We start from the raw sequence: 72,089 nt of genomic DNA, 5'->3' as shown, positions 1-72,089 counted from the left end.
ATTTTAAAATTTTATTGGAAACTTTGTGAGGACTACAAAACTTCCTTAGTTGTCCCTTATATATAGTACTAGTTGCATGAGGCCCGTGCTTACTCATAATACAAAGTAAGAAAAATAAATTCCTTAAACTAAGAAAAATGATTCTCTAGTGGAAGTAAGAAATTCAAGTTCACAAGTGGCATTCAACATTCATTGTGTCCTTCCAGCCCTCGATACACTTCATCTTCATCCCCATCCGTAGCTCCCATCCCCACCACCCTCACACCCATATTCCATAGTACTTGTCTAAATTATATACAAATGATTTTAGGATAATAATTTTTGCTTACATATCAAATAAAAGAAAATGGCTAAAAGCACACTTATTTTCCTGAAAAATATTTTTAAAATAAAAAAAATTCGTGATTGAAACTGTGACTCCAAAGTTGCATAATTTTATCAAAATGTATAATAACAAATAATGCACTTCCTTCGTTTTATTTACTTCGCCCTTGTTGACATGACACTTTCCTTAAGAAGCTATTTATTAGGGGTTTATTTTATTAAATTATCCTTATTAATTATGCTTTGAAAATAGAAGTTCAATTACTATTATTCATTTTGAGTATAAGAAAAATGTAAAAAGAAACGGAAAGAGTAATCTAATAAGGAATAAGAAAATCCACAAAAAATTACTATATATAGTGCCAATATAGTCAAATAATAAAGGCCCATGACTACTAATACTTTATGTAGTTACTTAATTATGAAAATAGTATAGAAAGAAATTAATAGATCTTTCGTGATTTACTAAAATAAATAAGTAAAAAAGAAAAATTCATTTTTAGTATAAGAAATAAGTAAAAAGAAACTGAAAGAGTAATCTAATACTCCCTCCGAATAAAAAAAAGTGTCCACTTAGTCTTTTTTGCTTGGGTAAAAAAAAGTGTCAACTTATTAAATCAAGAAACAATTAACCTTTTTCTTTTCAGATTTGCCCCTATTAAGTGTTATGTGATCAAATCCTAATGCCTATTTAATTGAGGGTAGTTTAGTCAATTTACACATTTTTTTTCTTGGAGTGAGTAGTTTCTTAATAGGTGTGCAAATAGTTAAGTAAACTCTTTTTTTTATTCGGAGGGAGTAAGGGATAAGAAGAAATCCACAAAAAAATACTATATATAGTGTCAATATAGTCACATAACAAAGGCCTAAGTGAAAACAGTCATAAGAAAATTAATGAGGTCAAAAATGTAGGGAAAAAACCATAGCCACGTGCCACAATCTCATTGGATCAAAGAGTATGTGAGGACTACAAAATTTCATTATTCCCTCTTATATATAATTATAAAATATAATATAATATAGTAAAATTTTGAAGAAAGTGGGTAAATGTAAATTACACTCCGCCGCCTCAATAGTACTCTACATCTTTTCTCCTTTTCATATTTTGGAAAAATTTCACCCCCCCCCCCCCCCCCCCCAACAATTCAAAGACTACTAAAAGTAGAAGCTAATATTATCTTATGCAATCAAACTAAAATATAATAAAAAGTTAAATAAAGGAGTATATTGTAATGATATTATTTATGTCAAGAAGAGTGTTATATATTTATTGAGTTGATATAAACACAATAATCAATTACTTCTACCGTCTCAATTTATGTGACACTTGTATACGGTAAAAATCGGATATAAGTTAAACCAGTGGAACGAGGAATCAGAGGAAGGAATGAGAATGTACCGGATGTTATTCGCCCTTGACCGGAGTAGTGCCTGGGCCGGAGCTGAGTGAGGGCACCGACTGATCTGCCTTCTGCATCGTTGAAACGGCCAAGCCCGGTGACTCGAGCATTCATGGCCGTTGGTCCGTGTAGCTATTTGTCCGAGTAGCCGTTGGTCCGTGTGGCCGTTGTAGGCGGGCCACGCGCCAGTAACGTCCAGTCATGGTCAACTACCCACCATGCGTGTGTCAGACGGCGCCGTAAGTCTAATCCCACCAAATCCGTGCAAAGCTGTCCTTGTTATTATTATTTTATTAGTCCACATTGTATGAGACTCATGAGAGTCACACTATAAATAGAGCACACCCCCCTCCTTTGTAGGGGTTGGTTCCTTTTACTTTCCAAGAACACTTATAATAGAAGAATTCATATATACAATCTCTCTCTCAATATTTGATTCGACCAAGGCCGTTTGTTTCCACTATTATTGTGTTTCTTCCATCAAGTGTTTCACATTGTTCATAAACGTTTACATTCATAGCAAATTGTCATCAGTAGCCGTTTTATTAAAGAACTCTCATATACATATTTTCTCTATCTACCATACATCAAGACCCAAAGCACATATCCTATACCTACTTACAAATTTAATTGATTATCCAAATTCGGGGTAAACAACACTCGTTTTTTATTGATCAGTCTAAAAAAGAATGTTATCTTTTCATATTTCGTAACAATTTCACTTCAAATTTCTCAGTTAAAATGATTTCTAATCACAAAAAACATTATGACTTATTTTAGACCACAAATTTCAAAATTCATATTCAAACACCTTCCCATATATTGAGAAGAAGAAAATATTATTTTCCTTATTTGTGGGAATTGCACTTTCAAGCCTTTTCGTTTAACCCCTAGACTAACCTTTTTACCGGTGATGTGGTATGTACTTCATATGCCTCATTTTTTGCTTTTATTATATTTCTTTATTACTTTTTTTTTCCAATTTATGTGCACAATTGAAATTTCGAGAGTCAAACAAGTTTAATTTTGAATTTGGGCATGAAATTCTTAAATCTTTTGAAATAATACTTACATATTTGGAAACTACGTAAAAGGTACGATAAGTCACAATATTTGATAATTTAAAATATTTATGAAAAAAACTGTCAAAGAAAAACCTATTTGAATTTTGAAATTCAAAAAGTGCCACATAAATTGAGACAGAAGGAATACTTTGGCTGCCACATCCATTTCGGTAAATTTAGAAAATTTTGAGGTCCTTTTAAAATGTTTAAGAAATTTTATACTATGATAGTATCAACTATTCTGACCGTCCACTTTTACTTATCCATTATACTAAAAATTAAATGTCGAGTTTAATAAATCAAGATAAAATTTATAATTCATAATTTACCCTTATTATTAACTATAGTCATTTCCAATGGTTCCCAAAACACATTGAATTTATTATATTCAAATATTTATATAGTAAAATTGTCATTTGTTTTATTGTCTTTTAAGTAAAAATGGACCAACGGAGTAAAAGAAACACATCACTAGGCCATAATTAAAACATGTATTGCACACAGGGATTGAAAGTTCTCTAATTAATAGCTTATATATGCTTTAATTGTTCTGACTTCTCAATGAAGCTTTGAAAATTAATCAAATTAAACTGGTCATTGTTTGTATTAGATGTTGTTACCTAATTTAATTTGTTTATCTAAAGTATTTGTAGACGGTATTGAAATTTGAATCTTTTCATCGGCATGTTTTGTTTGTTTGTAAGTTGATAAGCTATATCATTCATGCTTAACAAAATTAACTTAATTTTTTGGATATTATTTGTGGTATTATAATTTTTTTTTTAATCTAATGCATGTGCACTTAAATACTACATAGTTTTTAAATGATAACACATTGAACAATGCAAGTTATAGCTTATAGTCCATTTGTCTAGCTACAAATAAATAGTGCAATGCACTACATGGTCAGTCAATTTAATTTTTTATTTCAGTTCATAAATAAGTTTCTTCGCATTTTGAAATTTACATAAAAAAAGAACTATAATCTAAATTTGATGGAGTAGTTAAAATGTTGAGAACATGTTTGAAAAATATATTCCAAGCAGTAATAATCTCAAACAAACTTTGGCAAAAAGTAGTAAACTTTTTACATATTTTTAGTATAGTTTTTTTTTTTTTGTCGGGGGTAAAAAAAAAAAAAAGGTTAGGCAATGTTTGTTTAGTATAGAAAAATATGATTAAATGAATCATGAAGCATTGAAGCTTCATTTGTGTTTAAGAAAATGATTAGAATATACATTTTATAAATAATATTCCACTTAAAAACAAAAGGAAAAAAATGACATTTTCTCATCGCATAAATTTTTGAAAGCAAAAGGAAGTTTAGTTACATTAAAAAAAGTAATTAATCTTCTTCATATTTTCAATATATTTTGTATAATTTAATTGAAAATAACATCTACTAATAATAGTAGAGTATAAATTTTATTTTTATTTTTTGTACGTATTATCTTTATATTTTAGTAACTTCATTAAAATCTCAGCAAAAAAATAAATGTCACATATATAATTGATGTCCCTTGAACCAAACTATATTTCTTCGTTTTTGAAAAAAAAAAAATTGCTATGGCTAAGTTGGATTTCAACAAATTATCAAAGTCTAAAACCTAAATAAAGTCCAACAAATATAAAAAAGAGACTCTGTGTCATGTATTTGCTTGAAGGTAAAAAAAAAATAAAAAAAAATCGACAATAAAGTCTTTGTTCAATTTTAAAATATCTTTGCGCAATTTAAATGTTTAAAAAAGTCTTTAGTTTTTAGGAGTTTGCACAAACATCGAACTAATTTTTTAATAACTTAAATTTCACAAAGAGATGCAAAAAAATATGAAATAATTATAAATTTAGTATTTAATCTTATACGTATATATATTTGTGTGGCACGATAGTCTTTATTTGACTTTAATTTCCAGTGCAATCTTTATGTGCAATAAACTGCTAGAAATCATCAAGAAAACGACTATTTGGTTAGAAGTTAATTCTACTTGTATGTATAAACTACTCGTTCTTACTTTGATTTATTAAAAAATAATATGAGTTGTATTCACATTTTTCCAATATGAATGTCTTGTCGCAAGATATTGTGTGTTCAAGAAGATAGGAAATTTTCATGATAAGATTATGGTTAGGTATTTTTTGTGGTCAATTTTCTAAATATTATCGTCAAGGAATGTAGTTGGATATGGATGGATGAGATCCCTAACTTATTTAGAAATTTAAGGTCAATCTAAATTATTAAAAAAGAAAAAAAAACTTATGCTAGGGATCGTTTTTTCCTTAAGTCAAATGCCCCCCCCCCCCCCCCCCCCCGGCGGAAGTGTTGCATAATTTTCAGAATATTTAAGTACAAATTCTCAAAAGACTTTTGTTTCTAACATGACGTAGGGCTTTGGGCCCTCTTGGATCTTATTCATAATTCATCAACTTATTTCAGAGGCACATAACTTCATTGAAATAATAAAATTTGAATCATTCAACAATTAATGTCAAGAAATATCATGCAAAGTTCCCATGAGAAGTTCAACGTGGAGCTTTAAAAAGAAACGTATGGAATAAATACAATAGAATTTGACTATTTTCAAATTCCCAAGTGGGATGATATAACATTTTTATTAAGAAAAGAAAAAAGAACAAATCAGAGCTGCTTATCTTGGCCAGGACAATTTTATCCCTTTGATAATCCAATCTCCATATTCATCAATTGACAGAGAATCGATATTTATAATAAATTTTGTCTATTTAATTAAATTGTTCCATTATTTTCTTGTTTGTACTTAATTATGTACTTTATTACTATTTATATTTGCATTCTTGGCTGTTGAGCTACGCCATAAAATAGGTGGGTTGTGTACAGAGAAATTGGAAGAAATGATACCAGGTAACCACTTTTAGAGCTACTATTTAAAATCTAGACAACATAGGTCTTTACCACCACGTACGTACTTATCTTGGTTAATATGTAATCCTCAAAAATTCTTTATGTCATACATTGTTCATTCACTTAATTAGTGAAATTCTATACTTTCTTCGAATTAATTTATGCGATCCTATTTAATTGACTACATTATTTAAGAATGGGAGATATTTTAAAAATTGATCGGTTTCAGGTGAAATGCTGAGATGTCATTGCTATTTTACTTTAACTAAAATAGAGTTCACCTATTTCTTTCCTAGTGTTGACTTGTCCTGCTGTGAGCATTTGCATTCCTTTTTGGATGAAATGCGGATGAAAGTAATCAACAAACTGATTCTTTTTTATGCTGAAATGATGCTAGTTGAATTGTTAGTGTAAAAGTAATCTCTGAAATACTCTTCCTAAAAACACACATCGTTTAATTATTTCTCTATTCTATTTCTATCACTCGCCATCTAAACATGTACGTTTATTGAGTATTATCAATTTCAACTCTTTTATCCAAACACATACTAACTACTTATCTGTAAAATCAAATTTCAACACCGTAAGAATATTTTTCAACATTTGATGCTAATCAACTACTTCTAAACCGATACAAACGAGCTCATAACCAATAGACTTTACTTGTGAATGCTACAAATTTAAATCTTTACTTGTGAATGCTACAAATTTAAATAACATATGCTATATATGTTCACCGGGTCCTCCATATACCACTAAATTGCCAGTATAACGCCCAGAGTTTGGATAATCACTAATCCTATATAAGTTTGGACTGCTAGCAAATACTTGCACTGAAATACTCTTGTATATCAGAAAATTTAAAGCAACAGCACACAGAAAGTACTCTTGGAATTTAAAATTTTCAACTTCTATTTATTGAATTGTCTTATTAACTTGCAAGTGATCCTTAACACCAGTGAGATCAGATTTCATCTCATTTGTCATTTTTATGCTCAAAGAGTTACATTAATTCTTTTAGGAGAAGGAAACATGAGCAAAACAAATGGAAAGAACCAATAAAGCAACCACATGACTTTGTATCAAAATTGTATACGTGTGAGGATTCATGTTTACCTAGTAGAACTCTACTCCTTGATTTGAGTCATTAAAATTCGAAATCAGGCAGCATCTTACAAATGGAACTTGTCTATTCCAACGATAGCCGGAGACTTGTGAAATGACAATACTTTATTTTCATAAAGAGATTAGATAGCACCCGAAAGAAAAGGAATAAATAAATTAGAAAAGAGATGACAAGAAAATAAAAGCTCCTAAAGGCAAAACTATGTTTATAGATATACAGTCAAACCTCTCTATAACAACATCGTTGGATCTGAAATTTTTTGGCTATTATAGAGAATTGTTGTTATACACATATAACAGTATTGACATTTAAATAATATTTTGTTGTTATAGGCAAAAAAGATGCATAAAATCTAATTTTTCATTTTTAATTGTCAAATTCTAAGCTTAATCACACTTTGTATAATGAAGGAAAATCTTTTAATGATGAGAATATATATATTCATATGATATTTTTTGTCATAAATATTGTATTAAAGGATCAAATATTTGGTCAAAATCCCTACACTTATTATTGATAATCATAGATATTCTATTTTTATAAAAATGGTTAATTATTATATTATCAAAAAAAGAAGATAGTTGTTATATGGGGGGTAATTTTACAAAGAGCGTATTATTATAAAGTTGGTTGTTACTCTTATAGATGAAATGTTGTTATAGAGAAGTAAAATATAACATAAAAAATCGATTCCGAAAAAACTTGGCTGTCATAGAGAGATGCTATTATATGCGGATGCCGTTATAGAGAGGTCTGACTGTAATAACAACCGCGCTCTATAAAAATGAAAAAAAAAAAAAAAAAAAAGGGAGTTATTCTGATGAGGTTATTCAAAAAGAACCAAACATTGCAAGAAGTGGTTGATGCCCAACCATTCCCCTTGCCCTGAAATTCGTCAGTATATTGGGTACCACGTATAATATTTTGGCAGATGAAAATTCTCCTATTCACAGAGCTGCAAGCCATAGTGAGTCGTGACATACAATTGATTCTAACTTAACCATAGAGGTTGTAGAGGACGTAGACGACATATAACCGATCTTCACAAAAAATCAAAAGAATAATCATTTTAAGCTTTCTGAATACATAAGCCAAGTGAAGGTAAACAACTAAATCTAGATACAGTTGGACCAAATCTAGCTTGTTGTCATATAAAGATCCTATTTCTCTGAGATCGAACTATTCAACATACAGAAACTATGAAATATTTCCATTATATAATATTTTTTTTGTTTGAGAGAAGATGGAACTAAATGAAGTGCCAAAACGAACAAAGATACATTCACAAAATATGACCTACATATTAAGGGGGTAAAAACATAGGTCAATCTAATCATATACCTAGAAGCTATTCCCAGAATTTAATACAATAAGAGGATTTGACGTGCATAATTGAAGTTGCTCCTTGGTAGTCAGAAAAATGAGAAATCGAAAAGCAAAAAGAGTAGGAGAGAGAAATAGAACTCACCAGAGTGAAGAGGAAGAAAGAAAGACGGAGAGAGAAAATAGAAAACGTGAATGTTGCTCACAGACTAGCAGCAAAGTTACCGCCTAAAATAAACACCTGCAAAGTCACAAGAGTTGGGCTATTTGCGGTAAACAACAGCCATTTTTTGGTGTTATTTACGGAACTAACCTTGCTTCGTCGTCCAAGACGACTCACACTTATTAAGAAGTTATAAACATATTTGATAGAGCTCGTTTGGATTTGCGATAAAAAAGTGTCTTTTAAGCATAAGTGCTTAAAAGAATTTTTAAGTGCTGAAAGTTATTTTATAAATAAGCAGCTATGCGTTTGGATAAAAGTGTTTAAAGAGTTTTTAGAAGTTGGGATAGTATTGGAATTAACAGAAAATATAAGGGATAAAAGGGTAAAGTTGTTAGTCAAACCAAGATAGACTTTTAAGCCAAAAAATAAAATAAGTTGAGGTTGAGCAACTTCTAAGTTTTGACTTATTTTAAGCATTTTTTAACTTAATTTAAATTATTTTCTATTTTTGTCAAACACTCAAATAAGTTAAAAATGGCTTATAAGCTGGTTTGACCAGCTTATAAGCCAATTCAAACGGGCTCTATTCTCCATTCCAAGCCGGCCTGTTCACAAATCTCGAATGTTTCCCGTTTTGTAAAGAAAGAAGGCTTACTTTCACGAGCCACTACTAATAATCGAAGAGGTTCACAATGAGTTCAATCTTATATAAGTGACAAAAGGAACGTTTCGGCTGCAAGGGTTTATCTCCATGAGAAAAGTATTCACAACTGCTTACAGCACTTTCGTTTTGCTACTTCGGAACTGTTCATCAGACACGTGGAGTCAAAAGGGATCAAATTAAAAAGCACAACTTTATAAACAAAAAATTCTGACTAACAAAACTAACTACAAAAAAATTAAATGTCACCATACTGGGAGAGAATCTATACCCATCTACTCTTGTCCTAAATGATATCTATCAAATTTATCTAAATATATCAGTTTTAACTACATTGGACAAGAAGATTCCAATTCCATGGATCCTGCAGTTTCAAGTTCTCCAGTTACCAAGCCAGTGAGATGTAGAGGGTCTGATTCATCAATATTATTCACCTTCCTGTTTACAGATGACAAAGTATAATTATTCAGTCACTAATAGCATAGTTAGCGGGGTGAACAAATATAGAAAAGATATCAAAAGAAAAAGTTGATATAAGTTGAGCTTAAATGAAGCAATAAGGATTCATATAGCCGATCCTAACTTGTTTGAGACTGAGGCATAATCATTATTGTGTCAATATAATTTAACAGACACATAGTTTGGTAAATATTTGACAGAGACTAAAAGTGTTTTACTTTTGGAGAACTTAAAGGACCAAGACTGTTAAATGCATACTTAAGGGACTATTTGAACTTACCCTCAAACATAAGGGACCACTTCTGTCATTTTCTCTTCTGATATGGGATGGCTGAAATTCTTCTAACTTCAAAAATGCAGTAGAAAATTTGATGCTCCTAGCAACTTAGCAGTGAATTGCAATCCGCATAAAACTTAAAATTGCGGTGAAGTTCCATTGCTGATTTTTTATTTTCACAGTTTCCTTACAAACAAAGACAAGGTGGAGTTCTCGGAGCTACTTAAGGGAACAGTTCCAGGATTTGGCAGTGATTCAGATATTTAAACAATCCTCTCATTTCGGGAATAATAATTAAGCCTTGACCTTTATTTCCATCATTGGAAGTTTAATCTCTCTAGGCCCTATTCTTGGACCCCGATATATTCCCTTCATCTGAAGCCTACTCTTAATTATTTTTCTATATTGATCAATTGTTTAATTTAAAATTAACAGAAGAGGGTCATATCTACTTCCAGTTCTACAACGTAACGGTGTTACGTACGGTCAATCTGTACTTAAAAAGATTTTGATACATTGCTTCTAGTTATATGTTAGAGATTTTGATGCACTACTGGATATAGTTATATTGTAGAACCTTAAAAACTTATCCATACCGAATGTTTATATCAAATTAATATTAGATGCACGTCTTGTATTTGATATAAACTTCTAATACTTAACCTGCGTGGTTAATTAAATCATATTTTTACTTTATTGAATCACTTAACTATATATGATAAGTTGCGGATAAGTATTCATTGCCCGCTGCCATTTGTGACAAAACAAAAACTATTTTTTCTCAACAAACTAGCCCCTTAATTTGACCATGTCCGGACATAGACACCAGATAACTTAATTACACATAAAGTATAAAACACTTTGTTATTAAACGAGATAACTTATGAGTAAAATATTAACTGTTTACAAAGAGTTTGATTATACTAACTTTGATTAAATAACCTCAGTTAATCGTCAGATGCATAATTATACAAGTCGTAACATACATTTACTGATTGTATCCTAATTAATACCCGTATCCATAGTCCTGTCTGTATCTCTGAATCCTAAGATTCACGTGAGGACGAATCCAATTTTTAAATCCGCACCCGTATCTGAGCAACATATCTGGTTACCATTATTTCCTATTTCTCCTGCTAACAAAAATATTTCTTCGCTTAAGTTAGATTATTTAGTGCATAACTAGTATGAATTTCCATCTACAAGTAGTGACAAGACTTGTCAGTACTTGTTGTACAAATTTCGTTTTTTTTTCTTTTCTTCTGTGTGTGTCCTTTACAAGGAGAAAAGGGAATTTTAGGTGGACATGGCGATGAATTATTACTTTCAAGACTTTGATAAACGAAATTGCCATGTTAAGTCTTTTCTTTCACCAAAAGCAGTTACGTGCTTCATGTAACGAGAGCAAAGAAATTAAGCCAAATTAATAAATGGATTTTGTCTTCTAGGAAAAATACAGCTAATTTTAGAGAAAGAAAGAGGAAATGATAACAATGGTTGGTGAACTTTGACGTGATGGTTTTACTGGTTAAAATAAATAGTAAATGGACAATTCATTGATTCTCATGCTTACATTATAGGGAAAATCGCGCTAACTCCCTATTAAAGACAAACTATTTACTATTTTTTGCCCTCAGCCATTTTAATTACTTGGAATGCCCATTGGGCAGAAATAAACTACCCGAAGCACCCATTAGCCAAGCATGCATTGACTTCGCCATTTTGTCCGTGCTTTGACGACGTGTGCAGATTAGCTTTCTTTCTAGTTTCAATTATTCCTTTTTCTTCTAGTTCTTTCTTAACCATTTTTTCAACTCGTTTTTTTTTGGTCCCTTACTTGTTGTCTTTTCCCTTCTTTTTTTGTCCTTTCATTTTCTTTTTAAAGATATTCTAAAGATAAGTATTAGTTAATTATATTTAGTCTTATAAAAATATATATAAAAAAAAATTAGAGAAAAATAATTACTAAAGTCACAAGCTTATTTATTAAAATCTAAACTAATAGAAACTATATTTCTATTAAAAAAAAAAACTTTCGCAAATGATAATAAAATTTATATCTTAAATGTGACTCTATTTCTTATATTTTTTTACACATAAAATTTGCTTAAACGAAAATAAAATATCAAAATAAGCTTAAACTCTCTTTTTAAATACTTTTTAATTAATCTTTTTTCTTTTGAAGGAATGAACCTATCCTATATGATATCCGGTCAGTATATGATATATACCACATGAGTATCATATAGGATTGAGGAGTTTTTTGTTTTTTTTGTTTAAGAAATGAATCAGTTCTTTATGATACTCTGTCAGTATATGATATACACCATGTAGATACCATGGAGGATTGAGTTGTGTTTTTCTTAAAGGATTGAACCAATTTCTGTGATACCCTATCAGTATATGATATATAACATATGGGTATCATAGAGAATTGAGTTGTGTTTTTCTTAAACAAATGAACCAATCTCTGTTATACCATATCAGTATATGATATATACCATGTGAGTATCATAGACGATTAAGCTCTTTGTTTTCAGAATGAGTCGATCCTCTGTGATATCTTGTCAGCATGTGATATATCATGTGGGTCATTCATCCATGATACCCTGTTAGTATATGACATATATACCATGTGGATATTATAGATGATTGAGTTGTGTTTTTCTTGAAGGAACGAACCAACCCTCTATGATACCATGGCAGTATATGGTATGCCATTGTGGGTATCATAAAGGACTGAGTACTTGTGAAAGAATGAATCTATCTTCTATGATACTCTGTCAGTATATGATATATACCATGTGGGTATCATAGAACATTGAGTTCTGTTTTTCTTGAACGAATGAACCAATCCTCTATGATACCCTGACAGTATATGGTATGCCATGTGGGTATCTTCTGAAGGATTGAGTTGTATTTTTCTTGAACGAATGAACCAATATCTGTGATACCCTATCAATATATGATATATACCATGTGGTTATTATAACAGATTGAGTTATGTTTTTCTTGAGCGAATGAACCAAACCCCGTGATACCCTATCAGTATATGATATATATCGTGTGAGTATCATAGACGATTAAGCTCTTTGTTTGAAGAATGAGTCAGTCCCCTGAGATATCCTGTCAGTAAATGATATATCATATCGATCATTCATCCATGATACCCTGTTAGTATATGATTTATACCATGTGGATATCATAGATGATTGAGTTGTGTTTTTCTTAAAGGAATGAACCAGTCCTCTATGATACCCTGTCAGTATATGATATATCGTGTGTACATCATAAAGGACTGAGTAGTATTTTTTGAAGGAATAAATCAATCTTCTATGATACCCTGTCAGTATATGATATATCGTGTGTACATCATAAAGGACTGAGTAGTATTTTTTGAAGGAATAAATCAATCTTCTATGATACCCTGTCAGTATATGATATATCGTGTGTATATCATAAAGGATTAAGTAGTATTTTTTGAAGGAATAAATCAATCTTCTATGATACCCTGTCAGTATATGATATAAACCATGTGGTTATCATGGAGGACTGAGTGTTTTTCTTGAAGGAATAAACTGTCATTCCTGTATGATAACATGTGGGTATCATAGTATACTGCAACAGTATACTTTAACTGCTACTGATTTAATCTACTATATGCTGGAATAAATTATTTTTTGAGATATAGAAAAACATAAAATAAATAAAAAAGATCATATATCAGTTATCTTTTTTATTGATATTATAAAAAATAAAAATAAGGAGCCAAAAGGTGTGAAGAATTAGATTATGAAAATAAAGAAAAAATAATTTGAAAAAAATGAATTTAGAAAAGGAGAAAAAAGTAAATGAAAATTACTAGAAATTAAAAAAGAAGAATAAATAAAAATAGCAAAAAAGGTGAATGAAATTAGATTATGGAGATAAGAAAGAAAAGAAATAAATGAAATTAAAAAAAGAAACATGAAATACATAAATTAAAAAAATAGAAAAAAAAACAAAAGAAAGGAGCTAGAATTAAATAGGGAATCAGACTGATGAAAAAGAAAATAATAAATAATATGATTTGGGAAAAAAATGAGCAAAAAAAGGGGGAAAATGAAAATAAAACGAGAAAAAAGAAAAGAAAAAAAGAGAGTAGAGAAATAGAAAAAAGAAAAGAAGAAGAAATAGGCAATTACCTATAAAAGCTACAATGGTAGAAAGGATAAATAGTTTTATAGGTATGAAAGTAACGGGAGCATTAAAAGGTAATTATTTTAGGTGTAATGGGCGTTGATGTTCTTTTCCCTACATTATTCTCCTCAACAATCATTATATTGCCCACATAAATAGAAACGGTTCAACATAAATTTTAGTCGACTGTCCCCTTTGGCATAGTTGTTTAGAAAATGATCATTTCAATTATTTTTATTTTTTTTAATTTATGCACCTTTTAGATCACTATATAAAGATCTTTTTTGAGCAAATTAAAAATCTTATGAGAAAAACTAAAATTTAGTAAGTTTTACAAACGTTAGACGAAAATCTAAATACTATCTGTAAGGTTAAGCAATATATTAGCGTTAGATCCGAGTCTAACATTATTAAAAAGGGTAATTCTCCAAAAATTATATATTTGCACAACTTTTTAAAAACATAAGATGGGATATTTGTATAAATCAGCCAAAACTTAGGAACATTAAATTTCGGCTTTGTCCAAGCAGGATTGATTTTACTTATGTAATTGAAATACTTCTCTATGTTTATTTCTTCCTTTTATTTATCTGGTGTTGGAGGTACAAAAGCAAAGAGATTTTTCAATTTTTTAAACTTCATTTGGATCTTTGATTTCTTTATTACTCAATGAGAATATATAATTAACTAGTTAGGTGAGGCCTGCATTGAGCCCGGGCCCAAACCCAAAATATAAAAGTAGATATTTTAATTAGAAAAATATAATTTATGTTAGTAATAATTAAATTTCATATAAGTAGATTTTCAATATATAAAAATAAAACTTTCATTTCACTCCTTTAATATTTTAACTTTCATTTTGATGAAATTATTTACTTCAAATCAAATGTGGAGTCAGAATTTGACGTATATAAGTTCTGGATCCTAATTTTTTAAAGTTATTTAGTTCTAAATTAATAATTTATACATAGTTAATGAACTTTTAAGACAAATACAGAAGTTATCCAGCGGATGGGGCTGTTTTTCCCTTAATCAGGGGTCACGGGTCAAACCTGGGTATGAAAAAATCTTTGGAGGGAGTGCTTCCCTCGAATGGGTGCTACGCAATGCGAGTTATCTAGATTTATCGAGCTCTAATGCAGATACCGAGCACCGAATAGAAAACCAAAAAATAGAAAAAAGGATGGAAGAGGTTCGACAACTTTTGAAAATTAGACCTTAAGAACAAAAAATAAATTTGACTTTAAAAAATAAGAATAGGACCTAGAAGTAATTAATTGAAAAGTTTAAAATTTTATTGGAAATTTTTGTGAGGACTACAAAAGCCCCCTGGTTGTTCCTTACATTACTACTATATAGAAGAGACAATCCAAAGAGTTTTGTAGTACTTAGTTACATTGTAACCATTTAGTTAGCTTGCCAACTAAAAAGAATTTGCTACTTCAAATATTTGCCCTTATATTTGTTATTTATCACTTCATATACCAAAGCATTTTTTCAATAAATCAAGATATTTTCAAACCCTTTTTGGTAATAGACTAACTTTTTGGAGGTGAGGTATGTATCATGATTTTTTTTTTCTATGTCTTATTTTTGTCCCTACATTATTTCTTTTTTACTTGGGTTACCACATCCAATATGGTACATATAATTTGAGCCCTTTAAAATACTTAAAAAGTTATGCATGGTGATGAGGTCATCTAATAAAAATAACTATGCATAAAGATAATCTAAAATGGTAATAATAATAATTTTGGAGAACTCATTTGGTTCTGACAAAGTGTCGACCATATTTTCTTAGTAATTCTAAAATTGTCATTAAATTTCTCTTGATCTAAATTTTATTAAAAAGATTATTTTGAATATATAAAGGTTTAATGATGTAACAAAATTATCCAATAAAAAATAAATCGATAGAAAATAAATTTCAAAATCGATCCTTAAAGAACAAAAATGAGAAGGAACAAAATTATTAGATATATACGTCGTTGCACCGAGACATGATTTAATTATTGAAATTTAGTCAATGCTAATGTATTTGGGGCAATATCATAGTTATAATATTATTATAATGCAAATTTAGAAAATATATTGGATAAAGAAAAAAGAAAAGAAATATCATTTCCTCACATGCATTTCTTGAAAGGAAAAGAAATTTTTTAATTACGAAAAATTAAATATTTTGAATAGTCAAGTATTGAAGTTTATAGTACTTTTTACATAGTTTTTAAATATGTAAATTTTCAAAGACTTACAAGATTCTATACCCGAATTCACTGTCAAAATTAAACTGTTTGACTCTCAAAATTTAAACTGTGACACATAAATTGAAACTTAATAATTACTTTATTATTTTAATTTTGGGCCCGGATTCAGCAAGAGCTTCCCGACACTAGTATAGTATAGTAATTTTGAAGAAAATGGGTAATTGCAAATTACACTCCACCGCCTCAATAGTACAATTCATCTTTTTTCTTTTTCATAATTGGAAAAATTTCACCCCTCAATCAATTCAAAGACTACTAAAACTAGAAGCTAATATTATCTCATGTCATTTCAAATTTGATAGACATCTTTCTACTAACTACGTATTCCACTTTCTTTCACCTTAATTTTATTATTTTAAAAATACTTCTAACAATCTATCCTCTATTCGTGTTCACAAATCTCGAATGTTTCCCCTTTTTTAAAGAAAGAGGACTTTTACTTTCACGAGCCACTACTAATAATAAAAAAAGTTCACAATGAGTTCAATCTTATATAAGTGACAAAAGGAACGTTTCCGCTGCAAGGGTTTATCCATGAAAAAAGTATTCACAACTGCTAACAACACCTTCATTCACTCGTCTTGCTACTTCGGAACACATGGAGTTGAAAAAGATCAAATTAACAAGCACAACTTTATAAACAAAAAATTCTGACTAACAAAACCAACTACAAAAAAATTAAATGTCACCATACTGGGAGAGAATCTATACCCATCTACTCTTGTCCTAAATGATATCTATCAAAGGTATCTAAATATATCAGTTTTAACTACATTGGACAAGAAGATTCCAATTCCATGGATCCTGCAGTTTCAAGTTCTCCAGTTACCAAGCCAGTGAGATGTAGAGGGTCTGATTCATCAATATTATTCACCTTCCTGTAAACAGATGAGTGAGTATAATTATTCAGTCACTAACAGCATAGTTAGCAGGGTAAACAAATATAGAAAAGATATCAAAAGAAAAAGTTGAAAATATTTGACAGACACATAGTTTAGTAAATATTTGACGGAGACTAAAAGTGTTTTAACTTTTGGAGAACTTAAAGGACCAAGACTATTAAATGCATACCTAAGGGACTATTTTAACTTACCCTCAAACATAAGGGACCACTTCTGTCATTTTCTCTTCTGATATGGGATGGGTGCAATTCTTCTAACTTCGAAAATGCAGTAGAAAATTTGAAGCTCCTAGCAACTTAGCAGTGAATTGCAACCCGCATAAAACTTAAAAGGTGAAGTTCTGTTGCTGATTTTTTATTTTCACAGTTTCATTACAAACAAAGACAAGGTGGAGTTCTCGGAGCTACTTAAGGGAACAGTTTCACCATATTAGGAAGTTCCAGGATTTGGCAATGATTCAGATATTTAAACAATCCTCTCATTTCGTGAATAATAATTAAATAATAATTAAGTGTAATCACCGGACAGAACAAGAATTAATTAGATCTTCAAATGCATTGAGTTAAAAAACTCTAGCTCAATGTCTGAATGTTTAACTGGCAATAGAGGCAGAGACGGATCCGGGATTTAAATTTTATGTATTCCTACAACAACCTCAATTTAATATTACAATAATAACTGGGTTTGCAGTCAAGTGTTTATAGATATTTACTAGTAGATTTTTTAATATATATTCAGTGTTTGAGCAAAACCTATTGGGTTCACAGGAACACGTAAGCGGGCCTCTCGATCCACCCCTGGATAGAGGTTACCACAACCACCTAGGCAGCATTTCCCTGCTAATTTAAGCTAATGAATAAATTATCCATCAGGCTAACAAGGAAAAGTTTCACCTTATCAAATCCCAAGATAAAGACAATAACAACCTTTTTGAGTAGATTATATTTACAAGGTAGGGGTAAGGTTGCGTACACACTACCCTCTCCAGACCCCACTTATGGGTTTACATTGGGTTTGTTCTTTGTTGTTGTTATATTTTTTGAGTCCCCACCAACATAAGTCTTTCAAAAGGAGAAGAAAGAGCAAGCAAAGAAGTTATGACTCGTTCTATGTCAGTATGAGAAATGCCTATATGTTTAATACTAAAACGCTGCACATTTATGAGAATGTACTAAATTTCACAGGCTCTCACGTGTTTCTATAGTATGATAGGTAACAATTTCCCCCTCAGGAGCTATCTAAAGAATATTCAGGAGGAAATCTCTGCAGGTCACGGAAATCAAAGTGCTGGAATGAGGCAAAAATTTGTGAATACAAGGACGGATATGAATGATCAGCAAATAAGAGAGTTATACTCCAAAAGGGTTAATACCAGTTTTGGTCCTTTAGTTATTGGTAAATACCAATTTTAGTCCTTATTATATATCTCATTAAGCACATTTAACCCTCAATAACTTGAAATGTACATTTTTGATGTCTAGCTTGTAAATAATCACAAATTTCCTGAAGTATTAACCGTTTCACCGTTTAATTACACCCATGTTATGTTAAACTTGTAATGTTACTCCATATTTGAGGGTAATGTACTTCTAAAAATAGTCTAAATAAAAAATATTTCCTACATAAAAGGACCAAAAGCACACATTATTGAAGGTTAAATGTAACGAGTCATGTATCACAAGGACCAAAATCAGAATTTACTCATAATTAGCGGACCAAAAGTGTGATTATCCCTACTTTAAAATACATTGTACTAATTGAAAGAAGCATGGTTTTCAGTTAATTACCCGCATGTCTTCTTATTGTGGCCCAGGCCCTTGCACTTGCTACATTGCATCTGACGTTTGACTATGTCAAAAGTGTCCGCCTTCTTCATCTTTGGTCGACCAGGCAGACGTTTCGTTGGTGGAGGAGTCACAACAATGACTGTATGCTCCATATCTGGTTCACCTTTAATTGGTCTTTCCAGATGAGGTATGGGGTTAATAGATTCGGCATACGTTACACGGTAACTCTCAGTTGAAAAGTATCTAGAGCAATAATCATAAGGGCTCCTTCCTAGGTATTCCAAAGCAGCAATACCATGGCAACAAGGCAACCCATTAAGCTGCCATTCTTTACAACTACAATCCCATTGTTCAATATCAACTACTTCAATAGATTCGCCATGTACTTCAAATGTGCTCCCATGCGAGGATAATATATGAAGCGACCTTGCTCTTGATGTTTCACTTTGAAGTTTTTGTTCCATCAAAGGTGTTAAAGTCGTAACCCACTGACTGGACTCAACACGCCTAGTATAGATCAATTCCATTATCTTACCACGTAACACATCAACCATTTGAGTAATTGGCAGTTCATTCACCTCCGCTACCCAATCATAAAAAAGCTGCCCAAAGTTGGATGTCAAGTGGCCATACCTTGTCCAACCAAAAAAGGCATTTGCCCAGTGTTCTGGCTCACTTCTAGTGACCCAATTGTAAACTTCGGGCGAGATAGCTTTTATATTCTCGACACATCGTTCGAAAGACTCGAGCTTAATTGCACAAGCAGCAGCATATAAATCTTGGATCATAAGGCGTCTGGCTTCATGTGAAAACTGCCCTTTCAAATCGTTATTAAGTTTCTCAGCAAGATAACGGAGACAAAAGCCGTGGTAACACTCTTCACCAAAGACATTGTGCAAAGACTCTCTTATCCCTCTTTGGAAATCAGAAATAAAAGTTATCGGACAGGATGCTGTATGGACAGCGGATTTTAGTTCTGAAAGAAACCAATGCCAGTTGTCACTGGTCTCTTCATCTACAACTGCAAAGGCAACCGGAAAAACTCCGTCGTTCCCATCTACACCTACGGCAGCCAAAAGTGTTCCTTGATACTTTGCATAGAGAAGTGTGCTGTCCAGGAAAATAAGAGGCCGGCAAACTTGTTGGAAACCAGATATTGAAGCATGAAACGCAATAAACAGTCGATGGAAACTCGAGTCCTCCTTAGTGGCTATTATAGCAGCACTTCCAGGATTAGTTTCTCTAATTTTCTCGCAGAATAAAGGTAACTGACTGTACGCCTCTTTGAAAGAACCCTGAAGCTGCTCTCTTGCCTTCTCTTTCGCACGCCTTGCTTGAGAATAATTCAACTGAATACCATATTCGCGCTCAATATCTTTTGCGATATCCTTTGGCTTGTAGTTCGGAGCAACCTTCAACTTTTCCTTTATAATACTTCCCATCCATCCCCTCGTTGATCGGTACGCAGCTTTAACAGCAGCCCCGTCACATGTATGTTTTTCATTCATTTTCTTGATACATATTAGCTGAGTGGTAGGCAACCTTGATGCATATATGCACCAAGAACATCCTTCAACTTTGCATTTAGCAGTTACCCTACGACTATCATTTTTCTTATACCTATAAGCGAATCCATGGGCAATTGAGTATTTATGCAGAGCTTCACGAAATTCAGCGAAACTATTGAATCTCTGACCCACGCCAGTTATTGCGTTCTCCCATTGTGTAGCTGCTCGGCGAGGCTTCTCTTTGTTCTCATCAGGATAGACACACAGGGGAGTTGTATCAATGGCAGCATCAGCACCAAGGAGATCATCACACTGAATCATATCCACATCCACAGGGGTGGCAGGAGTAAGAGCTGCCTCTGACGCAGTTGTCGACCTGCATAGTAAGCAAGCCATTAAATTAAGAATTCCCAATTATGTGACACTCTTTCCTTTATAGTCAGTCCCAAAAAGGACAACTTTCTATATTTGGTAACAATTCAACTGTAAACTTACCATTTTACACTAATGAAGTAATGATATGATTTATAGCCACACAAATATTTAGGACTTATTTTAAACCACAAGTTTCAAGAGTCTTCCTTTCATTCTTAAACTTCGTGGCCACAAACACCTTCACATAAATTGGGATGGAGGGAGTAGCATATCTTTCAAACTCGTTAACATATAGAAGAATGAACATAAAAAAGCACTTGGAAAAAATTGTGTAGAAAACACCACCCAAAGAACTACTAGAAACTCGCCATGCTAAGATTCAGACAAGCATTAAGGTCCATGCCATCTGAGTGCAACCACTGGCGTCTGGCGGAGCTAAGCGTGTTGAAGGGGCTTCAATTGAATCCCTTTTGTCGGAAAATTATACTGCACAAATATGGTTAAAACAAACTTTTTGGTATATATGTGAATTATTGAATCCCTTGATAGTTAAGTATATTCACTCAGTGTGCAAGTTTGGCTTTCTTTAGATCCCCTCGTTAAAATTTCTGGCTGCGCCACTGAGTACAACAGCTATTACACCTCAATCCCAAGTTGAACCGACTATATGAATTCTCAACATACATTGCATTTCACTTAGACCTGTTTGTCCATGTCATGTGAGTGAAACAACAAAACAAACAAACTAAACTAAAAACACGAAGAAAAGTAAGTACCTGCTGGCAGAGACATTGGGTTCATTTTTCACAACAGCTTCATCATAAATTATGAAGATCTCAACTTGGTCCGAATCCTTGACAAAATTAATCATACGCTTGAGGTCCTTATCCTTAGATATAGTAATGAGAGTCTTCTTATTCCCAGGAAGAAAATATTTTATTGTCATTCCTTCAACGCCACACTGAAAATTCTCTGCTATTTCTTTCTTAAAGTCAGCCAAAACTGTCTGGTCATCAATATCCAAAGCATAAGCCTCTCCACCTGTATATGTCAAAAACCCATCCTCATTGTTTGTCACAAACTCTCCTCCAGATTGACATATTGCAATTATCTTCTTGGAAGCCATTACAAGGACATAAAATCCTCAACCAATTCAAAACACTGCAAAAAGGGAAGAATAAAAAATAAGACTTAATTTTACAATAACAAAGTTGGTGTTGACTATACAAATCATCTGTAACAATAAGATTAAATGGAGCATGAAAATCAATCTACTTTCCCAATTCAAGAAAACAAAAAAAACTCAAATCTTTACTACATGTATAATTAAACAACGAAAATCTTTAAAGCTAGCAACAAGAAAAGAAAAAAAAAACAAGAGCTTACTTAAAACAAAAAAAGTTAGTGTTGGTTATATGAATCATCTTTTACAATAAGTTTAAATGGACCATGAAAATCAACCTGCATTCTCAATTCAAGAAAAAAGCTCAAATCTTTACCACAAACCCTCCCGCAATCCGGAGTATGACAAGGTCCTACAGAAGCTCAGCAATATCACCTGAATGGTCTTATCCCCGTGAATGACTTAGAACGGCTACATTGATAAGATTCATGATAAGTAAAGTATTCTACCCCAATGACAGTAACTCTGGAGGCTATATGATTCACCTTAAATAAAGAACTATAACCCAATAAAGATCACCTACACTCTGTTGATATGATTCATCTTATGTAAGGTCCTATAACCCCATATCCTAAGAGCAGACAACTGAGTGAAGTATAGATTCGTAGTTGCACAATGAAATTTTTTAAAGCTAGCAACCAAACAAAAAAAAAAAAAATTAGTGCTGGCTATATGAATCATCTTTAACAATAAATTTAAATGGACCATGAAAATCAACCTACATTCCCAATTCAATTAAAAAAAAAACTCAATTTTTTACCACAGCTAAATTAAACAATGAAAACGTTTAAAGCTAGCAACAAGAAAAAAGCAAGAACTTAGTTAAAACAAAAACAAAAAAGTTAGTGTTGGCTGTATGAATCATCTTTAACAATAAGTTTAAACGGACCATGAAAAGCTCAAATCTTTACTACATGCATAATTAAACAATGAAATTTTTTAAGCTACAACAAGGGGGAAAAAACAAGAGCATAGTTAAAACAAAAAAGCTAGTGTTGGCTATATGAATCATCTTTAACAATAAGTTCAAATGGACCATGAAATTCAGCCTACATTCCATATTCAAGAAAAAAATCAAATCTTTACCACAGGCATAATTAAACAATGTGAAATTTTAAAGCTACAAAAAAAAAAAAAAAAACAAGAGCATAGTTAAAAGTGCTGTATATGAATCATCTTCAACAATTTGTTCAAAATGAGCCATGAAAATCAATCTACATTCCCAAGTCAATAAAAAAGATCAAATTTTTACCACAGGCATGAGTAAACAATGAAAAAATATAAAGCTAGCCATAACCGGAAAAAAAAAAAAGGAAAAAGAAGCATAATCAAGAGACAAAAAAGTAAATAAATAAGGAACACCCATGAAGGTAAAAAGTAAAACATGTAAGAGCCTAAAACGCAAGAAAGAAACACCAGTAAAGAAGAACAAAAGAAAAAAAACACATGGGTTTTCAAAAACCTCGTACAGGTCGAAATAGAATTTCAAGAAAAAACATGGGGGTGGACAATGAGCAAAAACCAAATCTTTGGGGGGCAATTGATGAAAAGTGAATATTAATACCTGTTGTAACAATGTTGAAGATGAGTGTTTGCTGGAAAGTTTTGAAGAAATTAGGGTTAAATAGATGATGAGAGAAAGAGAGAGGGGCTCTGTAAGGGAGAGATTCTAACTTTGTGGCTTTAAATCGGATGTGCTTTAGCAATTTGGGGAGGCGAACGTAATTAACCCTAATTGATTTAATGACCACTTTAGCCCTGTAACTTGCTACATAATGTCAAACTTCCCCCCTCTTACGGAACCGCCTTTGGAGTTGGGCCTTGTCCATCTAATTATTCTCTTTCCTTTTTTGGCTTTTATAATAAAAAATAAATATTCTCTTTGTTTCAATTTATTTGTCTGATTTTAATTTGACACAGAGTTTAAGTAAAAAGGTTTTTTGAATTTAGAGGTCTTAAATTAAATCAAAACTATATATGTATCAAAATACTCTTTAATCTTATGGTTTTAAACATGTCATGTGCAAAGTTAGAATTAAATGGTTGTCAAAAAAGAAAAGTTTTTTTTTTAAACAGACAAAAAAAGAAAGTAAGAATGAGATATTGAAACAAAGCGAGCAAATTCTCTATATGTATTTAATTCTTATTTATTTATTTATTTATATGCATTAACTATTTAAAAATTGTGGAAAAACATTTAAGTTTGAGGAATCTATTTGGTGGAATTGGAACCATGAATTTAAGGAGACTTGAATAACATTGCAATAAGGAATTTGTTCAAAAAATCTTTGATGCTTTTCAAAAGAAAAAAAAATGATTATAATTTGGTAACAGAAGATGACTTTATTCGTTTGCTGATTATGTTACTTCTTTTTGCTCTGTTTGTTATATCAATAGTATCCTCTATTGAATTAATGCTACTACTATTTATTTATTACTATGTGTTGTCTGTTAAACTTTTTTGTCCATCTATTTGTTCTGGAGAAAAATTATATGTAACAATTGGTATTCGAACTCCTTTCACTTGTAAGAGTACATCTTGAATTTGTTGATTATGTTATGAATGGAATGTTACTCAAGGTGACCTGGTTAAATTGAAAGAAATTGTAGATACTATTGTAAATTAATGGATTGGAGAAGCGGGTATTCAATTTAACATTAAGAACCTTTCATGTTGAAGTTACTAGAACATGTGTGAGCCTCATGTAATGGAAAACCCAAATTCAATAAGGATTTGGTTTATGTCGCCTTTTTAGGGGTCGCGGGCAACTCGTCTTTTTATGCTCTATACACTTGTATTGTGAGAACTGAGACTGAATATATTCTACATAATATGAATATTCCATTCAAAAGTTTGATTTCGTTCAAAACAATCATTGTGTAGAATTAGTTTAGGATGTTGCAAAGTAGCAAAGGTAAAATACAAAAAGATGTTGCAAACTTTTCCCTTTACTCATTAATGTTCATGTAATTGCGAATTTTGCATAAATGAAATATATATTTATGTATGTCTATGACTCTATGTTTACACTTATTCAATGTCGGATTTAAGCGAAAACAATAAACGTGGAGACCATCGCAGTCTAAATATTACATCTTTTAATTTGTAAGTGCCAATGGAAAAAGGGGTGGATGAAGAAAGAGAAAAAAAATTGTCCTGAATTTAAAAACTGAAAAAGGCAAATAAATTGCGTTAACATTTGTGATTTGTATTATATATGCCTTTCATTAACGTATCGGCTCATAAAAGCCGCCAACGTTATCTTCTAGCAAATATAACTCCTGCACAATAAAAGAATGTTCAAATATGCATCTCGCTTTAACAGTGGATGTCATATCATGATATATTTGGGACATTTTTTAATTGTTTAGAGTATATTCTTTTTCAATTGCTCAGAGACATACTTCAAATTATTGCTTATATACAGGATTTTGTATTATTGGATTACCTTACGATCTTATAAAAGAATAAAAAAAATTATCTTCCAAAAAGCGTCTTTCTCAATGCTGATTGTGGTCTCTAAAAACTAAAAACAAGGCAAAGACAAATGGAGTTTGTTTCTTAGCTTGTCGTCCTTAATTTGCTTATCGAATTTGGCATCATCATTTTAAGAACTTTTAGAAGTACTTGTTTATTCAGATCCTTATTTCTAGATTAAAGCCCTTTCATTATAGAGTTAATAACACTTTTGATCCCTTAATTATCGATAACGTCGGATTTTAGTCATTGTGATATTTTACTAAGCACTTTTGACCTTCACTTAATTGAATCTCACACTTTTGATCCCTACTTGTGAAAGATTCACAAATTTACCATGATTACCAATTGTCCACTACTTAATTACTCATGTTTTATAATAAGCTTGTAGTGTTATTTCATATTTGACAGTAATATAATTCTAAAAATAATTTAATATTTAACATATTTCATACATAAAGCGACTAAAAAACACACAGTTCAATCAATTGAAGGCTAAATGTGCTTAGTCAAATATCATAAGGATTAACATCAAAATTTACCAATAATTCGGGGACCATGAATGCTACTATTCCTTTATTATAAGGTTTCTTGGGGTCGTTTCCATATAGATTGTTGAGACACAATTTCCTTCACTTCAGTTCCGCCCTTTTGAATAGAATGCATCAGCTATGGCTCCCCTGTCCTGTCGACCCTCCGAAAAAGCAAGAGCTGAAAGAATCAATGATTCTCAATAGTAAGTTGTCCGCATATACCATACTCATGTGCAACTAATTCAATAGGACATTGTTCAAGATCTACGTAATTGAGACAACTAAGTAGAGGATGGGAAGATGTGAGACCGATCAAAGGGGGTTCTATATAGTTCTTACTAGAGTTCGCTCATATGAATTGAATTGTCCAAAAGCTCATCAACTAATTTCACTATTCTATTAGTGAAGTCAAGGTTTGGTTTGAAAGACAAGTTATGCTGAAATTAAAGAGATTGAATACTACAAGGATTAGTAATATAAAGTGAACAACAAATTGGGTAATTTCGAATAGTACAAGAACAAATTCTAATGGTAGAAGTGACAAATAATATAATTTCAGGGTGAAAGTACACAACCCGAACATTTTCAGGGGAGCTAACGAACATTTCAGTGGATAGAATAAATTAACTACCAAGTCAGCAAGAAACGGTCTTCATATCCGACAAAAAGAAATGGCCACAACCATCCAATTTTCCAACTCCTTTTATATTAACTTCCATTTGCTGACCATTTCTTCTATACAAAAAATTCCCAATCATCACCAAAAAAACACAAACATAAAACTGAAAAAAAATTGTCGCCGGAAAAAAAACATGCCAATGACGGATAATCAAGGATCATTCCTTAATCGAATAAGTATTCGTCGTAATCAAGTTTCCAATATGGAAAACAATCATGAACAAGACCTTGAAGACCTTGAACTTTTCCAAAAACATGTAGCTGAACGTTTCTCTGATCTTTTACCAAACGACCCTTCATCTACAACAGATTCCCCTGCAAAAGACCAAACTGCCCTTCTTTCGATATCATGGTATCGTAAACTCCTCGATGTTTTTCTATGTTGTGAGGCTGAATTTAAAGCGCTTGTCCTAATCGGACGCGACCCTGTTCAATTTTCTAAACCACCATTGGACCGTCTTGTCCCGGACATTCTTGATCGTTCGATCAAATCTCTTGATATTTGTAATGCTGTGACGCACGGGTTGGAACTCGTGCGTCACTGGCAAAAGCTAGCTCAAATCGCGGTTACCGCGCTAGAGCAAAAGCCAATGGGAGATGGACAAGTACGACGCGCGAAAAAGGCGCTGAACACGTTGCTTACGTCTATGATGTTGGATGATAAGGAGAATAATTATCATGCAAAAGCTGCTGAGCGCACGTGGTCTTTTGGTAGGCGTAGTGGAACTAATACTACTAATAATAAAGATAGGACTAATGGTACTTTTCGTGCAATGTCGTGGTCGGTTGCGAAATCCTGGTCCGCTTCTAAGCAGATTCAGGCAATGGCGTCCACTCTGGTGGCGCCACGTGGGGGCGAGCCCACAGGGCTCGCTTTGCCTATTTATGCTATGAGCACGATATTCGTGTTCGTGATGTGGGGCCTAGTGGCAGCAATTCCGTGTCAGGAAAGGACAGGGCTATTGACACACTTTCCAATGCCGAGGAATTTGAATTGGGGGCAGAGTTTAATTGCACTGCAGGATAAAATCGCGGAGGAATGGAAGAAAAAGGAGAAAAAAGGGACGACCGGGTTGCTTGATGAGCTTCAAAAAATGGAGAAAGTCGCGCAAAATTTGGTGGATTTTGCGGAGAATTTTCAGTTCCCCGCGGAGGAGGAGAAGCTGGAGGAGGTGGCGGGACAGGTGGCAGAGATGGCGGAGATATGCCGGAAAATGGAGGAGGGGCTAGCACCATTGCAACAGCAGATTAGAGAAGTGTTTCACAGGATTGTGAGGAGCAGAGCTGAAGTTCTTGATGTTCTTGATCAAATTGGTAAAATGTCAACACCAGTACCTTATTGACTTTAACAAACATTCAATTTTTTCCAATTTCCAACATTAAGGATTACTAGTTTGTTTTGTTACTCTTTTGGTTTTAAAAAATGTCATGTTTGGAAAAAGGTTGACTAATTTTTGTGATAATTACTAGTATAATTCAAGTTTTTATTTGTTTCATAACGTAAAAAGAAAGGAATAGTAGATTGATTGGTTTCCAGTGGACGTTGTCCATTGTGCTTCTGTTTCTCTATCTCTTTGTTTCAAACGCGTATAATTCCGTTACTGGTATTGCTAATTGCCTAATTCGCAGGAATGTAAATATTGTGTTCATCATTTTGGTGATTGAGATTTTCCAATTGGAAATTTTTGGGTTTAATCATTTCGGTATCCGAAATTTACTAGTTGTCTTGCTTGATTAATTTGAATTTGAATTTGAATAGGATAGACCTATTAAGGGGGTAAAACGCTCTTTATCAAGAAATTCTTTATTCTCGCGGCTAGAATTCAAGCCTTGTGCTTAAGAGTGGAGGGATCTCAACCATTCCACACACCTCTCGGTGGTCTTTCAATTTTGATTTGCAAATCAGGTCACTACAAGTTTTGTGCTTATATGGAGTTCTAACGAACTACACCTTTTTCTTTCTTTATGCATTCGGTATTTGAAACCAACTAGCCCATGTAATTCAAATTCTCACCGCTTATAGTCTATCAAAAGGATTTCTCCATTTTCCTAAAGTAAACTCGCGACTTTGATTAAGGATTGAAGGATCTCATGTGGAGTGATAAGTACTCTTTTGTCCTTTACTGGAGGTATCATGTTTGAACCTTAGGTATGGAGTCGCCTTTATCAAGAAAGACTTTTCCTCCAATGTGTGGGACTTTCCGACGCAAAGTCAAATTTAATTGAGCTCCAATGTAATATTCGGACACCAAGTAGAAAACCAAAAAATCAAAAAACAAAGAAAGAATACAACACATAATAGTAGTAATAGTCAGAAAGTTATTCAGAATTACCGACAATGACCAATTTTAGAAATTTGACAGCGAGAAGTAACATTTCCACCGTCCAGTATTTGTCAATGTCAACTTAATTAACTAGTCTGCACATACTTAAAATTGCAGTGCAATGCGTCATGTGATAATTAATTCTACACAAAAAGAGGAAAACTGGAAAAGACGAGAAAATTCTCCAATTTGGAAAGATATTTAAATGAAATCTAGTGGTATGAAATGATGGAATGGATGCACATAATCACAGATATTAATCAATCATAGAATCTGAGAAATAGCTGTGTGAATTACGCGAGCTTGAGATTTTCTTCCGCGATCTCCTATCGTATGACTCAAGAAATTATTGAAAAATTAGTTCTTTCTATATATGTTGGAAGAATCCTTTATCCAACCATGTTTATAAGGTAGAAACCTTTTCCAGAACGTGTAGGATTTTGTTTTTTCACTAGGAAAAAGTTTTCCAAAATCCTAATTTGATTCAGGTACAATATAGACCACAAAATTAATTAATAATGCTTTTTATTATGGAATTAATTTATTTTTGCCTGAATTATTTGAGCTTATTCAAGCGGCTATGCAACAACTCCCGATAATCAGTCTTGGTTGGGGGAAGAGTATCTGATTCACCAATAGGCATAAGAACAAGGCAAGAGAAAGTTCCAAATCTTACCATAATAAATTACTAATTATTTCATTAAAAATTCATATTTACACTCCTCTATTGAATTTCAAAATTTTCCATTAAAACCTTATTTAACTCTTAATATTAAGATTACAGATACCAATTGATTAAATTAAATTACAGAATATTTAATTTATTGACTATTAAATTTCTGTATACTTCTGTTTAACTTATTCCATGTGCCGGATACAAAATCCACCGGCCGAGTTTACCATATGAAATCTTATAAGCTTTTGTATAGGGGTATCATTAATTTTTAAATCTCTATATAGACAGAATTACCAGGTATCTATGCTGGTGGGAGGTAACATGTATCACGTGGAATTAGTCGAGATGCACGTAAGCTGACCCGAACGCTACACTTATTTAAGAAAAATGTGAGAAGCATTCATCATGAATCATAAGAAAGTTTTCCTAGTAGCCTTAGTACATCCTAAATTATATTCTTGCTAGTTCCTAGTTCAATGGACAAACCAATCGGTTCCATATAAATTCTAATACTAATAAAACTTCATACGCCTGCTAGTTCATAATCCTTGTCAATATAGGAGCATACACAGTGTCTATTTATAAATGCCCTCAAATTGTTGTTCTCTTCTAAGTTTTACATCCTCTTCTTTCTAAGCTATAGGGAAGTGGGCAGAATTGCCGCATGACCTCATTGCTACGATTGCAAAGCGTGTTAAAGTAATAGAAGATTTCATTGTTTTTGGTGGTATTTGTACCTCATGGGGAGCTGCTGCAACAAAGGAAAATTTTGACGTGCTTTCGCCACAAGTTCCGTTGCTAATGCTCGCTGATAAAGGTGACGATTATCGAGAATTTTACTCTCTTTACAAGGAAAAATTTTCACGCGTATTCCTCCCAGAAGCTAGAGGGCCATTGAAGGTTTTTACATCGGAAGGGTGGCTCTGCACCTTGTCAAACACGAGAGAGATGAACTTGTTGCATCCTTTTTCTCGCACCAGTATACAACTTCCCTCTCTATATGACTTATTGGCTTTACATGGCAAAAAAGTAGTTAAAGAAGGAAACAACTGGCCCTACATAGACGAAGCTTTGTTATCTGCCAGTCCTTCTGTTACTTCAGATTATGCAGTGGTGGTGGTTACCTATTATGGTTGGCTGTCTTTTGGCGACCTGGAGATCTCAACCGGACTAATATTAACTTCAAGAAATTTGATAAAGTATGCACCATAGTTTACTAAGGGACAATTTTATGCATTCATTTGCAATGATGAAGTCTGGGTGTTTGATATTGCCAGGCCTCGTATTGCCGAACCAATTGTAGAGCCGCGCTTACTTGTTGAGCTTAACTATGATATCCTTGACCAACCAGAATACTTGATCTACCTAGTTGAGACATCCGGTGCACTATTTATTGTTACTCAACTTATCGTCTGCGTCTGGATGGGTGTTGCCACACCCGTACCATTAGATTTAATATATATGAACTCGATGTAACCAAATTAAAGCTAAATTGAACGAGATTAACACTTTGAGAGATTCATCAATCTTCTTGGGCCGCAATAGAGCAAGTTGTATTGACTCCTCTAGGTTAACGACAGGAGTCGAACCTAATCATATACTCCTATATTTTTAAATAGTTATTATAGCTGGTATTGATGGTACCATCTTATGAACAATTGGGGAGGCCGTTGAAGTTGGGAATTTTGATCCAAAGGTTGCAACATTTTGGATTGACTCTGGTATGCACTCTATTCCTTCTTTTTGTGTGCGTCCGGTTGTGTAGGTTTATGTTTCTTCCTCATTCCTATCTTTTTAAGAAGTTAACCTTCAAAAAGGTGACACTAATAAATACAAGGCAAAAGAAGAGTGATATATACATACATCTTTGCAGGTAAGCTGAAGGTGGTACTTCTTGAAAGTGGGAGTCCTGAGGTATGCACTCTCTATATGTATTTAATTCTTATTTATTTATTTATATGTATTAACTATTTAAAAATTGTGGAAAACATTTAAGTTTGAGGAATCTATTTGGTGGAATTGGAACCATGAATTTAAGGAGACTTGAATAAAATTGCAATAAGGAATTTGTTCCAAAAATCTTCGATGCTTTTCAAGAAAAGAAATTGATAATTTTCGTTAGGGGTGTACATGAATCGGGTTGGTTCGGATTTTTTAAATATCAAACCAACCCAATTGCGTCGGGTTTCTAAATTTATAAACCAAATCAATAAAATTCGGGTTTTTCAACTTCGGTTTTTCTCGGGTTATTCGGTTTTCTCGATTTTTTCGGGCTTTTTTGGGGAAAAGTCTTCATACAAAACATATACATTTTACTTCAAATATTTCTTTAGCCCTAGTAAGACACAACTATATAATTAAGGTGTTTCCTTAGAAAATAACACAAAATGTGAGATGAGTGATGACATTGTATTAAAATATTCAACAAGAAAGATAATAAAATCGGTTAAAATAAATATTGTTACACCCCGCACTTTCAGAGCATGAGCATGCCACATACTTCATCGTAGTAATGGAGTATCAGAGACGTCCCATGATGTTTTGGAAGATACAAGCCATGGGAAGTATATAACAATGAAGTAAAAGATGAATTACGATATCATAAGTCGTAATCGGGAAAGACTATTTTGAAACACAAGAACATGGCCATTATCAAGTATAACAAATGATAAATATCATGTATGGTGAGTTTCGGAAGATTTCGAGATCAAGCAAATTGAAGAAAATAAGTTTGATGAAAATTTGAGAAATGTTGGCAGGATTTTTGGCAGATTTTTAGTCAACTTTGGAGGGGCATATCTCCTAGTATATTAGGAGTTTTAAGGTGTTTCAAAATCCTGAAATGAAGTTCGTCGAGTCAGTTTATAAGGCAACAAACCGCTCGTTGATAGGACATCGGAGTAGAGAATTATAGACGTTACAAACTGAGCTGTCAACGCAGAAACAGAGCTGCTACAGTACCGCTACAGTACTGCTACAGTACTGCCGACTTAGCCACTATAAAAGGGGTTAAAATCCCATTTTTCTTCATAAAAAATGCTCCAAAATGTTCCAGAATTTTCAGCCAAGAAAAGGGGCTCTTAGACCACCTAGAAGTGAGGATTTTGAGTGAAATTCAAGCTACGGAATATCAATCGAGGTCCGGGCAACGCGTAGACGTTATTATAATTTCGTTTGGTGTTGGAGTTAGCTTGGGAACAAGTAAATATTGAAGATCTTACTACTTTAGTAAATATAAGGTATGGATCCTTGAATCTTTTCTTTATCAACATTGATTAAGGAATAATTGCAAGAATAAAAGTTATAGTTGTTGTGTTGGTGTTGTTGGCTTATGGATTGAGGCTTGAAGAGAATTTTGGATAAAAATACATATATTTATCTTGTATGATGTTGGTATTGTTGTTGTTGATTGGTTGTTGATATTATGATTCCGGGCTAGGCATATAAACAGGGGAGATGGTGCCCGAATTTCGACAGAATCTAAAAAGATTTTAATTAAGGGCTTAAGACGAGCGTATGATGATGATCCTAACGATAGTATGAATGGTTGTATATGTAGATTACGAGGCTACGAATAATCTTAAGTGAATGGCAAGACAGGAAGTAAGTTGGAAGTCAAGAAATTATCTTCCAGGTATGTTAAGGTTAATCCCTTTCTTTCTAAAGGCATGATCCTTTCGTTATAAACCTTTGTGTCATACCCATAATATCATTGGTTTCACAAATGCTAGAAGTCCACGAATTTCGTGATCCTTATGATGTTATTGAGCTTCTAAAGGCATGATTCTTTTCCTACTAAACCATGCATGAATTCCATAAAAATTTTCATTTCTAAGAATGTTAGAGATTCATGACTCTTAAAGTTTTTATGATGCTAAAGATGAATAATTTTCTTTTATGATAACCATGATGATGATTATGAGGGATTTATTTATTCAAGCTCCAAGGCATACGAATTTCATGTTATTGTGAGATGATTTTTATTCATAGAGATTTCCATGTACTTGAGCTTTATATTATTATGAGGTGATTGAGCTTACTTTGCAATTTCTTAATTTCTTAATTTCCTTCATTGTTGGTAATCTCACTTTATGACCCTTGTTCCTTCAAGGTGGGATAAACGATGATGATTGATCCATAATATAATCGGAGGCTACCGACCTTAGGGCACTCCGATATAGTTGTGACTTTTGATTGGGCTCTTATGCATGCTTTATATATATGTATGTATTTTCTCACACTGCGCTGCGCTATTGTAACATCCCGTACCTTTAACCTAAGCTTTGACCACGATCCAAGACTTAGAAAATCAGATAAAGAATGTGCGAATTAGAATTTCCCTGTTCCGTTGTAGGATGGGAGTTTACGCCCATGAACAGTGACCGTATTTTAGTTTACGGGCCGTAAATCAAATCGTAAACTGGTACCAAGGATTTCTGAGCATTTTGGAATTTGGCAGTTGAATGTCATATAGTTAAATACGGACCGTATTTCACAATATGGACCGTATTTCAAATCGTAAACTAAAACCAAGGATTTCTGAGCATTCTGGAATTTGGCAATTTGATGTCAAATGGTTAAATACGAACCGTATTTCAAAATACGGCCCGTATTTCAAAACATATTTGGAATTTGGGAAAACTTCCTTCATAAAAGTTGTAGAGCTTTAAAATACCTTTCCAACGGTATATTATGGGGGTCAAACGGACATCTGTGCAAAGAGTTATGACCATTTTACTAAAGAGACGCAGTGCAGTCCATATGTCAAAATACGGACCGTATTTCAAAATACGGACCGTATTTCAAAATACGGCCAGTATTTAACTGGGCCGAAAATATAATTTTTCCAGAACAGTATATATTCATCCATATCAGTTCAAATCATTATTTTTCATTCCTTCAAGCCCTAGAACGACCTCCTACCCTCCTCCATCATCAAGAACACCGAGGTAAGCCTACTCTAATTATTCCAAATCAATTCTAATACCTATCCTTGTAATCTAAACAAGAAATTATGATTCCTAAACTAGGGTTTTCAAGAAAACCCATCTCAAGGTTCAAAAATTCAAGATTTTGGAAATCTTCTTCAAAGCTCAAGTCTTTAATTCAAGTTTTGGAACAATTAAGGTATGTAGAACTTCCATCCACATGTGGGAATCTCTACGTTCTTCCCCATGCTCCGTTTCTTGATATCCATGAAGTTCAAACCCTAGGGCATTAAACCCAACATATTGGTAGCCCGTATTTATGTATTTATGTACATGAATTTTGTATCTATATTCGTTATTGTATTCCTAATCTTCCATTACGGTTATTAGGAACCCTAGCTTAATCCATGAATCATGAATTCTTCCTCATGTGTTCTCATTATGTTTATATGAAACTTTATGATTTTATGTAGCAAGTTACAAGCATGTTTTCAAGTCAATTATATATATATATATATATATATATATATATATATATATATATATATATATATATATATATATATATATATATATATAATTATGAACTATTGTTATTACTTATGAATCAAGAACATGTTTGCAAGACTATGACAAGTTATCTCATGAAACCATATTACAAGATATTTCATGAAACCATGTTACAAGTTATTTCGTGAAATCATGATTACAAGTTATTTACAAGTTATTTCACGAAAATCATGGGCTTCTTAGCCAACTATATTATGTTCATGTTTTGGGAATTGCTTAGTTAACCGAGAAGGCTCAGATAGCCTAAAACTACGTAGCCACCGTAGTATAAGGGTTGTCAGCAAGGAGGCAACACCTTCATTATGCAGTTTGGATCCTTACATGCTTATTATTACTTAAATCTCATATCCCTGGCAAGGTTGTGAGTGTTCTGCTGGTAGGACGCAAGTACCAGACCATGTTGTCGGTTATACTATAGCATTCCCCACGTTACAAGTAGTTTTACATACAAGTATTTCTATTGATTTACTATTTTAAGATTTTACTCACGTTTCATGCTCATGTTCAAGTTACATTCAGTCTCAGTTCATGTCCTATATCTATGTTGTGCCATGTTCTTCGTTTCAGCAGGTTTTACATACTAGTACTATTCACCATGTACTAACGCCCCTTTGCCCGGGGCCTGCACTTCACGGTGCAGATACCGGTTTTCAGGAGCATACACCTGCGCAGTAGGATCACTTCAGTTATCAGCTTAGTGGTGAGCCCCACTCCTCTCGGGGTTCAACATGGAGTCTGCATTAGTATTCAGTTTATGGTAGTCCAGGGCCATGTCCTGGTAGTTAGTATTCAGACATATTTTAGAGGTTTCATAGACAGATGTTAGTTCACAGAGTCAATTGTGCTTTCATGTTTGCAGACTATTATGTTTTCACGATATTTCATGCTATGAGATAATTTCAAGACTATATTCCGCAAATTACATTTTCATGATTCATTTAAATTGCATCATATAGATTATATTGTTTTGATGCCCATGTTGACAAGCAAGCCATGAGGTTCGCTCGGACACATGCAAGCAAGGCCCGAGTGCCGTGTTACGTCCAGGCCATGGTTCGGGGCGTGACAGCTATAGTCGGCCGGGTATGGCACGTAGATGTGTACACCACTGTAGTGGGCATGTTATGATATTGCCCCGGACGCGGGAGGCCCGGACGCAGGCTAATGATGATAACACCGAGCCTTAATGGCCTGGCATGATACTATATATATAACACCGAGCCTTAATGGCCGGGCATGGTACTATGTATATGTATAGAAATGTTTTTTTTTTTTAAAAAGGCTAAACATGCATGACATCCGCCTTATGAGGCATTCAGATGTACAAGTTATCTTTCTTATTCCATGTTACCTTTCATGCCTTACATACTCAGTACATTATTCGTACTGACGTCCCTTCTGGTGGACGCTGCGTTTCATGCCACGCAGGTGTATACAGATGAGTAGAGGATATTGCTAGAAGATGTTCCAGCTGGATTGACGAGTTCCATTTCCTTCCGGAGTGTTGCCGAGTTAGAGTATCTATGTTATGGTATATTGATTTATGTTAGAGACTTTGCAGACAGAGTCACGTATATAGCATGTTAGTCTTGCAAGCGGCTCTGCAAGCCGATGTATCATTATGCATTATGTTACAAATTTCATATGATTACAACTTTTACTTGATTTGAGAAAGATGAAAAGAATGTTTTTTTTTAAAAGCTTTCATTATGCATTTCATTTCGTGATTTAAGAGTCCAGTGAGATTATGAATATAACGAGAACCAGCGGGTTTGCTCGGCTCTAAGTAAAGGGTCGGGTGCCCATCATGCCCTATCAGGACTGGTGTGTTACATAAGTCATGCTAAAATAAGTCTAATAAGTATTAATTACATGACAAAGAAAAATATTAAGTTATGTATTTTCACACTCTAAACCAATTGTGCAAAAATAAAGAATAGATATCCAACATTATTGTCATTCCTAGTGTTAGAATTGAATTTCTTTTGTTAGCATTAGTGTTGAGTTGGTTTGGGTTTGAACTTTATTTGAGTTACTAACATCCACGGGATATAAAACTTATTGACGTTCAAAATTCTAAATTCAAGCTTGAAAGAATATGATAAAAGGAAAAAACTATGAAAAAATTTAAGAAATATTTATAAATTACATTACAAATAAATATTTGTATGTATAAAATATTTTAAAAATTGAATACATGTAATGTCGAGTTGATTTAGTTCGGTTTGACTTTCTTTTAGCTAAAACCAAACAAAACCAAACCAATTATGGCCGGATTCTTTTTTTTAACACCAAAACACTAGTCGGGTTTTTTTCTCGGTTTATAGGTTTGATGCGGTTTGTCGATTTTCTTTGTACTCCCCTAATCATATACTCCTATATTTTACTAATATGATTGATGCATATGGGGACTGTGAATGTGGTGGTAGTGAAAGAGATATGGGGCTTACAATATTAAAGATTAACGTATCAAATCTTTTTATCCTAAATTAGAATTATCATAAGTACTATTTGCCAGCCTACTTGGGTCACACCATCAATCTAATCGATATGGTGCCATGTCGGCGACTCAAAGTTGTTTCTTTTCAATTCGGTTATTTATTATTTTTCCACTCTAAAGTTAAGTTGATCTATAGAAACCAGAAATGAGTTTGTTCATCATTTAAGTATCCTTTTTTTTTTTAAAAAAATTTTGCTTTTGCTTTTTGAAAAATTTGAGAGGATTTCTTCAGCAATCATACGCACAAATTCATTTGCTATTGTACACCAACTAAGAAGAAGAAGAAGAGGAGGAGGAGCAGCCTTTTATCTGAATTTTATCAACACTAGCGACAAGTTAAATATTTTGAAATAATTAAATATAGCTTAAATAATACTTATGTGAAAATTGATTACTGAGTACAATTCTTACCAAACTTTTGGGGGGTGGGGGGGTGGGGGTGGGAGGATACACCATGCTTAAAACTAAATTTAGGTGTAATGCTTATTCCATTAATCTGTTTCAATCGTTAATTTGATCCTTTCTTTATGTTAGTACTTCTTAAAGAACACACCTTTTAAATTAATCTTTTATGATTAAATACATTTTATTGCATAAAACTGGGACTAGTGGTTTTGATGCTTGCAGCAAGATTAACTCATCAGCATTAATTATTCAAGAAATAATGTAAAATATCCAAAAATAAACGTTTTTGTCCTAAACTGAGATTTTTTTTGTAAAAGAAATACTTCGAAGGAAACCCATGCTTTCAACTACATAAATTTATCTACGTACAAATGACTGACACTTGGACATAAATTTAGTTGTTGAATTAAGAAAAGAGTAATTGTAAAGTTAAAAGTAAGAAAATGATATTAATGAATTTGTATTTGAACAATTATTTTAGTCGATAAAAAATTGAATTTTTTAGTATCACCCAAAGTTGGTCAAAATCAAATTTTGAACTTGAGAAACTCATCTTTAAAAACTCCTACTTCCCTTTCAATTTGTTTATATTTCCTTCTTTGACAACTCTTAAATTTCAATTTTTCACATTACATGTTTAAGAGCACAACAAAATTAAATGACATTTTGGTACATTACACCTATTTTTAGTTTAAGATCATAAAATTAAAAAATCTTTTTTATTTTCTTAAACTTGATGCAAGTTAAAATCAGACAAATAAATTAAAACAGACAAATTATAAAATCATTTGAATTTATAATCAAAGTAAGATTTTAATTTTATTTTTTTTCTATATTCAAAGGTACTCCCTAGCTCGCAGCCATTTCTTGCATCTGCGTTTTCATCTTCAACAACTAACGCAATTTCCAGAAATATAAAACCCAAAAAAAAAAAACGTCTCTTCTGTGCTACATACGACTCATTACTACAATTTTTTTTTCACTGTCTCGACGTTTCGTCTATCTATAGAGCCAAAACAAAATATCAGTAGAGCCAAATTGTCACCAATTATCAGTAATCAAATAGAAAATTCAATTTTATATTACTAATTTCAGATCACTGTATGACCTTTTTATCTATCTCCAATGTCTTCAGGTTCTTAACTTCATCTCTTTCTTCATCACTAAAGATCTCTATCTAAATCCAAAATTTTGATTTTTTTTTCTTTCTTTCTTTTGATTTATTGTTATTATAGTTGCTGTTGGAAGATTAATGGCTACTATGCCTAATACAATGACGTTTAAGCAAGGTCTTTCATTGAATCGGATTTTTTCGCCTTGTTCCATTCCTTCTAGAAGCTTCCGTAGAAGTTTCGTTACAGCTTCTTCTTTCGCTAATGAGAATCGAGAGTGAGTTTCACTTTTTTATATACGGATAATGTGTTTGATTTCTATTTGGATGTTTTAGTTTGCTTAATAAATAAACAGGCCGTTAAATTTGCCAGTAAATTTCATTTAGACACTCGAACTAATATTTGTTCCAATTGAGCGCCTGATATGATAAAGTCTTTCAATTATACACTTTCAGTTTAGATTTTTGAGGTTTTAGTTTTTTCCTTGGCTTAATACATCGACTGGCCGTTAAACTTGTCAACAAATTTCATTTAGATACTCGAACTAAGACTTGTATCAATTGAGCACCTAAACACATAATAAAGTGTTCTAATTAGACACTTTCAGATCAGATTTTGAAAAAACTTTTGCGCATTTTCTCTAACATCCATTATGTGATAAGCAGCTAAACACTTATATTTTGTCATCCCCTTTAATTATATGCATCTGTCTCAATTTCCAATTGAGGCTGATGTGTATAGTTAAAGGAAATGACATATTTTATGAGCGCGTTTGGCTTAGCTTATAAGTATAAGCTGTTTTCAGCTTTTTTGAGTGTTTGGTTGGCCAGCTTATAAGCCATTTTGTGCTTAAAATAAGCCCAAAAAAAATAATTGGACCCGTTTGGCTTAGCTTAAAAAAAGCAGCTTATAAGCCCATCCAAACAGGCTCTATGTAGTTAACTTAACAACTACCTAATAGATGTTTGAAAACATGTGCAAAAGTTTTTCCAAAATTTGAACCGAAAGTGTCTAACATGAACACTTTATTATGTGTTCAGGGGCTTAATTGAAACTGCCCTTAGTTCTGAGTGTTTAAAAGAAATTTGTTGGCAAGTTTAAGGGGTTGTCAATATATTAAGCCTTTTTCCTTTAATGTGTGAATAATTTGGTGAATTTGAAATGTGGATGATTGTTAGGTATGTGGTAGTTGGAGGAGGAAATGCAGCTGGATATGCAGCTCGAACTTTCGTTGAGCATGGACAAGCTAATGGAAAGCTATGCATTGTAACCAAGGAGGTGAGTTGATTGAAAAAAACACTTATCCGACTAATTATATAGCGAAATATTACTAGAACTTTAGACACGAGTTGTTTTTAAGTTTTTAATACATTTTTTATTTTGTCGGTGAGATTTGTATGTTATCGTGGAGCTAAGTGTGAAATTTAGAGAATCACTAGTGTAAGAGAACTATTTAGTTGTCCTAAAGGACAAATTATTGAGTAAGACACGAGCTGTTTTTAAGTTTTTAGTACAATTATATTTTCTTGATTAGATTTGTATGTTAGTGTAGAGATAAGTGTGAAATCTAGAGAATCTGTAGTGCAAGAGAACTATTTAGTTGTCTTAAATGACAAATTATTGAGTACTAGAATGAAACAGACTGAAGGAGCCGAATAGACATAGAGGATTTATGTTGTTGAACTTAACTAGTTTAGTATGAGAGTATGGTAGTTGTTGATAATTTGTCCATCATTATTTAAAATGTTGAATGAAGCACTTTTAGGTAGTTCTGTCCTTTAAGCTGTTAGAACTATGGAAGCTGTATAGGAAGCTAATCGATTGGATGCTTGAAACGTTAGGTTTAGGGTCTGTTATTTTGCTTAAGTTGTTTTCATTTGAAATAAAAAGTTCCATTCTGTGTTAATGCAGCCGTATGCACCATATGAACGTCCAGCATTGACCAAAGCATATTTGTTTCCTCTGGACAAAAAGCCAGCACGTTTACCGGTGAGCTTTAATTTATTTAGCATGCTTTGGCTTTTATATTAAAGTTTGAAAATGTTTACATCTTGTTGTGTGAGATTTGCAAAACTTTATAGTTTCTCGTTTATTTTTAATGCCAAAGTTCAGCATGTTTTTGAGGAATACCATTTAACTTTATAATTTTAGGGCTTTCACACTTGTGTTGGCGCTGGTGGTGAGAGGCAAACTCCTGATTGGTACAAGGAACAGGGGATAGAGGTAATGCATTTTTGTCTAATCTATTGCACTGCAACTTGTACCAGTATGATTTGATTATGATGCTCTTTGATTTACTGAAAGGAAAGCAAGGTAAATGTATTGAAGATTTGAGAATATATGCACCAGTTAGGAATTCCAGGACAGTTTGAGAGGAAACACAATCTCATTTTCTCCTTACTTTCATTTCTTTATTCAGCTGCAGCATTCTGAGTTCTGACTATCAAGTAAGTCTATTTGAAGATAAATGTTTACGTTTTTCCAGATGTTGTATGAAGATCCAGTAACAGGAGTTGATATAGAAAAGCAAACTCTGACAACAAATTCAGGAAAGCTGCTCAAGTATGGCACCCTTATTATTGCAACCGGATGTACGGCATCCAGGTAACCATGGTTGCTATACTAGAGCGCTGCTGATCCAAACCTGTTATTTATTTTGCAATAGAAATTCCGGATAGAGGAGACGATTAGAATTAGTACTTTCCCTTAAATAAAACATCATATTTTTCATCTTCTGTATAATTTTATTGCTCTAATTTGTATCAACTGATGTGCCCTCCAATCCTTGATTAAAGTATCAAATACAGAATAACTTAGTATTAATTGACTTCAGATTTCCTGAGAAGATTGGAGGAAATTTACCTGGGGTTCACTATATTCGGGATGTGGCGGATGCTGATTCTTTAATATCCTCACTGGTAACATCACCCTCATTTCTATGCTTATATAATAGGTCTTTTAAAATTCAATGATACATCACATAACTTCTCAATATGGATGGTCTTCTGGATTTATAGGAATTATATTATTCCTAACTTATGTTGTTTTATTCTAGGGGAAAGCAAAAAAGCTTGTGGTTGTTGGTGGTGGCTATATAGGGATGGAAGTTGCTGCAGCTGCTGTGGCCTGGAAACTTGATACAACTGTGAGTTTTCTTAAATGTTTTTATTTTTCACTTTCTTAAATAAGAAATGCTGTCTGTGAGAAAAAATAAATGAGGAACTTCAATCCATGAACTATGTTTACCTATTAAGTTGCACATTTGGTAGAAAAGTTTACCATAGAAGCAAAACCTGTAGATGATAAGTTGATAACAGAAGGAATAATAACATGCAAAGTTCCAAAAATATATATTTTCTTCTACAAGTCAAAGAAGTCCATGTTCCTTTCTCGGACTGATCACTCCTCTGTTCAAAGCGTTATCTGAAGCATGATATCCCAGTATCACTCCTCTGTTCAAAGAGTTATCTGAAGCATAATATCCCAGTTTATCACCTTACAAATAAAGCATTTGATTTTTGTTATTCCTCTGAGGTTTAAAACTTGCCTGCATTTGAATATGGTACCAGTATACTCCTGCTTTTACTAACTTCGTCGGGAACGTAGATAATTTTCCCAGAAGAGCATCTCTTGTCAAGATTGTTCACTCCTTCTCTTGCCCAAAAGTATGAACAACTCTACCAAGACAATGGTGTCAAATTCGTCAAGGTTCTCCTTCCTCGTTTCTCTCCAGTCTATTGTCAGTCTACCTTCTTTCTCAACCTATTTCATAAGCTTGTAATTGAATTTTATCTTTGCCAGGGTGCTAAGATAAAACATCTAGAATCTGGTCCAGATGGCAGAGTATCTGCAGTTAAGCTTGAAGATGGATCAAGTATAGAGACAGACACGGTACAACAACAATTATTCATGTTCTTCAAAGTTCTTATTTAATGGAGAATTGGAATACCTCGTATGACTGTGCAGATAAAAAGTTGAAGTACTAAAGTCATTTCATTTTTTATGAATTTGCAGGTTGTTATTGGTATTGGAGCAAAACCTGCTGTCAGTCCATTTGACATGGTTGGCTTAAACAATACTGTTGGTGGAGTTGAGGTTATACTCTATTTATCTCTTCATTTGGATTTCTCAAATTGGGGTCCTCCCAAATATAGTCAGAACTTATGGATAAACCACTCTCCTAACTGCAAATTGGTTATGATCATCCACCTAAACATGATATTAGTTGGAAGGGTGAATCAAAATAATTTTTTACCTTAAAGTTTATTTTCGGTTTAATCAGTTCTGGACAGGATGTCACTCTAGATGATGATTCTATTAAGATTCAGATTTATGTCCTTACATGTATTTTCTTTTATCTGCTTAGCTAAGGTTCCATGAAGTATATTAATTGTATGGTCTAGGTCTACAAGAACTCTTAACTACATCTGAAAGTAGGCATGGTCTAATGCATTCAAGAGTGGGCAGTGAGTTTGTTCCCATTCCACGATTTGAAACTATTCATGTTCAGAGCAAAGTCCACCAACTCATACTTGAGCTATGGTGTTGTTGCAAATACATGCATGTAAATCCTTTGAATTTGTCTGTTTCCTCTGCTTATCCAAAAATGAAAAAGAAAAGAGGAAAAGAAATTTCCCTTTTCCAAAGATGTCATTCCGTTTTCCAATTGAAGAGTGTGAAGGTTATATATGGCTTATTACTCCTGATCATCAGAGCTCTTTTGGTGTTTGACTATGACGGACTGTAGTAATACCAATAAGGAGTTGGTTCCAGGATTAAAAGAGGATCTATTAATTGTGCCAAATGACATTAACTCTTCTGTAACTTCAATCCTTCTAGTGTTGTTTCTGGGATAAACTGAGAAATCTGACGGTGCTTCTTTCTATTCACATACCTTCAGAAGGTAAGAGCTTGATCTTTCCTAGAAATGCTTACACTTCAATATTTAAATATTCAGGTGGATGGCCAGTTCCGTACAAACATACCTGGAATATTTGCCATTGGAGATGTTGCAGCATTTCCGTTGAAGGTTAGATCTTTTTACTAACTTCATACATTTTTTTTATATTTTTGTCTAATGAGTTGACCAATGCTAACCATCCAGATATACAACCGAATTGCACGAGTGGAGCATGTCGACCATGCTCGTAAATCTGCACAGCATTGTATTAAATCATTGCTAACTGCACACACGCACACGTAAGTTCGTCCAAGTTCAGTTCATAATCAAGGATAAGCTTCTTTTCTTCGAATCTTCCTAAATCTTGTATTGTTTCCTGAATGCAGGTATGACTATTTACCATACTTCTACTCAAGGGTTTTTGAATATGAAGGAAGTTCTAGGAAAGTATGGTGGCAATTCTTTGGGGACAATGGTAAGAATATTTTTATTGCTTTTCTTGCTAATGTCCAACTTCATATATAAATAATTCCATAGCTGGTATTGATGGTACCATCTTATGAACAGTTGGGGAGGCCGTTGAAGTTGGGAATTTTGATCCAAAGGTTGCAACATTTTGGATTGACTCTGGTATGCACTCTATTCCTTCTTTTTGTGTGCGTCCGGTTGTGTAGGTTTATGTTTCTTCCCCATTCCTATCTTTTTAAGAAGTTAACCTTCAAAAAGGTGACACTAATAAATACAAGGCAAAAGAAGAGTGATATAAACATACATCTTTGCAGGTAAGCTGAAGGGGGTACTTCTTGAAAGTGGGAGTCCTAAGGTATGCACTCTTCCAAGGATGTTCACATATCAAATTAACAAATTTAGCAGCTATCTGTAATGGTCTATGTACATGTATATCATGCAAGCTGCATAACTGTCGAAAATGAGTTGTCAAATGTTTTCCTTGCCCTTCACTCGACCTTTAAAGTTTAAACCATCACTATAAAAACCTAACAGTGGAAAAAAAGGTGACTTCTCAAGGAAGCGTCTGTGTTCATTTTTCTCCAGGAAAGTGATTATTTGTGCTATACCTGAAATTTTCTGGGTTTTGAAAGTGGTCCAATTTTTCACCTTTTGATTGGACAGTAAAATGAGTACTTCTCTACCCCCCAAAAAAAAAAAAAGATTACTTCTCAAATCAACATCTATAATATATAAAGCCTGACTTATATGAAAATGTTTTATAGCAAGAAGAAATTTAAGCTAATTGCAACCAAAGTGAACTCGTGTGTATCATATGCTTGGTTGATTATTTATATCACTACTAATACATTGGTCTGTGTGACATAGTGTGAAACAGAAATGGTTTCCTACCGTAGCTATATTTCTTACCTCTGTCTACAAAAGTTTATCTCTGCTTTTAGCTTAACATGCACTAGGATTCTGTGAACAATTTTTTTCCTTAATATTTTTGATTCTCTACTTAAACCATATAACAGGACTTGTCACTTATCTTTTCTTGTATATGGAATTTGGGTACGCATATAGTAGTACACTATAAATACTTCATCTCGGGAAGGAGTCTTACATGTGCTCACATGTTGAAGGAAGCTCAGAAAAAATAGGGAAGTTCAATGGTAGAGTTGATCGTAAGTTTCACCTGCCAGGAGTTCTGAAAAAAAAAAAAATGGTTTCTGTTACTCTATAGATAAAAATATAGGAGTATATGTTTTTTCACAGACTACATAGACGTCAAAAGCGCAAAAGACTTGGCTTGTTTCATCTATCAAGTTGTCGGCTTTGAACTAAATGTTAAGCTACTACAATATATAAACTCATACTATAATAACATAAATCCTCCGTTTTGGACATCACATCATTGTTTGAGTGAAACTTGATTACCTTTGTCTTATGGTATCCAAATTTTTTAGCTGGATTTCATGCGTCTCTCTTTAGTAGAATATATTATGTGAAACTGATACAGTTCTTAATGATCATTTCACGATTCGCTTCAGGAATTCCAGCTGCTTCCGAAACTTGCACGGAGTCAGCCTTCTGTTGACAAAGCCAAACTTCAAAATGCATCCTCAGTGGAAGAGGCTCTAGAAATCGCTCAAGCTTCCTTGAAGATTGAAGCTGATGTTTAACCACCACCTATGGAGAGCGTTCTCTCGCACAGTCCACCTATTTTTCCAGATAACAATTTCCCGAGATTCTGATTGTGGTATAGACCTATCCATTTGGCGGTTTCGGCAGCCTGTTAAGGTATGTGAGAGAGAGAGAGAGAGAGAGAGAGAGAGAGAGGTTGTTGTTTACTGTCAGCGTATTAGATTGATAATAAGAATGTCATAGGAAAATGGATTATAGAGACGAGAGGGAACGCTTGCTGTTTATTGTAACCATATTAAGACTGATAATAAGAAGGATTGAAAAATGGATTTCTAACATGAATTCAAATGGTTATAGTGCTTTGTAAATTCCTGTGGATTACATAAAAGTTCTCTTTTTTCACATTGATATCCAAGTGAGTCGGAAAGGTGGCGTGCTTAGACAAATTTAATTTCTTTGCTTAACTTCTGCGATAATGTCTACACAGTTGTGCTCCCTCAAAAAAAGGGTTGGGAGTTCGATGATCTAAATTTTCTTCTAAGTATAGTTGATCTATCTGAAGCTCCAATGAAGGAAGAAGAATGCGTTAGGTTGATTGGTAGCATTACTATTTACTAGTGAGTGTTTTTCTTGAATTGTCTAATTGTTAATTTGTTGTTAACATAATTGTCAATCAGCAAATCCTAGCAGAGTAAAACATTTCTCTTAATATCTCGACAAGATTCCAAATTGATTGAACGGATATAAGACGATGAATTTGCCGAACGTATTACTATTTAGCTGGAACAACTCATAGATGCTTGGAAGCAAAGTAGATGACATATCTGTGTAAACTATACATGTCTACAAAATTTGAGTCTTAGTGCATTTGCAAATGATATAGAATCTGTACTGGAATTCATTGATGCCATACATTTTTGAGGGATCAAACCAGATACTTTCGTACCTAGACAATTCCTCCTTTCTTTTGTTCATAACATCGCTAATCAAAAAGTTTCAGTTGGTTCTCAAATAAAGAATAAAACCGACCAAGTCAATCAAAATAAATCTGACAATGCAAACAAAAAGTAAAACTGAATAAAGTGTTTGCACGAGTAGCTGTAACTACATTAACAATTGAAACTCCCACTCTAATGTATTAAAGCCTCAATCATCTAGAGAAAGCACAACTAGAATGCATTAAATACCATAAAATTTATACATCATCCATCACCAGATTAGGACATGAACCAAAACAAATAGATCAACTTAAATAATTTGGAAAAGATAATAAATAACAGTACTTCAAAAGAAACAATAACTCCTTATTATCAGAAAGATGGTGTTATCCAAGTTGGCCGGCAAATAGGACTCAGTGACAATCCAGGATAAAAAGATTCAAAGCTTCCATCTTCAAGATTGTAAGCCCCCATATCTCTTCCACCACCGCCACCTTCACAGAACCTGTATTGATCCATCATATCATCAATAAAATATATACGATTAGGCTTGACTCCAGTAAACCTAGAGGAGTCGATAGACATTGATCCACTGCGGCCCAAGAAAACGGATGATTCTCCCAAAGTGATAACCTCGTTCAATGTAGATTTGCTTACATCTAGTTGATATACTTTAAATTTAGCAGTGTAATAACAGCCAATACCATTAGGAGCATCCGGATTTGTCTTCTCCTTCTCACCGAAGGATCTAGTAACAATAAATAGTGCATTGGATATCTCAACTAGGTACCGGTTAAATGGCTTGCAAAATATAGGATGGTCAAGTATAACAAGTCTGTGTGGCTCTACAACTGGTTTGGTAATACTAGGCCCTGCAATATCAAAAACCCAGACTTCGGCACGGTTAGTTAATGCATAAAATTGCCCCTTACAGTGAATAAGAGAGGAAACTCCATCATATCTCTTGAAATTAATAATAGTCCAGTTGAGGTCTCCTGGTCGCCAAAAAGACTGCAAACTACGTGGCCAAAACGGGAAGTGACCAGTACATAATCTGATGTAACAAAAGGACTAGCAGATAAGATAGCTTTGTCTATGCAACGTAACTCTTTTGACTTAGAGAGGGAAGCTTTATAGTGGTGCGAGAGAAAGGATATAACAAGTTCATCTCTCCATTGTATGAGATTATGCATAGCCAACCCTTTGATGGAAAATACTCTCGCGGCCTCTAGCTTCTGAAAAACATATGCGTGAAACTTTATCCTTGGAAAGAGAGTAGAATTCTCGATAATCATCATCTTTATTTGAGAGCATTAGCAACGGAACTTGGGGCAAAAGAACATCAAAATTTTCCTTTGTAGCGGCGATTCGCCATGAGGTACAAGCAACACCAAAAGCAATAAAATCTTCGAGTCCGGAGCCTAAAGGGCATAAAAATACACGGTTTTTACCAAAAGAGAATGTCTAAAAATTATTATACCAAAACGGGTATATCGTGGGCTGATCCACGATATACCCCAAAATTTTTTTTTACCTTGTCAGACGATTCAACCAAAAGCCAAAAAAAAAAAAAAATTACATGTATAACGTGGACTGATCCACGTTATACAATTTATATTGTATTGTATAACGTGGATCCGTCCACGTTATACAAGTAAAAAAAAATTCTCTCCTGTTATATTTTAGGGTCTCCTCAGTTCTCCTCTTTCACTGTTTCTTTCTAGTATTCTTTAGTTACAGTCCCTTCAAGAGCCGATAAAGAGGATATTATAAAGGCAATGGTTAGAAAGTTGATTAAATTTTCTGAATTATATATGAGCTAAGCAGAATAAGTTTCCTGTCTAGGTTAAGACCACAACAAGTGCACCAAATATGTCGATATCAGTATCTCATATAACTATCTTCGTAATAGAATCCAATCGAAAGATAAGATGTCATCCCAATAAGTGATGAAAGCTCATATCAGCACAGCAAACCATATTATCACCACACAATGTCCACTGATAAAATAAACGCAGAACGATGAGCTCATGGGTGCAAGCTCACTCCTATCTCACTGTACATACAACACACCAATCATGTGGCACCCTTTTGTTTCTCTCAGTAGATCAGTAGATCAAGAAGATTCTAAGAAGAGTAATGAGCACATGAGGAAAGAAATTATTCTCTTAGAAGCGATCAACCAAATTGCATTATTCTTCTCCATGCACCAAATAATTGACAAACTTAAAACATATCTTTGATACATTTTTTTCCACACATTTGGAGCAGATATTCAAGCTAACATATATTTTGACGGAACTGCAGCCAAAGAGTCGCCGGAAACAATATTTTTTTACCAAAGCTAAAAGGAAATAAACAGAAAAGTCAATGAGATTGATGAGTATACCAAAAGATTCTGAGGTTTGATGTCCCCGTGACACACTCCAATGGTGCGGTGTATGTAAGATAATGCCCTGAAAATCTGTCGGACAGAAACAGCATCTTGTACTTCAGACATGTTAGAAAATACAACCTCAAGAAATCATTAGCTCAAGTGCGTTAACAACAACGTAACTGAAGTGAAACTAGCTTCTCATAAAAACTCGCGGTTGGATGGACTTTTCCAAGCTTAGCCTATCCTCAAAACAAACAAAAGAACTAGAAAATATTGGAACAATTTTTGCAACAATCTCTTGTCCAACATCTCACGCATATGAAAAAAAAGGGAAAACAATCTCTTGTATAACAGAATTTGCAGACGTGTCTCGTATTGGGTGTTCTTAACAAGGGGGCCTATATAAATGACAACTCACTTGAGAAAAGAGTACACTACCTGATATGTATAAAGCTTCACAAGTATCAATGGCATCCGTTGGTTCAGCTTGTTGTAGTGTTTGATAACACGGTGAACAGTTTCAGGTACATACTCAAGAACCAAGTTAAGATAGAGTTCATCCTTATCAGCTGTGGAAAAGAAGCAATGTGTCAGAGAAATTTTTTTTGCTTTTATAACGTGGATCAGTCCACGTTATACAAGTTATAATTGTATAACGTGGACTGATCCACGTTATACATGTAAATTTTTTTTTTTTTTTTGCTTTTGGTTGAATCGTCTGACAAGGTAAAAAAAAAATTTGGGGTATATCGTGGATCAGCCCACGATATACCCGTTTTGGTATAATAATTTTTAGACATTCCCTTTTGGTAAAAATCGTGTATTTTTATGCCCTTTAGGCTCCGGACTCTAAAATCTTCTATCACTTTAACACGCTTTGCAATTGTAGTAATGAGGTCTAGCGGCAATTCTCTCCAGTTTCCCATCGCAGGATATTGTGAGGCTTTAGGAGGATTGTAAGAAATAAACAAATTGGATGGAATTTATTGGGGTGTAACAATGTAACTAACATGGAATAAAAAATATATATGTATGTTCCTATAATGACAAGGATTAGGAACAAGCAGGCGTATATAGTTTTATTAGTATTAGAAAAAATTCGAGGGCATTTATGGGGGTGTAACAAATAACATGGAAAAATATGTATGTTCCTATATTGACAAGGATTTAGAATAAGAAAAACCTCAAAAAGCAAAATAAAGTCCAAATTGATTATGATTTGATTAACTATAATTTATAATCAAACTATAATTAATTAACTGTCAGCTAACTATATTCTTAAGTAACTCATTCTACTTTGTATTATGTATAATTATAATGTTATTAACAACTTTTTTTCTTAGTATTTCCCTTAATCAATTAAGCAACGTGATTTCTGAATTATAACCTTAAAAGTTAATAAATTATTATCAAACTTTTTCGAAAGGTTCTTTGAGGGATAAAGATCAGCTTTTGAGCCAAAAATTGACCCCAAATCCTTTTTAAATTAAAAATATGAATGCAAGGTTTTCAGGACAAAAACGTTTTTATATGAAATGGAACAGATTTAATTTATGGATAAAAAACGTTACTTTTGCAGAAGTATCTGTGCTCCTGTATAATCATTTTTATCACCTAGCCCATCTACCCATACTTAGCCTCACGCCGTCTCTTAGAGCCCGTTTGGATTGGCTTATAAGTTGCTTATAAGCTGTTTTCAGTTTTTTTGAGTGTTTGGCTGGTCAGCTTAAAGTCATTTTGTGCTTAAAATAAGCTCAAAAAAATAATTGGGCCCATTTGACTTAGCTTATCTAAAGCAGCTTATAAGCCAAAAAAAAAAAAAGTTAGACTACCCCAATTTTTTTTTTTTTAGCTTATAAGCTGTTTGCAGCTTATAGGCATAAGCCCATCCAAACAGGCTCTTAATTTAGATTCAAGTACTTAAAACAATATAAATACTAATGTGATGATTTATCTATGAAAAATAGAAATTCCAGAAATATATAATGTGAATTCTATCACTTGTTTAACTTATAATTATTATTTCATTAAATAAAAAATAAAGATGAGAATAGGAATTGTGGTTTAATGATTTTACATTGAGTTTAAGTTATATATACTGTTAATGTAATCAAAAAATTAAATTAATAGATCACTTATACCTGTTATAGCATGTGTCTTAAATTAGAATTTTTCTCCATTTCTTTTACGCGAGATTCAAATCTCACTAAAAAAAAATTCTTTTTCATCGTCTTTCCCAATTCATTTTTTTTGCGCGGATTGCCCTTCATTTGGGGTGGTCTTTAATTTTTGCCCTTCAAAATTGGTGGTCTTTAAGTTTTACCCTTCGCCTAATACCTCGAGGTTGTGGGTTCGAACCCCAGCTCAGTAAAAAATAAAAAATAAAAAAAATCGCAAGGCAGATGTTTGGATTCACAAGGCAGCCTATGCAAATTTTGCCTTAAGGCCAAAACTCAGTCTTGCCAATCCAAACTCTACCTTGCGATTTTTTTTTAAAAAAAAAATTGACGGGGGGGGGGGGGGGGGGGGGGGGGGGGTTCGAACCCAAAACCAAGGGATTTTTAGCGAAGGGCAAAAGTTAAAGACCACCAATTTGAGGGCAAAAATTAAAGACCACCCCCAGCGAAGGGCAATCCTGCAAATTGCCCATCCCAATGTACTGGTCACTCTGCACCCTGAGATACCTCAAGAGCCTAAAGCAGAATAAAGGGCAAAGTGCAGGGATACCTAATTTTGAGGTCGTTATTTAACTTGTGCTCATTTTTTAAATTCTTTTTGCACTTGTATCACTTCGAACAACTTCAGACGTACGGTGTCTGAAGTTAGTCTTCATACTTGTATCTGAACTATTCTGAAGTTTGGTTTTGTCATGCTTAACTTCAAATACTGCATGTCTAAAGTAAATATATTTGTAAATTTTTTAAAAAGACGGGTATAAATTAAGTGATGGTTGGTGGGCAATTTGCAGGAATGCCCTTATTTTGTGGTGGTATTTAATTTTTGCCCAGCAAATTGGTGGTCTTTAATTTTTGCCCTTCGCCTAATAACATGAGGCTTGGGGTTCGAACCCCGGCTTAGTAAAAAAAAAAAAAATCTCAAGGCAGAGTTTTGTAGCAAAGTTAGGCCTCAGGCAGATTTTTGAATGCAAACTCTACCTGCAGACAGAGTTTTGCAAGTCAAAGTTAGGCCACAGGCATAGTTTTGCAAGCCAAAGTTAGGCCTCACATATTTTGGGGTAGTCTTAAATTTTTGTCCAGCAAATTGGTAGTCTTTAATTTTTGCCCTTCGCCTAATATCATGAGGTTTGGGGTTCGAACCCTTGAACCCCGGCTTAGTAAAAAAAAATCGCAAGGCAGAGTTTTGTGGCAAAGTTAGGCCTCAGGTAGAGTTTTGCAAGTCAAAGTTAAGCCTCAGGCATAGTTTTGCAAGTCAAAGTTAGGCCTCAAGCATAGTTTTGCAAGTCATCAGGCATAGTTTGCATGCAAACTCTACATGCAGGCAGAGTTTTGCAAGCCAAAGTTAGGCCTCAGGCATAGTTTTGCAATCTATCAGGCATAGTTTGCTTTCAAACTCTCCCTTAAGGCAGAATTTGCCTTCAGGCATAAGGCAAACTATGCCCGATCTGCCTAGCGAATCTAAACCTCTGCCTTGCTATTTTTTTTTTTGGTGGTTTGAGCGGGGGTTTGAACCCGAAACCCATGGATTTTTGGGCAAAGCACAAAAACTAAAGATTTCAAATTTGAGGGTAAAAAATTAAAGACCAGTGCTTTTGAATAGGGGTGGGCGTTTGGTTCTTCAGTTCGGTTTTATCAAACTTTGATTCGGCTATTTCGGTTTCGATTTTTTGAAGGTGGACACCGAACACCGAACCAAACTAGTTCGGTTCGGTTCGGTTCGGTTCTTTCGGTTTCGGTTTTTTCAATTTGATTTTTTTGATATGATATTAGAAGCGATTCCATTTACACTAATTCATATTCTCAAAAGCAACAAAACATAAAACTGATAAATTGAAATCAAAATCAAATAAACAGGATAAACAAGAACAGAAAATCATAACCATGATATAGGATTGCTAGGTGTTATATACATACAGTAAGAATAACTAAGAAAATACATAAATGACATACATTAATCCTAAAGAAACATCCTAGTTTGATTTTCTCAACTGAAGTGGAAAATTAGGGATACAAAAGCAAAAAAGTGCTTGTTATAATTGGGTTTTTCTTGGACTTAAAATTAATGGGCCTGGACTATTTTAATTTTTTTGGGTAATGTATTAAATTTCGGTGGGCGTTCGGTTCTTCGGTTCGGCTATTTCAGTTTTGATTTTTTGAAGGTGGACACCGAACAACGAACCAAACTAGTTCGGTCCGGTTCTTTCGATTTCGGTTTCTTGAAGTTCGGTTCAATTCGGTATGGTTTTTCGATCTTCGATATTTATGCTCAGCCCTACTTTTGAAGGCCAATCCACACAAAAAAAATGATGGTTGGTTGTCCCATGTAATTTTTGCCAAAATAAAGTCCAAAATCCATAGGGAAAAGGACATATATGGTTGGTCGGCCATAAATAATCTCACCTTTTATCCAACCCAAATTATACCCACTAAACTAATCCCATCCATTAGCCAAAACTTAAGTAAGACAATTTTCAAATAAAAACCCAAACACAAAAATGTTTGAGGCGATTTTTATATATAATTTGTGTCATTTGTGTATAAAATATGTATCGGTACCTATCTGTAATGTATATAAACTGTATAAAATATGAATCACTAAGGTATGTATCATTTTTTGCATATAATATGTATCATTAGTGTATATAATGTGTATCAGCACAGTGCAACTGCCCTTTATAGAATAGAAAATTGTATCATTTTTTTATATAATATGTATCATTTTTTGTATAGAAAGTGTATATATAATTCCAGCATGTGTATATAAACTGTATCAGTCTTGTATGAAAAATGTATAATAGAAACCGTATCATTGTGGATTTGTGGTATATAATATGTATCACTATTGTATATGTAAAAAAAATATCATATCATTATTGCATAATATGTGTATAATAAATGTATAATTAACGTATAATTTATGTAAAATAAATGTATGATTAATTCCAGCATATGTATATAAAATGTATAATTATTATATATAAAGTGTATATATGCTGTAGCAGCCTGGGCTTTTGGGCCGGCCAGCCTTGGCATTATTTTGGGCCGAGCGGACTCTTGAGGGTGTTAGGCCCAAATATTGGCCAAATGTGACATTACTTTGGGCCATTGGACACACAATATCCTTTTCCCAAATCCATATTGTCCAAAAGCTCCATTATGGGCCAATCGTATATGCTCCACTTATATTTTGGGAAAAAAACGTAAGTAGACAATGATATAATAATATTTACATTTTCTTAGCAGGTAAATTAAATGAACATTACATGGCACGTAAAGAGTTTTATAGTAAACCAAATTGCTATATATAAAGAAACCATTTCCACATGAATAAAGTCAATCCCTATTTTTTTGTTTATGCATATACTTGTAACTACTTTTTTACCGTTTTACACTTCCTCCATATTTTGAATAAAAAATTTCCCAGCATTTTTCTTTTTACCTTTTCTACTTCTTCTTATTCTAGTCTCCTTTCATTGTTCATGTATCCATGAAAATAAAATTACAGCTTTGATTGAACATCATGGGAATGGGATATTGAACACAATGGTTTCAGTGTTCATGGCTTGTTTTTGGATATGACTTGCTAATTTTATTATATGTAGTATAATAATAATATTATACATTGAATAATATTAGTATATTTTATTACATCTATTAAAATAAATTAGATATAACTCGCATAATTTGATTATACACAACATATAAAATTTTATTTACTCATATAATTTTATTATATACTGTATAATAAATTATATCTGTATATTGTAGGTATTACTTTGTATGTGGATTAGGGCTGTTCAAAACCGAACTGCCACCGATAACCCAACCGTAAAATTGGCTTATTGGTAGTGGACTATCGGATTAGCGGTTGGGGAATGGATTAAAATCTTGTAGTTAACAGCTTATCGGTGCGGGGCGGATTACACAATTTTCTTATTGGGCAAACTGTTAACCCGTTAAGAATTTATCATATTTATATTTTTACCCCTAAACATATAAAATATGTATTGTAAACCTAAAACACTAAAATCTAAAGCTAGAGCACTAAAGTGAAAAGTCTGAAGCATCAGTAATTATCTTCGGTAAACTCTTCCATTAACCATAAATTATTATTATTATTATTATTATTATTATTATTATTATTATTATTATTATTTTGTGTTGGAAGTTACTATTGCAATAATTGTGGTTCCAGAGAAAGGTGGGGAACTGATCACCATCGAAAGGGTTGAGATTAAACTTGTGAATTCTTAACTGTTAAGTCCTGCCTTGTGGCTATGAGGCTTAATTGACTCCCTAGTTGTTAAATTATGAATAAAACGTTTGTCTTTCAAGGCAAAAAAAAAAGATAGTAGTTACGTAATTTAACCGATACACCGCCCGATAATCGTCCGATAATTGCTAACCCGATACCGAACCAACCGATATCTTATCGGTTGGCTAGCGGATTAGTACTTTTAAAAGCCGATAACCGTTAAGCCAAACCGTTACGCGTAGTTATCCGCCCAATCCGCCCGATAAGTAGCCCTAATGTGGATGCTCAATGTTATTCCATGTAAAGTAGTAGCAAATAGTCGGAACAACAAAAAATTAGTAAAATTGGGAATTGAGATTCAGGAGTGTGAAATTTCATAAGTAATTACGGTGTATTAGTTAATTGAATAAGAGAGAGAATTAAAAAAAAAATTGGGTGTACTAGTTAAAGAAGAAAGAGAAATGAAAAAATAAAGGATAAAGATAAGAATAAGAGAATAATTGTAAATCCCTCATTAGTGGGATAAAATTTAAACATGAATCCCTAGTGTATTTAATTATGCCAAAAAAGTGATAAAATTGCTATTTTTGATGAACATTAGAAGTTGTGATAATTATGTTCATAAGTCTAATACCTTGACTAATGTCGTAATTTTCTCTTATATTGTTATCCGACCCAATGGTGATTCTGAGACCACCCTTTGGAGATTGAAATTTTATATTTATACTCGTTAATTCCTATTTACCTTTTAGACGAGAACACTATTTCTACATGATTGACTTGTTAAAAAAATATGTTTACCCAACTACTAAGTCAACCAAATCTCTCTTCATTTTCTTCCCTATAGAAATTTAGGTAGTACTTTTATTTCTATGCTTCGTGTACTTGTATCATGTCTGCTCATACCCACTATGTTGACTTAAAAGTTTGTTACACACCTATCAACAATATTCTAAAGTATAATCTGAGTGGAAACTTGTACCGAGTCAAAGCAGTATAAAAATTTAAAAGAAGATGAAGAGACAGAAAGATGAAGATTTGGTTGACTTATACTCTCTCGAGTATCTGGTTCATTTTACTTTTCCTAGTGAATCGGTCCGCGCTTCGCGCAGTTATAAAAATATTATTCCCTCTGTTCCAATTTGTTTAAAGGTTGATTAGTTTGGGAGTTAAATAAATTTTTTTTTATTACGATTTTCTCCAACTCTTTTCATATATTATGAATTATTAATTATGTAGATTCGAAGAATCTATGTTTAAAATTAAGTCAAAAAAAAGTTATTTGACTCCCAAACTGGTCAATCTTCAAATAAATTGAGACGGAGGGAATATAATTATTTAAATTAAATAAAAATATAAAGCTTTTTCAATGACATTTTGGTGGCAATACAAATGTCCCGATTTCTATAAATGGACTAATGTACATATGTAAATTTGGTACTTTGATTATTGAAACGTTGAAGTTTTAAGAAAAATTGTGTTCTTCTTCACAGAAATTTGGTACTTTTCTTAATCATATATGCATATTTATGTTCTTCTTTTTTAAATGTTTTCTGGGAGATTCTCCTTACATTGAAAAAAATATATAGAATTAAAATACAAAACAAAGAAATCTGCACCCACTTGCCTTGTTTCTATCTTGAAAACACACAAACATTCCATATCTTTATGAGTAACTAATACTCCAAACTAACTAAACTCTCATCCTTCACAATCACTTTTAAGATGATTTTGCTGAACATTTTTAAAAAGAAGATCCAATTTTACGTGTTACCAGCTGTGACCTACATGATTTCACATATATATGTTGACCTTTAATATATTTTTAAGAAGACAAAACCCAAATTACATTAACATTAGAGCATGCTATTCATTCATAAAAGTTATACCAATTTTTAAGAAAATTACATAAATATACTATTTTCTCAAAATAAGGAAGTACAAGAAAAGAACAAATATTTTAATAAAACCTAAATGATTCTTCACGTGTACAAATGTTTTAAGTTACCTTATTCCCCCTTTCCAAATGTTGCTTGATAGTTGATCAGTTACTCCTTCCGGATCAAAAAGAGTGTCCAGTTAGTCAATTGCACACCCCTTAAGAAAATACTAAATTTTAGGTAAAAATAAGTAATTTGGCTAAACTACCCCAAATTAAATAGGTATTGAGGTTTGGTCACTTAACACTTAATAAGGTCAAATCTGAAAAACTAAGGTTAATTCTTTCTCGATTTGAACACTCTTTTTTATTCAAAAAATAAAGACTAAGTGGATACTCTTTTTGATCTGGAGCGACTATCAATTTTCACGCTGAGCATATTTTTTGACGGTGCTAAAAACTTAAACATAAGAAACAGATCAATGAGGAGCGTATGTCAATGTTTAAAATTTATTAAATTTACGCACTGTATATTTTAAAACTTGGTTAGTAATTAGCACTCTTCCAACAAAGTCATAAATGACTAATTTGAGCAAAAAAAAAAAAAAAACTAATTTGAGCCCAAAAAATAATATAGAGCTGCTATAACAAAATAACATAATTTTTCGAGCTCTTGTTAATATCCCCTCCCGCAAACCGAACAACATTCAAGAGTCTTCTTTCTCCGGCCAAACTAAAGCATGAAAGCAGGAATGCAGTGAATTTAACAACATTGGTGCTTCAAATATGAAATAAAAAGGAGAACATTGGGTAGGGGTTCTCATGAACAAAGTACAAATTTATATAGGCAAAAATGGATGAATACCAGCCATAAGGTACCTTAAAGTTTTAAATTAAATATTTGGGATTTATGAATATTAAAAGCATTAGAGTTATGGATATGACCAGTTACGAAAATGAAAATTTCAAAGCAATAAAGAAGAGAAAATATAAACGCAAATGACATTTAAGTGCTACAACTACGTGAGTCTGTTCAAGAAAACTGATATTTACATTTTTAAGACTTTAATAGCTATTTGGGCAATTATTAGGCAAAGCATAAAATAGAGAAATGAAGGGAAAATGTCAAAAAATTGAGAAACAAGATAAATGACAATGGAGGCTATAGAGAGGTGCCACATAGGATTGTCTATGCCTAGCTTTATTATATATACTAGTGAATTTGACCGCGCTATGCGCGGCCCTAGAATATATTCTCTTGTACAAATAAAACAGAATTTATATTGCAAATGCGTAAAAAATAGAAGTAACATGATAATGAAAATAAAAGCATGCATTAGAAAAGGAGTAAAAATAAAGAGCAAAGGAAAATAAAAAGGATTTTTCGTTCAAACTCTTGCTTTTTGTTTGGTTGTCCCCATACTTGAAAAAAGAAACATATTTTTGTTTGATACACAATTTAGAGTTCAACACAATCTTCTGAATCTTCCTAATTGAAAGTTTTGAAAGATTTACCTTGAATACAAAGCACAATTTTTGGCACCATCTAATACCTCTCTTACTTGACTTTCTCTTGTTTTTCTATTTCACATGATCATGCATATGTATCTCCAATCATAATCCATCTGGTCATGCCGTTGTAATTGTCTTATCCTTGGATGCATAATTAACATTGACTCCTATTTCAAGTAATGCTTATTTTTTTCGCTGCTTGTAATACCACTCATAAGCCCAAAGAAAGAAAATATTAAGGAATAGAACGAAAAATTAAGCGATAACTTCATTTCCTTATACATTAACACATATATAAATATAACAATGAGAATGAAAAAAAAAACTGAATCATATTCACAGTAGTTTATTGACCCGTTTTCTTAAGTACTAAATTTTTTTCTTCATGACTTTTGTAATAATTTCTAACCATTGTATTTTGATTTAATCAAATCAATTAACAAAGAATAAGAAAAGATACAGGAAACAGTTAAAGAAGAAAAAATAACCAAAGAAATGCTTACAAAATGTCTTCCTAACGTTGCAGACCCCCAACTGGAAGTATGAATATATTGTTTTCTCTTTTATACATTCTCTACTACTAATTACTTTTAATGTCCTAAATAAACGTGTATGAATCTATATAATAAAGGAGGGTAACCGGTTAGTTTCTTCACCTAAGTAACCTACATAAGTGAAATAAATAAAGAAGACAAAGAGTCACTATTTAGCCTACTTATCTATCAAACATTATTTTCACACACAGAAAACAACAAAATTAAAGAAAATGCCAAAAAGAATTGATGATCAAGTTAGCTATGATCAACTTTAGATATAAATATATGATTCACGTTCTCCAAGTCAGAATAGAAAAGATTAGAAAGTAGTAACAACTATTTTTAAGTTAATTAATAAATTCATTATAATCTCAATCGCGAGAGACTTTTCGGATTCTTTTTCCTCCATAAATAAGGAATTCAATGTTGGAACAATAATAGCTACTTATGCATAATGTACGTAGTAACTTGCAAGTAAATAATAAATTTCTCCATGAATAAGAAGAGTGGAGTATTAATTATTGAGCAATTTATTGTTGTTACAATAAAATACATAAAAAGATAGGATAAAAAGCAAAACAAATAAGAAAAAGGAGAAAAAAGATAATTGTGTTTCTAGGCCATAGAGAGGTGCCACATCATCTTTCTATTGACTAGCTTTATATTATATATAGATTGATATTGATGTTTAGCTTTTGCACGCTCAGTAAATAAATATTAATTAAAAGAATAATTGAACTACGTTATTTTTTATTCTTTAATTTTTATTTTATTGGTAATTTTGATAGTATTTTATGAATTGACTGATACTATCAATGTTACCCAATTAGTCATTAAATAACGTTGGTCCATAGGGAACGTTTGGACAAATAGGGGAAATACGATGGAAATACAAGTGATAAAATATATAATTGCTATCAATATTACCCAATTAGTCATTAAATAACGTTGGTCCATAGGGAACGTTTGGACAAACAGGGGAAATACGATGTAAATACAAGTGAGAGAATATATAATTGCTTGAATTTCAATTTTTGTTATGCATAAATCACCACTTAAAAAAATTAATTTGTTTCAATCAACGTGAATCAATGCGCATTGTAACATCTACGTGGACCAAGGCTAAGTGGGTGGGTAGCATTAGTTTAACGTTCTTTGAAAAGACTAATTTGGAAGCTGTACTTTCTTCTTTTTCTTAATTTGGATCAGTGTTAATAGGAACAATAATCATAGTGCTAGGCAATAAAGTTAATTGATGAAGAAAAGGTCAGTCGTGTTGAACAATCAAGCATTCTTGAGATTAATCTAATAATTCACTTTCCTACTGTGTATAGTCATGGGCCACATAAACACGATGCACTAATCAAAAAATTAGTTGGTAATTAGCGGTCATTTGCTAGACTATTTAACGTCATTCCTTGCGTAATGATCAGCACTTTACTCCTTTTGAATCAATAGTTTATTAGATAGATGAAAAAGGCCATACAGAGGAGAATTACTTTTTCTGAAAAACAGCGTTTTCTAATAAATTCAATTTAACATGATAATATTGTTGTCCTGCAATAAGTAGAAAATCTCTGTTGATCTCCCCACGCTGCCCCCCCCCCCCCCCCCCCGCCCTCCGTCGACACACCTTCAGATTTTTTTTTTCTTTTCTTTTTAAAGGGGGATATTTCTTTTTTTTTTTCTTTTATTTTTAAAGGGGGATTTGGCATCTAGATCCCCCGCCATGTATGTTGATCCCCTAAAGATAAAGTAAAATGAAAGTTAATAAGATTTTAGTGTAAGCTTGTAAACTCAATACTGATATGTTTTCAATTACTGTTTCATAGAAATGGTGACGCCAATAATAATCTATGTCAGAATATCTGCTTTAAAAAGTATTGGACAAAATTTGATACAAACTGAATCACAAAAAACAAAAAGTGACAAGTATTACTTTATTAATCTCTTATAACAATTACCACATCTTCAAGTTCTTCTTCCGGTCCTTAATGTTTTGAAAAATTAACTTGCAATTTTTTTCTGGCTTTAACACGTCTTAGTGTTTGAGATTCTGAAATCAAGGCAAGATTCAATCAAAGAGGGGTCCAATATTAGGTGAAATTTGTTTGGAAAAAGCCAATTAAAAGATGATATCATGCAGTTGAATATGTCCCCAAAAGTATATAGATAGACAAAAGGGATCACTTGACATCATAAGAAAGTGATTGTATTATGACAAGTAGTATGTCTCAAAGTTTAGGTCATCTTATGTGTTTAAATTTATTTTAGTACTCTATATTTTAGTTAACATAGAATCCGTTGCGTGTTACCCTTCTAAATAAGATAAGTATATTTTTAGTTATTTTTTATATTTGTATATTTCTTGTCTTTTATATTTGTATAAATTCTTCTTATTTTTTGGTAAACTGAAAAATATTAAAAATGATTACAGTATTTTAAAAGCAAGGGTGCTTGAGTCCATCAGGAGAAGAAACTCCACACCCTAGAGTGCATTTTCTCAGATTATTAAATCTTCATCATGTTGTTCTCATCTGATAGAAAGTATGCACATTGATTCGCCTCTCTCCAGATGTTGTTAATAAAGGTGTTGTTGATATTGAACAAATATCTACCGTCTTTAATAATAGTCTTAAGAGGATGATGTTGTATTTCATCATGATTAATCATCGTGACAACAAGTAGACAATCAATTTCCACTTCTACTTCTTGGTATCCATTAGTTTAGCTGCAGTTAACCGCTTTGTTATGCTCCATAATTCTGTTGTGAAGCTTATCATAAGTTTCATCTTACCTGAATATCCTAGTAACCATTTTTCGTGATCATCTTTAAAAATCCTTCTAAAAACATCATCTCTAAACTGTATCTTGACACTACCATCAGTGTTCAGCTTTATCTTTCCAGCACATGAAGAGGAAAACCAAGCAACTAGTTTGACCTTATTGGAAATAGAAGCTTGAGTTGGAACTGCAACAACCCAAATCATGAACAGGGGGATTTCATTATATTATCAATTACTACCACTTTATACCAGAGTCGATCAATATATTTCCAACCTTTAGATCAAAATTCCCAACTTCAACGGTCTCTCCAATTGTTAATAAAATGGTATAATATTTAATTATCCATCTAATTTAGGAATTATTACATAAGTAATATGAGAGTCTTTGGATAAGATCAAGAAAAACAACAAAGATATCTTTACCATTATTGTCCCCAAAGCTAATTGTAACCATATACTTTCCTAGGGCTCCCTTCATATTCAAGATTTAGGAAGAACAGAAGAAGAATATTCAATGAAAAAACTAATATATCTTACCCTTTAATATGATACGAACATGGATGTGATTTACGTGCATGTGAGTGTTTGCAGTTAGCAATGATTTAGGACAATACCGTGGATGATTTACGATCTCTACCCAATAATTATTAGTTTGAAAAAAATATAAAAAATAAAGTCAGATAAGAAATCTAACCTTAGCTTCAATGGAATTATTTGTTGTTATGCATCAACAAGATTGTGTGAAGTGATAAATACTTTTTTTCATTTTTAATCAGAAGTCTCGGTTTCGAGTCTTCATGAGTATAAGTATGAGATTTTACTGTGAATCCGAATTTAGTTGTACCCCAATGAATACACCGAATACCGGCTGGTAGGGGCGTACATGGACCGGGTTGGTTCGGGTTTTTTAAAGACCAAACCAAACCAATTGCATCGGGTTTTTATATCTAGAAACCAAACCAAACCAACAAAAGTCGGGGTTTTCAACCTCGGGTTTTATCGTTTTTTTCGGGTTGCTCGGGTTTTTTCCGGTAAAGTCTTCATACAAAACATATAACTTATACTTCAAATATTTTTTTAGTCCTAGTAAGATACAATGATCTAATTAAGATATTTATTAAGAAAATAACACAAAACGTGATGAGAGATGATATTGTACTAAAATATTCAACGAAAAAAATTAATGAAATTGCATAATATAAAATTATCATAATCTAAAAGTACTAAATTATGCTACAATAAATACAACTAATTTATAAGGCATGTAAAAATGATCATAATCTAAAAGTACTAAGTTATGCTAAAATAAGTACGGCTACTAAGTATTAATTACATGACTAAATATTAAAAAAAAAAAAATAAGTTATGCATTTTCACTTTCTAAACTAATATAAAACTAAAGAATAGATATCAAAATTATTGTCATTCCAGTGTTAGATATGAATTTCTTTTGTTAGCATTAGTATTGATTTAATTTTTGTTGAGTTTTATTCGAGTTACTAATATCATTGAGCTATAAAACTTATTAAACCATTCAAAAGTCTAATTCCAAGCTTGGAATAATATGTTAAAAGACAAAAAATTATGAAAAAGTTAAAGAAACATTTATAAATTACATTATAAATAAATATTTCTATGTATAAAATGTGTTTGAAATTTTATAAATGTAATGTCGGGTTGGTTTAATTCGGTTTGACTTTTTTTAGTTAAAACCAAACCAAACCAATAGTGTTCGGGTTTTTCTTTTTAAAACCAGACCAAGTCAAACCAAACCACTAGTCGAATTTTTTTCTCGGTTTGGTTTGGATTATCGATTTGGTGCGTTTTGTCGGTTTGCTTTGTACACCCCTACCGGCTGGAAAATCAAAAAAATATGCTATATATACATCTTGATGCAATGGCAAAAATTTTAGTTATGCTTGTCCTCCCTACACACTTGAATTTTAAATATGAAGTGTGATCATTTCTAGAACATGAATCTTTGTAACAAAAACGAAGCAGAATTAAAATACACAAAAAGAAACACACGTACGGTTTTCCTATTTTGTCTTTTAGGTATTAAAAATGAACACATGATCCGACATGATTGTGATTAAACTAACAACGTAGTAAGTTCTTAAAGTTCCAACCAAACAGCTAAGCAATTCAATTATGTTATCCATTCGTTTGACAATATGATTCTCATATTCGCCGACATTTAATTGCATTGCAAATTTGGAGCCTTTCGCAATAATTCAATACGAGATTAGTTTTTAAATCTTTGAAACATAGTCTACGTGTTCATTTTCATGCATATATTTCAATTTTCAGCGAGTATAAATTGAACTATTGAGAAGAAGTAGTTTGAGGCTTTGAGCAAATGGTACAAAATAACATGTTACCAATTTGAATTTAAATATGCGAATAACTTTACGAAGATCTTACGTGTTTTATATTACTAGTCCCGTACATTATAACGTAAAATGTGTCATATAACTAAAGAGAATTTTAGACAAATTGGACTTCAAAGATTGGTTTAAAAAGTCCCCACGAAATCCTCTAAAGTCTGCAACAAATAAGGAAGGATAAGATTTATGAAGAATATCTTGTATGAGTTTAACTTATGCTCACTAATAGTATACAATACTTGGACATCATTCGATTAAGATGACTTACAACAATAAATAACTACCTGTAATAATGATCCTTTTTTGTAAAGTAAATAACCTATTATAAACTCTTAAAATATACTAATAAAGGTAAACATTCATTACGTTATCGTTGTACACATTCGTGAAGCATTTTGTAGAAAACCTAAGAGTTCCAAATTTCTATAGAGAATATTTCATATTTATCCTAGTGTTTGGTAAAGAGATTAGGAAAATGAGGGGCCTTGTACAGTTCATTAGTAGTGCGCTATTAGCACATACTTACGTACTAAACCACCTACCATATCTCAAGATTGTATTTTCAAAAGAAATATAGTATACTATTTTTTTCAAAGAGAGTTTTTTTTTTTTTTCCAATTGTGGGGGTGGGGTGTTTTACGCGTGCGGTAGATCCTTTATTTAATTTTAATGGAACTGTTTAGCAACCATTCAATATTATACAGTAGCACTTACAATTACAAGTATAAATAAGGCATCACTTCCACTTCAATGTTCATTCCACAAAGTACAAGAGTTTCTTAATTTCACCAGGTTAGCAAATACCCACTTCATTTTGTTGAAAGTTTTTGATTCTTTTACAAGAATTTTTTCAAAAGATGGTGTCCATTTCAAGCAATAACCAAAAGCAGCAGCTTCTTTCAAAGATAGCAACTAATGATGGCCATGGTGAAAACTCAGCCTATTTTGATGGTTGGAAGGCTTATGCAAATGACCCTTTTCATCAAACTGAGAATCCAAATGGTGTTATTCAGATGGGCCTTGCAGAAAATCAGGTAGGTGAAGATAAAAAAGATATATTCTCCTATATTTTCTTGATAAAATGGCTAAAGTTGAAAACTTCTAAGAGTTTTTGTTAATAAATTTCTCTTTCTTTTGATGTTTTTTGCAGCTTTGCTTTGATTTAATTCAAGAATGGGTGGTGGATAACCCAAAAGCATCCATTTGCACAGCTGAAGGAGCTGAAGATTTCAAGGATATTGCTATTTTTCAAGACTATCATGGCTTGCCAAAGTTTAGACAAGTATGAAAATTATTTAATCCATATTATTTGTTGCTAATCATTTTTCTTATTCATTAATTATTCAGTGTTCTGATTAGTTTATGAAAAATAATTGTCAGGCAGTAGCAAGGTTTATGGAGAAAGTGAGAGGAGACAAAGTGACATTTGATCCAGAAAGAATAGTAATGAGTGGAGGAGCAACTGGAGCTCATGAAATGCTTGCTTTTTGCTTGGCTGATCCCGGTGATGCTTTTTTGGTTCCTACACCTTATTATCCTGGGTAAGAAACACCTCTTTTTTCAATTAACTAGTATCTAAAATTCACTAGAGCGATTAATTTCGATTTACGCCGCGTAAAATCTATAAAAAAGACTAGATCAAAAGTTTACCCAATCTCAGAACTTGAATCAAGAAAACCTCATTTCTTTCACAAAAGAAGGAAATTTTGTTTATAATTTCTTTGAGAAAATCCTAGTTAATCCAAGTTTTATTTATTTCTTTTCAATATGGGGTGGCTCGTATCTTTTAGTACAAATCACTATCATAAGTATCCCCCCTTGACCTGCGTATTTTTAACTTATTTTGGTGATTGGACCTATTAAAATTATTGGTGTGGGACATGAAATCAACTACTTTCTGCACAAAATAGAGAAAGTAGGTCCTAAGTGACAAGGGTCAAAAATTTGAGACAGATCAGAATCTCACTTTTTATTAAATTTTGTCATTATCGATTTCTTTTTAATTAAATTTTGTCATTATCAATTTCTTTTTAGACTCATTAAGTCCCATAAAGTCATGCATAATTGATGCATAATTGATTACTATTACAAACACTAACAAATATAATGAATGTCTTATTAAATGTTGTAGAAAGAATATTAAAAAACTTGCAGGGTTTCCAAGTTTGCTAGTAAACTGGATTGATGAGGTACTAAAGTAATTTTTCCATTTGTAATATTGCAGATTCGACAGAGATTTGAGGTGGAGAACTGGTGTGCAACTATTTCCAGTTGTTTGTGACAGTTCTAATGATTTCAAAGTCACTAGAAAAGCCTTAGAAGAAGCATATGAAAAAGCTCAAGAATCCAATATCAACATTAAGGGCTTACTTATAAACAATCCTTCAAATCCATTAGGCACTCTTCTTGACAAGGACACACTCAGAGACATAGTAAGTTTTATTAACTCGAAAAACATCCACTTAATATGCGATGAAATCTATGCTGCCACGGTCTTTGATCAGCCCAAATTCATCAGTGTTTCCGAAATAGTAGAGGAAATGAATGGGTGCAACCAAGATTTGATCCACATTGTCTATAGCTTGTCCAAAGATTTGGGATTTCCAGGATTCAGGGTCGGAATTGTTTACTCATACAATGACACAGTAGTGAACATTGCTAGAAAAATGTCGAGTTTCGGTCTAGTGTCAACACAGACACAACATTTGATTGCATCAATGTTGTCTGACGAATTTTTCATTGAGAAATTCATTGCTGAGAGTTCCGAAAGGCTCGGAAAAAGGCACGGGATGTTCACAAAAGGACTGGCACAAGTTGGAATCAGCACATTGAAGAGCAATGCTGGTTTATTTTTCTGGATGGATTTAAGGATACTTCTTAAAGAACCAACATTTGATGCTGAATTAGAATTGTGGAGAATTATTATTAATGAAGTGAAACTTAATGTTTCACCAGGTTGTTCTTTTCATTGCTCTGAACCTGGTTGGTTTAGAGTTTGTTTCGCGAATATGGATGATGATACTATGAGAACTGCATTAAAAAGGATAAGGAACTTTGTGTTTCAGACAAAGGGACTTAATAACAAAGCTGCAATTAACAAACCATGCAGCAGGAAGTTTAGCAAACTTCAAATCAGCTTATCATTTCGACGATTGGATGATTTCAACTCACCAGCTCACTCTCCGATGAATTCGCCTTTGGTCAGGACTTAAAGGGAAAAAAATGGCTTAGCTTGTTCTTGTTGTTTGTCTAATAAGAGGAGAAAAAAGTTCCTTTGTTGTAGTGATGTGTGATAGGTTTGATATATAAATTTAAGTATTTGATTTCACAGTCTGATCAAGAAAAAGAAAAGAAACAAGTTCAGAGTGCTTTGTATTTTTGTCATCTGAATTTTTCTTATCATCCCATCGTAAAATGTATTATAAAATGGGATTCATTGTGGAATTTTTATCTGTTCTTGTTTTTGTTTTTTGTTCCTTCTTCATGGAAGTGAAGGAGGCTCAAAGTTGTAACCAGAACTTTTATAGTTGCGTATAATGAATGGTGTTCTCAGAATTTTTTTATCTTGGTTTAATTATAGTTGCCAACCTAATATTATATGGTACATGGTTGATAGCTATTAGGTAACTAAGTCAAGAGTGGAAGCGGGCTAGTCTCAGCAAATGCCCGGTAATTTAGCATTGAGAACAAGTAAGATTATTAGTTGATTTATCCACTATTGTCAGCACGATATAAAAGATTATCCGGAGGCTGTCTGAAATAAATAGTAATGATTGTCATTCCTAATCCTAATAAATAATGATTGCCTTTTTTATATTAGAAATCTGTGGTGTCATGTGTCCATAAAGGGGCTCGATTAAATCCGGATCATACGGGGAAGTCTCACGTTGGGTTAAAGCATTTTCTATCAAAGGCGACTTCATACCCACGTCATATTACTGATGTAAATAATAATTCCTTAATTAGCTGGTGAATTAATTATTAAACCATTTTATTAACAGTTGGAGAGACGAAGTTGGGAATTTTGATCCAAAGATTGCAAACATTGATTGACGCTGGTAAGTTTGTAACTGAAATTCATGCTTTGGTTTGTTGCATCGGAAGAATATATAGAAATTTAAAAATGAAAACAATATTCTTTCTTATTTAGAAGGGTAACATGCAACGGATGATCGAGCTAACTAAAATATAATAAAATAAATTTAAGCATAAGGTGACCCTAAACTTCGAGACATAAAAAGGATAATTTAATTTATGTACTATTTGTCATGATACAATCACTTTCTTATGATGTCAAGTGACATTTAATTTGTGTATCTACTTGCTGTCGGAGACATATTCAACTTGTAACCTTTAAATATTGGCACTTTCCAAACAAATTCCAACTAATATTGAACCCCTCTTTGATTGAATCTCTCCTTGATTTCAGATTCTCAGACACTAACAAGAAGTGTTAAAGCAAAGAATTAAAAAAGAAATTTTAAAAGTTATATAATGTCTGAACTGCTTCGAGCACAAAACCAGGAAAAATTGCATCCAAAAAGAGGTCATCAAAAAGCCGTCTTCTGGCTCATTCCTTAGCAGGCAGGTGTGCGTCTCACTATTTTGCTCCCATAGTTGTTCCTAAAGGATGGATGCCCTAGCCTTCTCATCAGCAACTTGCATTTATTTTCATGATTCAGTTTGTATCAACTTTTGACCAATTTTTTTTAATACAGATAGAATATTATCGGCTCTATCATTTTTTTTTTATTAAGAAAAGAGTTGTTAAGGTGATTGGCTTTATCGTTTTAATGTAATTGAAAAGATATACTCCCTCCCGATTAAAAAAATGTCCACTTAACCTTTTTTTCTTGGGTCAAAAAAAGTGTCCACTTATTAAATCAAGAAATAATTAACTTTATCTTTTCAGATTTGCCCCTATTAAGTGTTGTGTGATCAGATCCCAATGCCTATTTAATTAGGGGTAATTTAGTCAATTTACATATTTTTTTTCTTAGAGTGAGTAGTTTCTTAAGGGATATGCAAATGGCTAAGTGAACTTTTTTTTTATTTGGAGGAAATAGTATATATTAATATTGAATTTAGATGATGAGCTAACTAAGTTAATTCTTGTTAACTTTCATTTTACTTTATTTTTAGAGGATCAATATCGATTTTCTACTTATTTCCAACATGATTCCAAACCATACCTTAAAAAAATTATATTGGAGGTGGAGGTAGCTTTAAAGAAGCCAACTTTAACAGCGCAAATGCAATGTTTTCAAAAGGAGTAAATTGTTGATTACACATGGAATGTCGACGTAAAACCAGTCTAGCTAATGACCACTAATTATCAACTAATTTGGTGATTATTGCCATCAAACGTAGAAAACGTGTACTCATGTGGCACCATGATTATATAGACTGTGACTATCACATAATTAAAATAGGAAAGTGAATAATTAGATTATATTAATCCCAAAGAGTGCGTGATTATTATTTGTTAATCACGATTGACCCTTTCTTCATCAATTAAATTTAGTGCCGAGCACTATGATTATTGTTCCTATTAACACTGATCCAATTTAAGAAAAAGAATCTTATGTACAGCTTCCAAATTAGTCTTTAACAAAGAACGTTAAACCAATATCACCCACCCACTTAACCTTGGTCCGCGTAGATGTTAGAATGCACATTAATTGATTCATGTTGGTATCTTATTTTTATTTCAAGCACTTGAAACGAATTAAGAATTTAAGTGTTCGATTTATGTATCAGAAAAAAATAGAAATTCAAGAAATTTTATTCTATCACTTGTATTACTAGAGGGAAAAGGAAATTTACCCCTCTACTTTCAAAGGTTGTCAACATCTAACCTCCATTGTACTATCGAGACAAATTAACCTCTATTTTAGCCAATAATAAAAAATATCCTTATTTCTAACTGTGCTCCACCGTGACCATTAAAATCCCACCTAGACTTGACATTTGGGTGAGGTAATCTTTAACTAAATCGTGAATAATGTATCAATTTAAAACGCCCTTTGAAACTTATGATCTTAATATGACATATGAAATTTGAAATAAAGAGTTATTATGTACTAAATATAGCAAATGATACTATATTTTTCGAAAAAAAAATATTAAAGGGAAGTGAGGAGTATTTACTTTTAGACTAACAACACCATATCCAAAATAATGACGTATTAAGAAAATCTGTTTGAGCAACTGTGGAAAACGAGTTGACTTATTTCTCTGTGCTAAACCTCTAAAGTTTAAAATAAAGAATGAAGATAATGAAAAAGGTCCAAATGTCTCTCCCCTTCTCTTGCCTTTTCACTTTTCCCCCCTTTATAATTTTATGTAGAGTACAATATTTATTTCTATGCCTCCTTGGCCGTGTACTCATATTTTATTTCTTGTGCACTATCTAAGTGTAGGTCTTCTTAATCAACCATTATTTGATGACTTAAGTTTGTTACACAACCATCAACAATATATTAAATTAGTATCTGACTTAAAACTTATACCAAGTCAAAGTCAGCATCAACTAAATTATGGGAGGAAGACGGAAAGAGAGATATTTGGTTGACTGAATTAATAGAGATCGTCAATTTTCTTTAAAAACACACACAATGAGTTGGGGTCCTTTAGGAGTTTGGACAGTCCTAACATAAATTATTTATTTGAAGAATAAGAGTTGGGTGTTTTTTTTGTCTAGGTACTTAGAATTAGAATGATTAGATGCTTAAAACAGTTTCATGATAAGTTTTACGCTTTGTTTTAAGAGTGAGAACATGAGTCTCACCCTTGAAAATTATTGAAATATATTGCCTACCAGTACTTATCAATCACTTTCATAATAAATATATTCTTTTTTCTGATCTAATTGTCTGATGGAGTATTAACTTCTATCATTTAAAGACAGCCACACTTAACCATCAATCTCATAGAACATAAGTTTTTGTTGCTGCCATACAGTATGCCATTTTTTGGACTTAAGATTGAAGGCACTTTGGTGCACTAAGATCCCACTATGAGCGGATTCAGGGAAAGGATCAATCCAGATTGGGTCTAATTTAAGTAACCTAACCTTGCATTTATATAAGTGGTTGTTTTCGTCGCTTGAACCTGTGACAACAACTTTTATTGTTGCGTTAAGATTCTGCTTAATTTTAGCTTA

General features: G+C 32.8%; 6 protein-coding genes, 1 long non-coding RNA gene and 1 pseudogene across 9 annotated transcripts; 4 read left to right on the top strand and 4 right to left on the bottom strand.

Moving 5' to 3' along the window:
* Nucleotides 1-16,670: 16,670 nt before the first annotated feature.
* Nucleotides 16,671-23,601, bottom strand: LOC132634856 (uncharacterized). 3 transcript variants are annotated; one of them, XM_060350971.1, is made up of 5 exons: nucleotides 22,365-23,327; nucleotides 22,196-22,290; nucleotides 21,473-21,857; nucleotides 18,814-20,697; nucleotides 16,671-17,002 (listed from the first exon to the last, which is right to left on the bottom strand). In XM_060350971.1, exons 3-5 carry the CDS (start codon nucleotides 21,820-21,822, stop codon nucleotides 16,894-16,896), a joined length of 2,343 nt encoding a protein of 780 aa, XP_060206954.1. In that variant the 5' UTR covers nucleotides 21,823-21,857; nucleotides 22,196-22,290; nucleotides 22,365-23,327; the 3' UTR covers nucleotides 16,671-16,893. The 3 variants fall into 3 exon arrangements, with proteins under 3 accessions (XP_060206954.1, XP_060206955.1, XP_060206953.1); XM_060350972.1 differs by having other exon boundaries at nucleotides 22,403-23,327; XM_060350970.1 differs by lacking the exons at nucleotides 22,196-22,290; nucleotides 22,365-23,327 and adding an exon at nucleotides 23,444-23,601.
* A 3,025-nt stretch (nucleotides 23,602-26,626) lies between these two features.
* Nucleotides 26,627-28,137, top strand: LOC132638067 (protein ROH1A). Its single transcript, XM_060355055.1, has one exon. The coding sequence runs from the start codon at nucleotides 26,703-26,705 to the stop codon at nucleotides 27,909-27,911; it is 1,209 nt and encodes a 402-aa protein (XP_060211038.1). The 5' UTR covers nucleotides 26,627-26,702; the 3' UTR covers nucleotides 27,912-28,137.
* Nucleotides 28,138-29,871: 1,734 nt separating this feature from the next.
* LOC132637078 (uncharacterized) lies at nucleotides 29,872-30,780 on the top strand. Its single transcript, XM_060354225.1, has 2 exons — nucleotides 29,872-29,884; nucleotides 30,212-30,780. Exons 1-2 carry the CDS (start codon nucleotides 29,872-29,874, stop codon nucleotides 30,778-30,780), a joined length of 582 nt encoding a protein of 193 aa, XP_060210208.1.
* An 8,083-nt stretch (nucleotides 30,781-38,863) lies between these two features.
* LOC132634855 (monodehydroascorbate reductase, chloroplastic/mitochondrial) lies at nucleotides 38,864-46,485 on the top strand. The gene is made up of 17 exons (XM_060350968.1): nucleotides 38,864-39,106; nucleotides 39,207-39,360; nucleotides 40,262-40,361; nucleotides 40,995-41,072; nucleotides 41,235-41,306; nucleotides 41,569-41,687; nucleotides 41,917-42,001; nucleotides 42,139-42,228; nucleotides 42,690-42,791; nucleotides 42,885-42,974; nucleotides 43,098-43,178; nucleotides 44,041-44,112; nucleotides 44,188-44,282; nucleotides 44,370-44,458; nucleotides 44,551-44,613; nucleotides 44,766-44,806; nucleotides 45,984-46,485. The coding sequence occupies exons 1-17, from the start codon at nucleotides 39,097-39,099 to the stop codon at nucleotides 46,113-46,115; spliced, it is 1,473 nt and encodes a 490-aa protein (XP_060206951.1). The 5' UTR covers nucleotides 38,864-39,096; the 3' UTR covers nucleotides 46,116-46,485.
* Nucleotides 46,486-47,387: 902 nt separating this feature from the next.
* On the bottom strand, nucleotides 47,388-47,921 carry LOC132637077 (probable F-box protein At1g65740; the record flags this gene model as incomplete). Its single annotated transcript, XM_060354224.1, has 1 exon — nucleotides 47,388-47,921. A coding segment is annotated over one exon (534 nt), but the record flags the coding sequence as incomplete, so codon positions are not given.
* On the bottom strand, nucleotides 47,912-50,318 carry LOC132634860 (uncharacterized; annotated as a pseudogene).
* LOC132634861 (uncharacterized) lies at nucleotides 49,437-49,978 on the bottom strand. Its single transcript, XR_009580360.1, has 2 exons — nucleotides 49,831-49,978; nucleotides 49,437-49,479 (listed from the first exon to the last, which is right to left on the bottom strand). It is a non-coding gene; the product is annotated as an uncharacterized LOC132634861 (long non-coding RNA).
* Nucleotides 50,319-65,480: 15,162 nt separating the features above from the next.
* On the top strand, nucleotides 65,481-68,479 carry LOC132634854 (1-aminocyclopropane-1-carboxylate synthase-like). The gene is made up of 4 exons (XM_060350967.1): nucleotides 65,481-65,958; nucleotides 66,075-66,206; nucleotides 66,305-66,465; nucleotides 67,149-68,479. The coding sequence occupies exons 1-4, from the start codon at nucleotides 65,782-65,784 to the stop codon at nucleotides 68,134-68,136; spliced, it is 1,458 nt and encodes a 485-aa protein (XP_060206950.1). The 5' UTR covers nucleotides 65,481-65,781; the 3' UTR covers nucleotides 68,137-68,479.
* Nucleotides 68,480-72,089: the final 3,610 nt, after the last annotated feature.

The sequence above is a fragment of the Lycium barbarum genome, chromosome 4 (assembly GCF_019175385.1).
Source record: "Lycium barbarum isolate Lr01 chromosome 4, ASM1917538v2, whole genome shotgun sequence".
NCBI lineage: Eukaryota > Viridiplantae > Streptophyta > Magnoliopsida > Solanales > Solanaceae > Lycium > Lycium barbarum.
Note: the sequence above shows the minus strand (reverse complement) of the source record. Positions and strands in the feature narration are given on the sequence as shown.

What these genes read in the sequence shown, in the direction of transcription:
- LOC132634856 (XM_060350970.1), bottom strand. Translation starts at nt 21,822, where the DNA reads ATGGCTTCCAAGAAGATAATTGCAATATGTCAATCTGGAGGAGAGTTT. An exon ending in CCCAATGTCTCTGCCAGCAG is followed by an intron (nt 20,698 to 21,472) that starts GTACTTACTTTT and finishes CTTACTATGCAG; the next exon opens with GTCGACAACTGCGTCAGAGG. An exon ending in CACAATAAGAAGACATGCGG is followed by an intron (nt 17,003 to 18,813) that starts GTAATTAACTGA and finishes ATCTGTTTACAG; the next exon opens with GAAGGTGAATAATATTGATG.
- LOC132638067 (XM_060355055.1), top strand. Translation starts at nt 26,703, where the DNA reads ATGCCAATGACGGATAATCAAGGATCATTCCTTAATCGAATAAGTATT.
- LOC132634855 (XM_060350968.1), top strand. An exon ending in TATGCATTGTAACCAAGGAG is followed by an intron (nt 40,362 to 40,994) that starts GTGAGTTGATTG and finishes GTGTTAATGCAG; the next exon opens with CCGTATGCACCATATGAACG. An exon ending in ACAAGGAACAGGGGATAGAG is followed by an intron (nt 41,307 to 41,568) that starts GTAATGCATTTT and finishes ACGTTTTTCCAG; the next exon opens with ATGTTGTATGAAGATCCAGT.
- LOC132634854 (XM_060350967.1), top strand. Translation starts at nt 65,782, where the DNA reads ATGGTGTCCATTTCAAGCAATAACCAAAAGCAGCAGCTTCTTTCAAAG. An exon ending in GCTTGCCAAAGTTTAGACAA is followed by an intron (nt 66,207 to 66,304) that starts GTATGAAAATTA and finishes AATAATTGTCAG; the next exon opens with GCAGTAGCAAGGTTTATGGA. An exon ending in CCTACACCTTATTATCCTGG is followed by an intron (nt 66,466 to 67,148) that starts GTAAGAAACACC and finishes GTAATATTGCAG; the next exon opens with ATTCGACAGAGATTTGAGGT.